Raw genomic sequence first — 72,089 nt, 5'->3', positions numbered from 1 at the left:
GCGGTGCGCGCGCGCGGAGAGAGGAGGAGAGGGGGGCCTCACAGGGGGTCGCAGGGATTCAGGGCAGCGGGGCGCGAGGTGGTCGACGAGGACGACGTGCGACGCGGAAGCAGGCCGGCGGGGAGGGCGTCCGACGAGGCGGCAGCGTCCAGGTGCGGGGTGAGGACGACGCGGGGGAGGACGACGGCGAGGCGGCGACCTGGCGCGGGGGAGGCGACGGTTGATCCGGGCGGCGGTGGCGGCGGGGTCGGGGAGGCGACGACACGGCGTCGGGGCGGGTCCGACGAGCGGCGGGGTCCAGGCCAGCGACGGGCGACCCGGGCGGCGGCGGCGGTGGTCCGGCGCGCGCGCGAGCCCCGATCTGGAGGAGGGGAACGACGTGGGGGGGGGAGTGCGGGATCGAGTGGGGAAGGGTTAGGGTTTGGTCGGGCGGTGGCCTAATAGGCCAGGGGCAGCAGGGGGGTGGGCCGGCTGGGCCAGCCTGGCTTGCCCAGTGGCCAGCTGGGCCGAGACCCAACCGGGGGGGGGTTGTTTCCTTTTTTGTTTTGTTTTGCATTTTCTTTTATTTATTTTCTTTCACCTTTTAATCCATTTTAAAATACTTAGGCATTTTCTAAAAAGGAGTTTTCTCCACAATAATTACCAGTGTATTATTTGGCACCCACCGAACATTTTTGTTTTGATGTTTGAAAACTTTTATCGTTTGATTTAATTTTAAATTTGAATTTGACTCCGTTTCAAAATGCTGCGAGGTTAGCAACAGTAACGGAGGTGACGTGGCAAGATTAGCGTGAGATTACTGTAGCATGATTATCCGGGCGTTACACTAAGGAACTGCTACTTGACATGACGAAAGTATTAGCAAAGAACTAAACTATCTTATGCTAAGATTATAGTAGGGTCTGTCCGTCACATCATTCTCCTAATAATTCGATCCCGTTATCAAATGACAATTCATGTCTATGGTTAGGAACCTTAACCATATTTGATTAACGAGCTAGTCTTGTAGAGGCTTACTAGGGACACAGTGTAGTTTATCTATTCACACACGTATTTAAGTTTCCGGTCAATACAATTCTTGCATGAATAATAAACATTTATCATGAACAAAAAATATGATAATAACAAATTTATTATTGCCTCTAGGGCATATTTCCAACAAGAGTTGGTACATCCATTTTGCATCTTGTTTTCCTACTTTTATTATAATATTTTGGGTCAATATTTCACTTCATGAGGCGATTCTAATGACTTCTCTCTCTTATTTTGCATGTTTCACATGAGGAGGGAAATTGCCTCTAGCTAGAATTCTGGACCTGAAAAGAGCTACAGCAGAAATAGCTATTCTACGGAGCTCCAAATGGCCTGAAAATTTACGGAGATTTATCTTAGAATTAATAAAAAAATATCGGAAGAAGAATCACCAAGAGGGGCCCCACCAGTGAGCCACAAGCTCAGGTGCCCCCCCCCCGGGGGGGTGCGCCATGTGAGCCTATGGGCCCACCAGCAGGCCTCTATGGCCCTCCGTCTCCTATATGATGCCATTTATCCTAGAAAAAAAAGGACAAGACTTTCGGGATGAATCGCCGCCATATCGAGCCGAAACCTAGCAAGGAGCACTTTTGCTCTCCGCTAGAGCGATTCCGCTAGGGATACTTCCCTCCGGGAGGGGGAAATTGAAGCCATTGACATCACCAACGATCCTCCCATCAAGGGAGGACCAATCTTCATCAACATCTTCACCAGCACCATCTCCTCTCAAACCCTAGTTCGTCTCTTGTATTCAATATTTGTCTCAAAACCTCATATTGGTACTTATGGGTTGTTAGTAGTGTTGATTACATCTTGTAGTTGATGATAGTTGGTTTATTTGGTGGAATATTATATGTTTAGATCCTTAATCATATATAACTGCCCTATGATCTTGAACATGAATATGATTTGTGAGTAGTTTCGTTTGTTCTTAAGGACATGGGAGAAGTCTTGTTATAAGTAATTATGTGTAGTTGGTATTCGTTCAATATTTTGATGATATGTGTGTTGTTCTTCCTCTAGTGGTGTCGTATGAACATCGACTCATGACACTTCATCATGTTTGGGCCTAGGGGAAGGCATTGGGGAGTATTGAGTAGATGATGGGTTGCGAGAGTGACAGAAGGTTAAACCCTAGTTTATGAGTTATTCCGTAAGGGGCTGATTTGGATCCATATGTTTCATACTATGGTTAGATTTATCTTCATTCTTCTTTCGTAATTGCGGCTGCTTGCGAGAGGGGGTAATCATAAGAGGGTTGCTTTTTCAAGTAAGAACATCATCCTAGCACTAGGCCGTCCACATATCAAATTATCAAATAGTGAACGCGATCAACTAAACATAATGAATGTGATTAGACGAGAATTCCTAGGTGTCCTCGAGAATGTTTTGCTCACTATAAGAAGTACTTCTGGCTTGTCCTTTGCTATAAAAAGGATTGGGCTATCTTGCTGCACTCTTATTACTATTGTCACTTGTTACGAATTATCTTACTACCAAACGACTAGTTACGGCCACTTTCAGTACTTGTAGAGAATACCTAGCTGAAAACTGCTTATCATTTCCTTCCGCTCCTCGTTGGTTTCGACACTCTTACTTATTCAGAGGACTACGATCGATCCCCTATACTTTTGGGTCATCAATTATGACTATTTCGTGACCTCCATTTGGTCTAGGAGACGCGCGCGAGTGAGGACTTCCTCTTGGAGCTCTCCGGCGTCCTCCCCGTAACATGTGGGACACTCGCTCACGAGTGGACACGGCTGTCGTAGTCACTCCCGTGCCTGAACGGCGGTGACGTGCACCTGCACATGAACATGTCTCACGCATGCACTAGTGCAGTTGCAGGTTTAACTTGCTCTGGCGAGCTACACAACAACACCAGCGCGTCGAACTCATAATATGCATAATAATGTTTACCTACTGTAATTTACTATGTTTTTATGCATAATAATGTTTTTTCGAGTAATTCTAATGCCTTTTCTCTCATAATATGCAAGGTTTACACAAAGAGGGAGAATACCGCAACTGGAATTCTGGACCTGGAAAAGCTACGTCAGAGTTACCTATTCTGCACATCTCCAAATGAGCTGAAACTTTACGGAGAATTGTTTGGAATAAAAGAAAAATACTGGAGCAAATAACTATCGGGGGAGGCCCACCAGGTGGCCACAACCGATCTGGGTGCGCCAGGCCCCCCAGGCGCGCCCTGGTGGGTTGCGCCCTCCCCGGCCCACCTCCGGTGCCCCTCTTCTGGTATATAAGTCATTTTGACCTAGAAAAAATAAGGATAGGACTTTCGGGACGAAGCACCGCCGTCTCGAGGCGGAACTTGGGCAGGAGCACTTTTGCCCTCCGGCGGAGCGATTCTGCTAGGGGAACTTCCCTCCCGGAAAGGGAAATCATCGTCATCGTCATCACCAACAACCCTCTCATCTTGGGGAGGGCAATCTCCATCAACATCTTCAACAACACCATCTCCTCTCAAACCCTAGTTCATCTCTTGTGTTCAATCTTTGTACCGGAACCTCAGATTGGTACATGTGGGTGACTAGTAGTGTTGACTACATCTTGAAGTTGATTACTATATGGTTTATTTGGTGGAATATTATATGTTCAGATCCATTATGCTATTTAATACCCCTCTGATCTTGAGCATGATTATCATTTATGAGTAGTTACCTTTGTTCTTGAGGTCACGGAGAAATCTTGTTGCAAGTAATCATGTGAACTTGATATGTGTTTGATATTTTGATGATATATATGTTGTGATTCCCTTAGTAGTGTCATGTGAATGTTGACTACATCATGTGAATGTTGACTACATGACACTTCACCATATTTGTGCATAAGGGGATGCATTGTGGAGTAGTTATTAGATGATGGGTTGCTAGAGTGACAAAAGTTTAAACCCTAGTATGCATCTACATACTTTTACTGAGCTTTCTGACACAACTTACATAAAAGATATTGATCTCAATGCAGTAAAATTTATGCTTAATCATTTTTAATTAAGAGGAAAGGCTAAAGAACGACGGTTAACATTACCTATTTTCTGCTTACAAAACCATGCATCTACATGCTAAAATTACATGTTTCAAGCAGGAAGACCGGAAGCCACTAGCGCTAATGTGGGAACATATCAAATAAGTTGTTAAGAATTGTACTAACCATGACATGAAAGAATGGTTAATTATTCGTGTTTTTATAAAACTTTAAATCTTTTATCAAAGATCATGCTTGACACTGTCGCAGGAGGAACTATCATGGGAAAACAAGTTGCTGAAGCAAAGAAATTCCTAGATGATATGCAAGAAAATCATGATCAGTGGCATGTTGAAATCTTCAAATGACTAGAAGAACGCCCATGCGTTGCAACGGGGCCACATTAACTTTAAGAGTTCAATATTAATATTCTCATACATATCAAGTGACATCGTCGACCTTTTTTACCATCAAATCCTCACACACTCTCTCTCTCCCTCCCTCTTTTCACTCTCTCTCCCCCTCTCCCTCTCTCTCTCTCTCTAACACACACACACATATCCATCTTATTGGGTACGGGACCATAATCCATCTATTTCACACACACACGCTAGTGCATAACAATATGGATTATGTGTATTATATTTGCCACCACAACTGAGGAAATTAATTTCATGTAAATCGGCCAGCCACAGCTCCAAGAATACGCGGAGGAGGTGGCCCGGGTCGGCGTCGGCGCCGTCCGACGCGGGCCACGGGCCCGCTTCCAAGTGCGTCTGCGCGCTGGCCACCCACGCCGGGTCCTTCAAGTGCCGCTTCCACCGCACCAACTCCCAGGGCCACGGCCACGACCAGGGCCAGGGAAGTCGCCCTTCTTCGCCCCCTTCACCGGCCGCGGCCAACGCGGTGCCGCGGCACCCGGCCTCGCCGTCCTCGTCCTCCGGCACCGTCGCGACCCAGTGACGCAGCCCAAGCATCGGCCTCGAGAATCAAGAACGCTCGACAACGGAGAGGGAAGGGAAGATCATATACATGTCATAAGAAAGGGAGTTTATTTACTGCTCCCTTGATGTATTGTTTCCTTTGTTTGGAGATTGATTACCATCCGTGAGTTAAGGTAAGGTTAATGTGATTGAGCGATTTTTCTGAAAATTAATTATTTGTTTTCTAATTAATGTGATTGAGTGATTTAAGGTAAGGTTAATTAATTTAGATTTGATCTTTAGAGATTGTTCGTGATTGATTCTACATTACTAAATAACTTGCGCCAGTATGGAAAGTTCTGATATGTTTAGATTTCTTTCGTTGTATGAAAGGGTGACGTGAAAATAAATCGATGAAGTGGGGGGAGGGGACGAAAAAAAATCTACGAAAAAAAACCAGCGAAGGTGGGAGGAGGGGACGAAAAAACCATGAGAGGTGGGACGAAAAAACCCTGAAAGCGAGACTATCAATTGCTCCATTGGGAGTAGAGATGCATGTTATCAAGTGGGTGCATGTTTTATGTAGCAACTGTAAACACCTAAACTATTGCCTGGTATCACAAGAAACAAGTGAGAATAAGGTCTATTGATATTTAAAAAATAGAAATTTTGCAATCAGGTGCTCGAAGCCTCGAACCATAGTGAGCCCTGTGTATTGAAGAAATTAAATGACTCTTGAAAATGACAACATCAATTATATAGTACAATGTTTCGTGTTAATATAGCAAAGCATAGTTAATAAAGAAGGCGCAAATTAGTCACGGCGCTGTTCTGACCAAAGGCCTCATTTAGCTGGACAAATCCCATGATAAATCCTCATTTAGTATACCGGGAAAAGCAGCAGGTACCTTCAAGGCTTCAATTGATGGGCATAAACTTGATTCCATGACTACCCTATCACAAAATCCAAAAGAACAAACAAGGAAAGGACGTACTAGTTATCTACAAGTAGGCAGTCGGGCCCGTCGCACCGCGGCCGCCTGACGTCGGCATGAACGCCAGCACCAGGAGCATCACCAGCATTGCCACTGGCACCAGCATCAGCATCGACGGAGGCGGAGGCAGCGGTGGCAGGACGAGCGGGAGGATCACCAGCGACGCGGTGACGAACATGAGCAGGAGGAATGAAAAGTACTTGCCGAAGAAGCTATCGCTGCAGCTGCAACGACTGGGATCCTCCTCCGTGCTGTACCGTGCTTTCTGTTCGGACGGCAGAACCATGGGCGGGGGCGATGAAGACGACGTGCTTCCGGCGGCTCGTGCCCCGCCTCTGCCGCTCTCCATGTCGTCGGCTGGCGTAGATGCGTTGCACGTGAGGCCACTGTTGATCAGTTCTTGGATGTCCTCCGACTCCGAAGACTCATTTCTTGCGCTCAAGAACATGAGGAGCTACCATGGAATTTGATACCTCCCTCTGCTCTTTCCGTGACGATCGAGTCTTCTTAAAGTGCAAGATAGGGCAGTGCTAGAGCTTCGAGTCGAAGCAGCTTTGGTAGCTCAGAGTTCTCGCAGAATCAGATCAGATCTGGCAATCTACAAATCCTGTGGATTGTTGCGAAAAAGGATATCTTAGCAGCACGTGAAGCAATCGAGCTAGTACTCAGTAACCAGTCTTTTCCTTGCGTGAGCTTTACGTGTATACCTAGCTAGAGGTTCCGTTTTACTACATTTCAAGAAGAAAAGTCTGTAAAGCCATAGAAAAAGGGAGGACAACATCATAAAGTAGACAAAATGGCATTCCTTGTTCTTTCAGAAAAGGGACCCGGCCAGCTCCTAAATTTTCCTACGAGTAAACAGGGCGAAATGATTACCCCAAAAACCAGTTCCCAACTAACACAACCATTACCAATTACTACATCTAGTATCTGGGAAAGAATCCCTAACTATATAGGCAGGATATAAAATAGCAATCAAATATACTCATTACTAATTCATCCGTGAGTCCCCGAGTAGTACAATCCAAGCATGCAATTACTGATTACGAGCTTTCGCCCACATGTGTGTGTATGTAAGCAAGGTACGTACGCACCGACAAAAGTAGATAGACGATCACATGCATAGCCTAGCCAGATGTCAACGTAAAAATCGAAGCATATGTCTACCTGGTGAAACCGATGGCACGTCAGCTAGCATCTTTTCCTGGGCATCAAGCTTAGTATACACCACCAGCAGTAATCCAGCACCGACCGAGGCTTTTACGATCGCTCGTTCATGGACCGAGAGATGCAGACAGGCAGACGGGAGAAGGAAGAAAACGAAAGAAGGCGGAGAAAGGAGGGGGGGGGGGGGGGGGGGGGGGGGGGGGGGGGGGGGGGGGGGGGGCTGGATGGAGATGCAGTGCATCCGGACAGAGCCAGGGGGTGGCATTAGTCATCGCGTCCCATGCAAGTTGTGGCGATGGTGGGGGAGTATTATAAGCAGGAGGGGATGGAAAGGAAGGGGGGGTTCGTCTCCCCTGGCCGTCCTCGCTGCCCTCGTACGTGTTTCTCGCTGCCCTCTTTTTCAATTTCTATGCAGCTGCCCCCACCCCGCTGGCGCCCTTGGTCGGGGAGCTCGTACGATCCACTCAGGTGCCTGCAGCGCGGCATTGTTAATCGCAGCGGAGATCTAGGGCCGTCGATCGATCGGTAGTGATGCTACTTTGTTTATGGTTTTAGCGGAATCTTGACTGTCTGGGCGCGTCCCACTTTGCGGAAAATACTTCTCTCTTTTTTCTTTGGTTGGTCCTACGTGTCACTCTGATTTGCAGCTGTAGATTTTTCTTGGGGTGTGCTATTTCTCATCTACTAGTAAATACGCACGTGCAACGCCGGTTAATATTTACGTAATATATTAATTGCACGTGGATATTATGTATGCTATTATTTGTGTGTTAATTCTATTGCGATATTTGGTATGATATTAAATGCACGTTAAACACGTTTAACGTTCGTCATTGGAGCAGTCTAGGTCGTTGGATTGACTTAGTTCAATGGCCGAGATCAGTTGTATCTGCCTTTTGGGTCTTTTTATATTGACTAGTAAATGCACGCGGATATTAGGTGGCCGAGATCAGTTGGATCTGCCCCTTTGGGTCTTTTTATATTGGTATAGACTAGTCAATGTGTACGTGCAATGCACGTTAATTTGGAAGTATATTAAGTGCATGCGGATATTAAGTGGGATATTATTTGTGTGTTATTATGTGATTAGCACTATATTTGGCATGAAATTAACTGCACGCTAAACGTCCTGAGCGCTCGACATTGAAGCAGTCTAGATCGTTGGATTGACATGATTTGATGGCCGAGATTAATTGGATCTGCCATTTGGGTCTTTTTATATTGGTATAGATATAGATATAAAAAATAACAAAGTAGTACCGTCTAACTCCTATGCCATTTGATTTTATGTGAAACTTTGCAGATTTTTCTTTCTTTTTTTCTTTTTTCGTGCTAATGTCACTTAGATACTACTCCCTCCGCTCCTTTATATAAGGTGTATTTGTTTTTTGAAAAGTCAAACGAGTGTAAGTTTGACCGAGTTTTTAGAAAAATATATCAACACTCATAATACAAAATTTATATAATTTGATCCATCATGAAAAGTAATTTCATATTTTATCTACTAGGTATTGCAGATGTTGTTATTTTATTCTATAATTTTGATCAAACATTCAAATGATTGACTTGCACGGAAACCAATACACCTTATATTCTGGAACGGAGGGAGTAGTATCTAATTAATTCTTATCTTTAGATGAGAGCTGGTCGCATCCAAATTCTTTTCACGGTTGCATGATCGGATGGTGAAAGGGTGCAACAGGGCCGGTAATTGCAGGCTATGTGTCTCATATTAATTTTGGAACAATAACATTGCTGCCAAAGAAGGAAGCTATTCGCATTGAGCAGTTTAGACCGATCTATCTTATCAATGTAAGATTTAAGAATTTTACAAAGGTTGGCATGTATAGGTTGACACGGATAGCCCATTCGGTTGTGCAACCAACTCAAACTGCCTTCATGCTAGGACGACAAATCCTATAAGGGATTGTAGTCCTACATGAAACGTTGCACGAAATCCATTCGAAGAAACTAATGGTGTTATCTTCAAAGCGGATTTTGAAAAAGTGTATGATAAGGTCAAATGGCCCTTCCTCCAGCAAGCCTTACGTATGAAGGGGTTCAATGAAGCTTGGAGATCACAGGTTGATTCATTCATACAGAAAGGCAGTGTCACGATAAAGGTCAATGATGACACAGGTCATTATTTCCAGACACGTAAGGGGTTACGACAGGGGGACTCCATGTCTCCTGTGCTGTTTAACATTTTAGCGGATATGTTGGCAGTACTTATTAGTCGGGCTAAAGAGAGTGGCCAAGTAGGAGGACTCGTCCCCCATCTTGTAGAGGGGGGCGTCTCCGTTCTAAAATAAGCGGATGATACTATTATATTCATGGAACACGATCTTGCAAGATCTAGGAATATGAAGCTTATTTTATGCCTTTTTGAGCAACTGTCTGGGCTAAAAATCAACTTCAATAAAAGCGAAATGTTCTGCTTTGGGAGAGAAAAAGAAGAACGAGACGACTACATAAACTTGTTCGGTTGTGAAATGGGATCCTTACCATTTAGTTATCTAGGGATCCCAATTCATCATAGACGTTTAATGAACAAAGAATGGTATAGAAGATAGATTTGGAAAAAAAATAAGTTGATGGAAGGGCAAGCTAATTTCTTACGGAGGTCGGCTAGTTTTGATTAACTCGGTTTTGACGAGTTTGTCGATGTTCCTCTTATCTTTCTTTGAAGTACCGGTAGGGGTACGGAAATGACTAGATTTCCACAGATCCCGATTCTTCTGGCAAAGCTATGAAGCCAAGAAGAAATACAGACTGGCTAGATGGGATATCATATGTAGATCAAAAGACCAGGGTGGGTTAGGGATCAAAAATTTAGAGGTAAAGAATAGATGTCTGCTTAGCAAATGGCTATACAGACTATATATTGAGACCGAGGGCATGTGCGTAAAATCTTGCGAAATAAATACCTACACTCTAAGACTTTGACCCAGGTGAATGCAAGGCCAACGGACTCACCCTTTTGGAAGGGGTTAATGAGGACAAAAGTAACTTTCTTTCAACGGGTGAAGTTCCTAATTGGTAATGGTACCACTACTAGATTCTGGGAGGATACTTGGCTAGGGGAGACGCCTTTGGCTCTGCAATACCTTTCCTTATATAATATTGTGAAACATAAGGAGGATTATGTCGCCACAGTATTAAACTCGGTACCACTTAATATCCAATTTAGAAGATCTCTTGTAGGGGAACGTCGAAATGCTTGGCTGCACCTGGTCCATAGGTTAATGGATGTTCAACTTTCAAACCAGGCAGATACAATTAGCTGGGAGTTAACCACGAATGGAATTTTTTCTATGAAATCCATGTATTTGAACTTAATTGATTCCGGGCCATTGTCGAGGTCTTTGCACATATGGAAGATTAAAATTCTGCTTCGCATCAAAATCTTTATGTGGTTCGTCCGCAAAGGAGTCATTTTGACCAAAGATAATTTGATGAAAAGGAATTGGATTCGTAACTCCAGGTGTTGTTTTTGTGATCAAAATGAGTCGATTAAACACCTCTTTCTCGAGTGTCCACTTGCAAAATTGTTATGGCGATCAATTCATATAGCGTTTAACGTTCATCCCCCAATGAGCATAAACACGTTATTTAGGACGTGGCTTAATGGAGTGGACATACACATAGCTAAATGTATTCGGATAGGATATGTGCACTATTTGAAGGAAATATGCCCTAGAGGCAATAATAAAGCTGTTATTTATATTTCCTTATATCATGATAAATGTTTATTATTCATGCTAGAATTGTATTAACCGGAAACTTAGTACATGTGTGAATACATAGACAAACAGAGTGTCCCTGGTATGGCTCTACTAGACTAGCTCGTTAATCAAAGATGGTTAAGCTTCCTGACTATAGACATGTGTTGTCATTTGATGAACGGGATCACATCATTAGAGAATGATGTGATGGACAAGACCCATCCGTTAGCTTAGCATTAATGATCGTTTAGTTTTATTGCTATTGCTTTCATCATGACTTATACATGTTCCTCTGATTATGAGATTATGCAACTCCCGAATACCGGAGGAACACCTTGTGTGCTATCAAACATCACAACGTAAATGGGTGATTATAAAGATGCTCTACAGGTGTCTCCGATGGTGTTCGTTGAGTTGGCATAAATCGAGATTAGGATTTGTCACTCCGTGTTTCAGAGAGGTATCTCTGGGCCCACTCGGTAATGCTCATCACTATAAGCCTTGCAAGCAATGTGACTAATGAGTTAGTTGCGGGATGATGCATTACGGAACGAGTAAAGAGACTTGCCAGTAACGAGATTGAACTAGGTATGGTGATACCAACGATCGAATCTCGGGCAAGTAACATACCGATGACAAAGGGAACAATGTATGTTGTTATGCGGTTTGACCGATAAAGATCTTCGTAGAATATGTAGGAGCTAATATGGGAATCCAGGTTCCGTTATTGGTATTTGACAGGAGATGTGTCTCGGTCATGTCTACATAGTTCTCGAACCTATAGGGTCCGCACGTTAACGTTCAATGACGATTTGTATTATGAGTTGTGTGATTTGATGTACCGAAGTTTGTTCGCAGTCCCGGATGAGATTAAGGACATGACGAGGGGTCTCGTAATGGTCGAGACACAAAGATCGATATATTGGAAGGTTATATTCGGGCACCAGAATGGTTCCGAAGTGTTTCGGGTATTTTCCGGATTACCGGGAGGTTACCGAAACCCCCAGGGAGAGTAATGGGCCTTAATGGGCTTTAGGGGAAAGGAGAGAGGGGCCTCAAGGGGCGGCCGCGCGCCCCCCATGGGCTGGTCCGAATTGGACTAGGAGGGGCGGCGCCCCTCCTTCCTCCTCCCCTTCTTCCCCTTCCCTCCTTCTCCTAGTTGGAATAGGAAAGGGGGGCGAATCCTACTTGGACCGGGAGTCCAAGTAGGACTCCTCCCTATGGCGCGCCCCCCCTTTGGCCGGCCTCCTCCCCCCCCCCCCCCTTTATATACGTGGGAGGGGCACTCCAAAGACACACAAGTTTCTCTTAATCGTGTGCGGCGCCCCCTCCACAGTTACACACCTCGGTCATATCGTCGTAGTGCTTAGGCGAAGCCCTGCGCCGGTAACTTCATCATCACCGTCACCACGTGATACGTCTCCAACGTATCTATAATTTATGAAGTATTCATGTTATTATATTATCCATCTTGGATGTTTAATGGGCTTTATTATACACTTTTATATTATTTTTGGGACTAACCTATTGACCCAAAGCCCAGTGCCAGTTTCTGTTTTTCCCTTGTTTTAGTGTTTCGCAGAAAAGGAATATCAAACGGAGTCCAAACGGAATGAAACCTTCGGGAAATTTATTTTTGGAACAGAAGCAATCCAGCAGACTTTGAGTATATGTAAGGGAAGCAACGAGGAAGGCACGAGGCAGGGGGCGCGCCCACCCCCCTGGGCGCGCCCTCCACCCTCGTGGGCCCCTCGTGGCTCCCCTGACCGACTTCTTTCGCCTATATATATCCATATACCCTAAAAACATCGGGGAACAGAATAGATCAGGAGTTCCACCGCCGCAAGCCTCTGTAGCCACCAAAAACCAATCGGGACCCTGTTCCGGCACCCTGCCGGAGGGGGGAACCCTCACTGGTGGCCATCTTCATCATCCCGGCGATCTCCATGACGAGGAGGGAGTAGTTCACCCTCGGGGCTGAGGGTATGTACCAGTAGCTATGTGTTTGATCTCTCTCTCTCTCTCTCGTGTTCTTGAGGTGATACGATCTTGATGTATCGCGAGCTTTGCTATTATAGTTGGGTCTTATGATGTTTCTCCCCCTCTACTCTCTTGTAATGGATTGAGTTTTCCCTTTGAAGTAATCTTATCGGATTGAGTCTTTAAGGATTTGAGAACACTTGGTGTATGTCTGGCCGTGCTTATCTGTGGTGACAATGGGATATCACGTGATCCATTTGATGTATGTTTTGGTGATCAGCTTGCGGGTTCCGCCCATGAACCTATGCATAGGGGTTGGCACACGTTTTCATCTTGACTCTCCGGTAGAAAGTTTGGGGCACTCTTTGAAGTACTTTGTGTTGGTTTGAATAGATGAATCTGAGATTGTGTGATGCATATCGTATAATCAAACCCACGGATACTTGAGGTGACATTGGAGTATCTAGGTGACATTAGGGTTTTGGTTGATTTGTGTCTTAAGGTGTTATTCTAGTACGAACTCTATGATAGATTGGATGGAAAGAATAGCTTCGTGTTGTTTTACTACGGACTCTTGAATAGATCGATCAAAAAGGATAACTTTGACGTGGTTTCGTACCCTACAATAATCTCTTCGTTTGTTCTCCGCTATTAGTGACTTTGGAGTGACTCTTTGTTGCATGTTGAGGGATATTTATATGATCCAATTATGTTATTATTGTTGAGAGAACTTGCACTAGTGAAAGTATGAACCCTAGGCCTTGTTTCAACGCATTGCAATACCGTTTGTGCTCACTTTTATCATTAGTTACCTTGCTGTTTTTATATTTTCAGATTACAAAAACCTATATCTACCATCCATATTGCACTTGTATCACCATCTCTTCACCGAACTAGTGCACCTATACAATTTACCATTGTATTGGGTGTGTTGGGGACATAAGAGACTCTTTGCTATTTGGTTGCAGGATTGTTTGAGAGAGACCATCTTCATCCTACACCTCCCACGGATTGATAAACCTTAGGTCATCCACTTGAGGGAAATTTGCTACTGTCCTACAAACCTCTGCACTTGGAGGCCCAACAACGTCTACAAGGAGAAGGTTGCGTAGTAGACATCACCACGCCGTCGTGCTGACGGAACTCTCCCTCGGCCTCAACTGGATCAAGAGATCGAAGGACATCATCGAGCTGAACGTGTGCTGAACATGGAGGTGCCGTATGTTCGGTACTTGGATCGGTTGGATCGCGAAGACATTCGACTACATCAACCGCATTACTAAACGCTTCCGCTTTTGGTCTATGAGGGTACATGGACACACTCTCCCCGCTCGTTGCTATGCATCTCCTAGATAGATCTTGCATGATTGTAGGTTAAAAATTTGAAATACTACGTTCCCAACAGTGGCATCCGAGCCAGGTCTATGCGTAGATGTTATATGCACGAGTAGAACACAAAGAGTTGTGGGCGATAATAGTCATACTGTTTACCAGCAACGTCTTACTTTGATTCGGCAGTATTGTTGGATGAAGCGGCCCGGACCGACATTATATGACGGCGTTCATGAGACTGGTTCTACCGACGTGCTTCGCACACAGGTGGCTGGCGGGTGTCTGTTTCTCCAACTTTAGTTGAATCGAGTTTGACTACGCCCGGTCCTTGTTGAAGGTTAAAACAGCACACTTGACGAAAAATTGTTGTGGTTTTGATGCGTAGGTAAGAACGGTTCTTGCTAGAAGCCCGTAGCAGCCACGTAAAACTTGCAACAACACAGTAGAGGACGTCTAACTTGTTTTTGCAGATCTTGCTGTGATGTGATATGGTCAAGACGTGATGATATATGAATTGTTGTATGAGATGATCATGTTTTGTAAAAGTTATCGGCAACTAGAAGGAGCCTTATGGTTGTCGCTTTATTATATGAAATGCAATCGCCATGTAATTGCTTTACTTTATCACTAAGCGGTAGCGATAGTCGTAGAAGCAATAGTTGGCGAGACGAGAACGATGCTTCGATGGAGATCAAGGTGTCAAGCCGGTGACGATGGTGATCATGACAGTGCTTTGGACATGGAGATCAAAGGCACAAGATGATGATGGCCATATCATATCACTTATTTTGATTGCATGTGATGTTTATCTTTTATGCATCTTATTTTGCTTAGTACGGCGGTAGCATTATAAGATGATCTCTCAATAAATTTCAAGGTATAAGTGTTCTCCCTGAGTATGCACCGTTGCTACAGTTCGTCGTGCCGAGACACCACGTGATGATCGGGTGTGATAAGCTCTACGTTCACATACAACGTGTGCAAGCCAGTTTTGCACACGCAGAATACTCGGGTTAAACTTGACGAGCCTAGCATATGCAGATATGGCCTCGGAACACTGAGACTGAAAGGTCGAGCGTGAATCATATAGTAGATATGATCAACATAGTGATGTTCACCATTGAAAGCTACTCCATCTCACGTGATGATCAGGGGCGGACTCACGTTGATCATTGTGGGGGCAGCTGCCCCCACTCAATTTTTCGTCGTACACTTACGTCGATCCTGCCGAGCAACGTGTGCCCCCACTTGGCCCATTGCTTTGCCCCCACTCAGCCCAATTTCTTTTTTATTTTCAAAGGCCCATATAATCTGAATCTATTGAAAGGCTATAAGAAGCCCACCAAAAAGATACAGCCTACACTACGTCGGCCACGAACGCTACGATTCGATGGATCAGACCCCTAGTCCACGCACGCATATAAAAAACGAACGCATGATACGACACCCGCGGAGCCGCGCGAGACTGCCTATCGCGCGATCGCAACATCACGCAGTCTCCGGCTCGGCTTGCAGCCGGCAATGAGCGGCTTGCCGTCGCCCATCTCTCACGCTTGGGCGCCACCGCCACAACACAGCCTCATCACGGGTTGTGTAATTTCAGCGTTCTAATTCACATCAAGTAAGCCATATAGTAGATCATTAGGGTTCTTTCCTTTCTAACTTTTTTGTTCATCTGCAACCATATCAGTATTGTCAATTTATGTGTATAATTTACCGATTTAGATGACTAGATCAGTTCAAATGATTTTTTTATAAGATGTACTCCCTCTGTAAACAAATATAAGACCGTTTAGATCAAAATTTCAGTACCAACTTTAATCTAGACCGACAAACTTAAATTTTCATTCGGGTCGCCTATTTTTCCTAGTTCCCACCACACTTAAACTTCGTGTACTATGCTTGAAACCTTGTCAATTCATTTGACGTTCTGCTCTTTTGGCACTTAAAGTTACTGAGAAACTAATGGAGAGTTTTTTTATATAAAAAAATAACAACCACTAAGATGCCTGAACTAGTTGATTTAAACAAGTTGCCTATGCATCCATCAAAAACGAAGAAGATTGCATTCTACAATCCCAATCAACACAATGATATTAGCCTCATCCTAGGAAGATTAAGCCAATGACAATTGGGAAGATGAATCAACATATTAGCGCAGATTGGTATGAATCATGGTCGTACCTAATTTGTAGAAAAGGAATTGCTAGTTTTTTCCCCTAATGAAGTGGCAGTTAAACATTTTCATGAGGTGAAAATCGTTGTGGGATGAAACAAAAGGATTGTGTTAAAAGCTCTTTTTCATTTGTATAAATGCACCCTTCGATGTTTTCATTATCCCCCTGTTTGATAATAATTTTTTTCTTGCAGGTTGTAGGTTAGATTGTTAGACAAGGTGTCAATGTTCTCTTTTGCGACTAGGAACAAGATGTAAGTCATTTTGCTTCAAATTGTTAGTTTTTATTTATTTTGGCAATGAATTTGGTTATCTCATGTACAATGAAGTGATTGTGCCTAGGTTTTAATTTATAAGGACGATTGTCTTGCTAATTCATCAATATGGTCATACATTATTCCCCCTCTCAATTTTTTTCCTGGGTCCGCCCTTGGTGATGATCGGACATGGTTTAGTTGATTTGGATCACGTGATCATTTAGATGACTAGAGGGATGTCTATCTAAGTGGGAGTTCTTAAGTAATATGATTAATTGAACTTCAATTTATCATGAACTTTCCTGGTAGTATTTTGCATGTCTATGTTGTTGTAGATCAATGGCCCGTGCTACCGTTCCTTTGAATTTTAATGCATTCCTAGAGAAAGCTAAGTTGAAAGATGATGGCAGCAACTACACGGACTGGGTCCGTAACTTGAGGATTATCCTCATTGCCGCACAGAAGAATTACGTCCTCGAAGCACCGCTAGGTACAAGACCCGCTGCAGGAGCAACTCCAGATGTTATGAACGTCTAGCAGAGCAAAGCTGATGACTACTCGATAGTTCAGCGTGAAGAAAATATGCCCTAGAGGCAATAATAAAGTTGTTATTTATATTTCCTTATATCATGATAAATGTTTATTATTCGTGCTAGAATTGTATTAACCGGAAACTTAGTACATGTGTGAATACATAGACAAACAGAGTGTCCCTAGTATGCCTCTACTTGACTAGCTCGTTAATCAAAGATGGTTAAGTTTCCTAGCCATAGACATGTGTTGTCATTTGATGAACGGGATCACATCATTAGTGAATGATGTGATGGACAAGACCCATCCGTTAGCTTAGCACTATGATCGTTTAGTTTATTGTTATTGCTTTCATCATGACTTATACATGTTCCTATGACTATGAGATTATGCAACTCCCGAATACCGGAGGAACACTTAGTGTGCTATCAAACGTCACAACATAACTGGGTGATTATAAAGATGCTCTACAGGTGTCTCCAATGGTGTTTGTTGAGTTGGCATAGATCGAGATTAGGATTTGTCACTCCGATTGTCGGAGAGGTATCTCTGGGCCCTCTCGGTAATGCTCATCACTATAAGCCTTGCAAGCAATGTGACTAATGAGTTAGTTGCGGGATGATGCATTACGAAACGAGTAAAGTGACTCGCCAGTAACAAGATTGAACTAGGTATGATGATACCGACGATCGATCTCGGGCAAGTAACTTACCGATGACAAAGGGAACAACGTATATTGTTATGCGGTTTGACCGATAAAGATCTTCGTAGAATATGTAGGAACCAATATGAGCATCCAAGTTCCGCTATTGGTTATTGACTGAAAGTGAGTCTCGGTCATGTCTACATAGTTCTCGAACCCGTAGGGTCCGCACGCTTAACGGTCGATGATGATCGGTATTATGAGTTTATGTGTTTTGATGTACCGAAGGTAGTTCGGAGTCCCGGATGTGATCACGGACATGACGAGGAGTCTTGAAATTGTCGAGACATAAAGATCGATATATTGGAAGGCTATGTTTGGACACCGGAAGGGTTCCGGATGAGTTCGGGCATTTACCGGAGTACCGGGGGGTTACCGGAACCCCCCGGGGAGTTAATGGGCCTTAATGGGCCATGGTGGAAGAGAGGAGGAGGCGGCCAAGGTGCCCCCCCCCCAAGCCCAATCCGAATTGGGATGGGGGGTCGGCCCCCTTTCCTTCTCTCCCTCTCCCTCTTCCTTCTTCTCCTACTCCAACTAGGGAAGGGGGAAACCTACTCCTGCTGGGAGTAGGACTCCCCCCCTTGGGCGCGCCATGAGAGGGCCGACCCTCCCCTCCTCCCCTCCTTTATATACGGGGGAGGGGGCACCCCAAAGGCACTCAAGATTTGTCTTAGCCGTGTGCGGTGCCCACCTCCACAGTTGCACACCTCGGTCATATCGTCGTAGTGCTTAGGCGAAGCCCTGCGCCGGTAACTTCATCATCACCGCTGCCACGCCGTCGTGCTGACGGAACTCTCCCTCGGCCTCAACTGGATCAAGAGTACGAGGGACGTCATCGAGCTGAACGTGTGCTAAACACGGAGGTGTCATACGTTCGGTGCTAGGATCGGTCGGATCGTGAAGACGTACGACTACATCAACTGCATTGATATAACGCTTCCACTTTCAGTCTACGAGGGTACGTAGACAAACTCTCCCGCTCGTTGCTATGCATCACCTAGATAGATCTTGCATGATCGTAGGAATTTTTTTGAAATTATTGTGTTCCCCAACATCGGTATCCGAGCCATGTCTATGCGTAGATGTTATATGCACGAGTAGAACACAAAGAGTTGTGGGCGATAATAGTCATACTGCTTACCAGCATGTCATACTTTGATTCAGCGGTATTGTTGGATGAAGCGGTCCAGACCGACATTACGCGTACGCTTACGCGAGACTGGTTCTACCGACGTGCTTCGCACACAGGTGGCTAGTGGGCGTCTGTTTCTCTAGCTTTAGTTGAATCGAGTGTGGCTACGCCCGGTCCTTGTTGAAGGTTAAAACACCACACTTGACAAAAAATCGTTGTGGTTTTTGATGCGTAGGTAAGAACGGTTCTTGCTAAACCCGTAGCAGCCACGTAAAACTTGCAACAACAAAGTAGAGGATGTCTAACTTGTTTTTGCAGGGCTTGCTGTGATGTGATATGGTCAAGACGTGATGATATATAAATTGTTGTATGAGATGATTAATAATCCCCAAGTGCAAGGAATCATCGTAGCAATTTCCAAAGGTGGAAGTGATAAGTATGGAGTGTCGAACCCACAAGGATCTAAAGGTAAGATCAATATTCTCTCAAACCCTATCTGCCACTGATACGACTCTACGTACACCGAACATTTGCTTCCAACTAGCAACGAGAAATAAAAATTACATTGTGGGTATGAAGTGGATAACTTTGTATGATATCGGAGAGCTAAAATATGAAAGTAGGTGATGTTATCATAAAGTTAGAATATATTACTAAATATTATAAATAGCGAGTGTGGAATAATGGTGGATCGGTGTGCGGAATTGTCCAAGGCAATTATTAACAAGACCGGTAGTCATCATTGCAATTTCATATGAGGGAGAGGCATAAGCTAACATACTTTCTCTACTTGGATCATATGCACTTATGATTGGAACTCTAGCAAGCATCCGCAACTACTAAAGATCATTAAGGTAAAACCCAACCATAGCATTAAAGCATCAAGTCCTCTTTATTCCCATATGCAACAACCCCCTTACTCGGGTTTGTGTTTCAGTCACTCACCAACCCACTCTAAGCGAATCATGAACGTATTGCAACACCCTACAGCGGGAATCCCTCATGCTTGCGCGACACGGAGGGCACCATAGGACAGCATCAAAGTAAAACATACAACTCATACCAATCTAGATCATCAATCAACCCAAAGACAAAAGATATCTACTCAAAACATCATAGGATGGCAACACATCATTGGATCATAATATGTGGCATAAAGCACCATGTTCAAGTAGGGATTACAGCGGGGTGCGGGAGAGTGGACCGCATAAAAGAGATGAAGATGGTGATGATGGTGGTGATGTTGATGAAGACGATCACCACGGCGATGATTCCCCTCCCGATGGCACTCCGGCGCCACCGAGAGAGAGGAGGAGAGGTTCTCCCCCTTGTGCTTCCTCCTCCATGGCCTCCCCCCTAGATGGGGAGAGGTTCTCCCTCTGGTCCTTGGCCTTCATGGCGATGATGGCCCCTCCGGATCCTCCTCCATGGCCTTTGATGATGATGATGGCCCCCTCCGGCAGGGTGCCAGAGAGGACCTAGATTGATTTCTCGTGCCTACAAAGGCTTGCAGCGGCGGAACTTCCGATCTAGGTTAATTTTCCGAGGTTTCTGTATTTGTAGGAATTTTTTGCGTCGGTCTCACGTCAAGGAGGTGCCCGAGCTGTCCAGGAGGCAGGCCCACGCGCCCAGGGGGTGGGCGCGCCCCCACCCTCGTGGGCAGCCCAGGACTCTTCTGGCCCAACTCCGATGCTCCGTGGTCTTCTTTTGGTCCATAAAAAATCATCAAAAATTGGCACATCAATTGGACTCCGTTTGGTATTCCTTTTCTGCAAAACTCGAAAACAAGGAGAAAACATAAACTGGCATTGGGCTCTAGGTTAATAGGTTAGTCCCAAAAATCATATAAAACAACATATAAAAGCCCATTAAACATCCAAGATAGATAATATAACAGCATGAATACTTCATAAATTATAGATACGTTGGAGACGTATCAGCATCCCCAAGCTTAATTCCTGCTCGTCCTCGAGTAGGTAAATGATAAAAGAAATAATTTATGAAGTGTGAATGCTAGCAAGTGCTTAAGTTTGATCAATGATAATTCCAATCACTTTTTCAAACATCATTATATGTCATAACAGTAGCTCATCTCGTAAAACTTTTCATGATCAAGTAACAAGCTATTCACATGTTAAAGTATAGATCATAAACTTTCTTGAAAACTAACAAACCGTGTTATCAGTCATCAAACAGTTACAATTCATCTTATTTTCAGGAAGAGTCTATGTCAGAGCTTTGATTTAGCAAACTCCACATACTCAACTATCATTTAGTCTTTCACAATTGCTAACACTCACACGATATTTATGGGTTCAAAGTTTTAATTAGACACAGAGAAAGATAGGGGCTTATAGATTCGCCTCCCAACCTTTTACCTCAAGGGTAATGTCAACAATAATAGTTCATGATGCCTTACATCCAATTGGATATATATATCAGAATCTTTCCAACACAATGTGCTTGCCAAAGGATAAAATGTAAAAAGAAAAGGTGAAAAATCACCATGACTCTTGCATAAGGGTAAGAGATAAAAGTAAAAGATAGGCCCTTCGCAGAGGGAAGCAGAGGTTGCCATGCGCTTTCAGGGTTGGATGCACAAAATCTTAATGCGAAAGAACGTCACTTTATATTGCCACTTGTGATATGGACCTTTATTATGCAGTCCATCGCTTTTATTTCTTCCACATCACAAGATTGTATAAAGCTTATTTCCTCCACACTAATCAATCATACATATTTAGAGAGCAAATTTTATTGCTTGCACCGATGACAACTTACTTGAAGGATCTTACTCAATCCATAGGTAGGTATGGTGGACTCTCATGGCAAAACCGGGTTTAAAGGTATTTGGAAGCACAAGTAGTATATCTACTTAGTGCAAAGAATTTGGCTAGCATGAGGGGGAAAGGCAAGCTCAACGTGTTGGGAGATCCATGACAATATACTTTATTTCAGATATAAGAAAACATAACCCATTACGTTGTCTTCCTTGTCCAACATCAACCTTTTAGCATGTCATATTTTAATGAGTGCTCACAATTACAAAAGATGTCCAAGATAGTATATTTATATGTGAAATCCCTCTTCCTTCAATATTCTTTCATGAATTGTTCAAGTGACCAATTCTATGTTTGCTAACTTTCAATAAGTTTACTACTTATACTTATTATGTGTGAAGTCATTACTCCCCATGTTATAAGCATATGAAACATATATAAATTTAGGTTTATGACATTCAATTTATTCAACCATTTACTCATAGGATATACGTGAAGCACATGACTAAATGGCAAACTACTCCAAAAGATATGAGTGAAGAACACTGAGTGGTCAAATAATTAACTAGCCATGGGAGGATTCTTTTTCATTCAATATTTCACATCCAATGATTTTATTCAAACATCAAGTAAAATTGAAAATACTCTCCAAGCAAAACACATATCATGTGACGAATAAAAATATAGCTCCGAGTAAGGTATACCGATAGTTTTGAAGACGAAAGAGGGGATGCCTTCCGGGGCATCCCCAAGCTTAGGCGCTTGAGTCTTCCTTGAATATTATCTTGGGGTGCCTTGGGAATCCCCAAGCTTAGGGTCTTTCCACTCCTTATTCTCCTCATATCGATATCTCACCCAAAGCTTGAAAACTTCAATCACACAAAACTTAACAAAACTTCGTGAGATAGGTTAGTATGATAAAGAGTAAACCATCCACTTTGTTACTGTCAAGGACAAGTTTCATAATTGTTCTCACACAATGCCTACTGTACCATATCATTTCTACAATTTATATGGAGAAATATAAGTCATAGAAACTAGAAAACAAGCAAACTATGCAATGAAAACAGAATCTGTCAGAAACAGAACAGTCTGTAATGATCTGAACATAAACCATACTTCTGCTACTCCAAAAATTATGAAATAAATTGGTGGATGTGAGTAATTTTTCTATTAATCTCCTGCAAAAATAATTAAATCAAAAGCACTCTTATGTAAAAAAAAATGACAGCTAATATCGTGAGCGCAAAGTTTCTGTTTTTTACAGCAAGATCACATTGACTTTCTCCCAAGTCTTCCCAAAGGTCTTACTTGGCACTTTATTGAAACAAAAGCTATAAAACATGATTAATACAGTAGAGTAATCATGTAAACACACAAAAACAGTAAGTTTAAATATTGGATTGTATCCCAACAAGCGCTTTTCTTTAATGCCTTTTAGCTAGGCTTGATGATTTCAATGATGCTCACATAATAGACAAGAATTGAAACACAAAGAGAGCATCTTGAATAATATGACTAGCACATTTAATTCTAACCCACTTCCTATGCCTAGGTATTTTGTGAGCACACAACTTATGGGAACAAGAATCAACTAGCATAGGAAGGCAAAACAAGTATAACTTCAAAACTTTAAGCACATCGAGAGGAAACTTGATATTATTGCAACTCCTACAAGCATGTATTCCTCCCTCATAATAATTTTCAGTACCATCATGGATAGCAACTTTGTTCTCATACTCCATTGGAACCTCTTCCGAAATAGTTGAATCATTACTAGCTAAAGTTGACACTCTTCCAAATCCACTTTCATAAATATCACACTAAGATTCAACACCCTCCAAAATAGTGGGATCACTAATTCCTAAAGTTGACACTCTTCCAAACCCACTTTAAATGATAATATTATTCATGCTCCAAAAGATATAAGTGAAGTTCATGGAGCATTCTATAATTAACATAGACTAACCAATATCCAAGCTCAAAATATATAAGTGAAGCACACGAAGCATTCTATAAAACCATACTCAAAAGATTTAAGTGAAGCACAAAGAGCAATTCTATAAGGTCATACTTAAAAGATATAAGTGAAGCACATGAAGTATTCGATAAATTGATGAAGGGACATCTCACACTAGCATGGTTCTTGAAGAAAAAGAAAAACACAAAGGACACAAATCATGTGAACAAAACAAAAACCGAGGTATACCGATATTTGTTGAAGAAGAAAGATGGGATGCCAACCGGGGCATCCCCAAGCTTAGATGCTTGAGTATCCTTTGAAATATTTACTTGGGGTGCCTTGGGCATCCCCAAGATTGAACTTTGCCTCTCTTTATTCTTCTCACATCGGTAACTCCTCGTTCTTCGAACACTTCATTCACACAAAACTTTAACAAAAACTTTGTGAGATCCGTTAGTGTAATAAAGCAAACTACCACTTTAAGGTACTGTAATGAACTCATTCTTTATTTATATTGGTGTTAAACCTACTGTATTCCAACTTCTCTATGGTTCGTAAACTCCATTACTAGCCATAGATTTATCAAAATAAGTAAATAACACACGAAAAACAGAATCTGTCAAAAACAGGACGGTATGTAGTAATCTGGAAGTTTAGTAAACTTCTGTAACTCCTAAAATTATGAAATAAATTTGAAAATTAGAAAAATTTGTACAGAAGTAATGTGCAAAAAGTTTCAGACCCATTTGACCTTCCAGTTAAAAATGTAAAATCACGCACTACAGCCAAAGTTTCTGTTTTTGTTTTGCACATAGTGAACAAGCAATCTAATCATCCTAAAACCAAAGCTTGGCACATTATTTTTATAATACAATGGATATATACAAGGGGTAATTATTTGAAGAGAAACTTCCATGAAAAATTCTACATTGTTTCCGGGAGCATGAACACAAGTGCTCAAGGTCGACCCTCACTTCTTCAATGCATAACTTTCCAATCACTTCTCTTTTTGAAAAACTTTTTAGGCATGAAAGGCAATTTTTTTTTGTATTTTCATTCTTTTAAATTTTTTTGTATGTTTCACCCACAACTAAACATAAACAAAAAGGAAAAAAATCTACTTAGTGAAGAAAGCAAACAAGCACACACGAGAATATCAACCCCACGCTATTGCTCCCCGTCAACGGCGCCAGAAAAGAGCTTGATAATCCCCAAGTGCAAGGAATCATCGTAGCAATTTCCAAAGGTGGAAGTGATAAGTATGGAGTGTCGAACCCACAAGGAGCTAAAGGTAAGATCAATATTCTCTCAAGCCCTATCTGCCACCGATACGACTCTACCTACACCGAACGTTTGCTTCCAACTAGCAATGAGAAATAAAACTACGTTGTGGGTATGAAGTGGATAACTTTGTATGATATCGGAGAGCTAAAATATGAAAGTAGGTGATGTTATCATAAAGTTAGAATATATTACTAAATATTATAAATAGCGAGTGTGGAATAATGGTGGATCGGTGTGCGGAATTGTCCAAGGCAATTATTAACAAGACCGGTAGTCATCATTGCAATTTCATATGAGGGAGAGGCATAAGCTAACATACTTTCTCCACTTGGATCATATGCACTTATGATTGGAACTCTAGCAAGCATCCGCAACTACTAAAGATCATTAAGGTAAAACCCAACCATAGCATTAAAGCATCAAGTCCTCTTTATTCCCATATGCAACAACCCCCTTACTCGGGTTTGTGTTTCACTCACTCACCAACCCACTATAAGCGAATCATGAACGTATTGCAACATCCTACAGCGGGAATCCCTCACGCTTTCGCGACACGGAGGGCACCATAGGACAGCATCAAAGTAAAACATACAACTCATACCAATCTAGATCATCAATCAACCCAAAGACAAAAGATATCTACTCAAAACATCATAGGATGGCAACACATCATTGGATCATAATATGTGGCATAAAGCATCATGTTCAAGTAGGGATTATAGCGGGGTGCGGGAGAGTGGACCGCGTAAAAGAGATGAGGATGGTGATGATGGTGGTGATGTTGATGAAGACGATCACCACGGCGATGATTCCCCTCCCGATGGCACTCTGACGCCACCGAGAGAGAGGAGGAGAGGTTCTCCCCCTTGTGCTTCCTCCTCCATGGCCTCCCCCTAGATGGGGAGAGGTTCTCCCTCTGGTCCTTGGCCTTCATGGCGATGATGGCCCCTTCGGGATCCTCCTCCATGGCCTCCGGTGATGATGGCCCCCTCCGGCAGGGTGCCAGAGAGGGCCTAGATTGATTTCTCGTGGCTACAGAGGCTTGCGGCTGCGGAACTTCCGATCTAGGTTAATTTTCCGAGGTTTTTGCATTTATAGGAATTTTTGGCGTCGGTCTCACGTCAAGGAGGTGCCCGAGCTGTCCACGAGGCAGGCCCACGCGCCCAGGGGGGTGGGCGCCCCCCCCCCACCCTCGTGGGCAGCCCGGGACTCTTTTGGCCCAACTTCGATGCTCCGTGGTCTTCTTTTGGTCCATAAAAAATCATCAAAAATTGGCACGTCAATTGGACTCCGTTTGGTATTCCTTTTCTGCAAAACTCAAAAAGAAGGAGAAAACAGAAACTGGCACTGGGCTCTAGGTTAATAGGTTAGTCCCAAAAATCATATAAAATAACATATAAAAGCCCATTAAACATCCAAGATAGATAATATAACAGCATGAATACTTCATAAATTATAGATATGTTGGAGACGTATCAATGATCATGTTTTGTAACAGTTATCGGCAACTGGCAGGAGCCATATTGTTGTCGCTTTATTGTATGAAATGCAATCGCCATGTAATTGCTTTACTTTATCACTAAGCGGTAGCGATAGTCGTAGTAGCAATAGTTGGCGAGACGACAACGATGCTTCGATGGAGATCAACGTGTCAAGCCGGTGACGATGGTGATCATGACGGTGCTTTGGAGATGGAGATCAAAGGCACAAGATGATGATGGCCATATCATATCACTTATATTGATTGCATGTGATGTTTACCCTTTATGCATCTTATTTTGCTTAGTACGACGGTAGCATTATAAGATGATCTCTCACTAAATTTCAAGGTATAAGTGTTCTCCCTGAGTATGCACAGTTGCGACAGTTCGTCGTGCCGAGACACCATGTGATGATCGGGTGTGATAAGCTGTACGTTCACATACAACGGGTGCAAGCCAGTTTTGCACACACAGAATATTCGCGTTAAACTTGACGAGCCTAGCATATGCCGATATGGCCTCGGAACACTAGAGACCGAAAGATCGAGCGTGAATCATATAGTAGATATGATCAACATAGTGATGTTCACCATTGAAAACTACTCCATCTCACGTGATGATCGGACATGGTTTAGTTGATTTGGATCACGTGATCATTTAGATGACTAGAGGGATGTCTATCTAAGTGGGAGTTCTTAAGTAATATGACTAATTGAACTTTAATTTATCATGAACTTAGTCCTGATAGTATTTGCATCATCATCGTAGTGCTTAGGCAAAGCCCTGCGCCGGTAACTTCATCATCACCGTCGCCACGCCGTCGTGCTGACGGAACTCTCCCTCGGCCTCAACTAGATCAAGAGTACGAGGGACGTCATCGAGCTGAACGTGTGCTGAACATGGAGGTGCCATACATTCAGTGCTAGGATCGGTCGGATCGTGAAGACGTACGATTACATCAACCGCGTTGATATAACGCTTCCGCTTTCGGTCTATGAGGGTATGTGGACACACTCTCCCGCTCGTTGCTATGCATCACCTAGATAGATCTTGCATGATCTCAGGAATTTTTTTGAAATTACTGCGTTCCCCAACACAGTGTGCCATGCTTTACGGCTTAGAACCAGGACTTCAACGACGTTTTGAACGTCATGGAGCATATGAGATGTTCCAGCAATTAAAGTTAATATTTCAAGCAAATGCTCGGATTGAGAGATATGAAGTCTCCAATAAGTTCTACAGCTGCAAAATGGAGGAGAATGGTTTTGTCAGTGAACACATACTCAGAATGTCTTGGTACCACAACCACTTGACTCAACTGGGAGTTAATCTTCCTGTTGATAGTGTCACTGACAGAGTTCTTTAATCACTGCCACCAAGCTACAAAAGCTTCGTGATGAACTATAATATGCAAGGGATGGATAAGACAATTCCCGAGCTCTTCGCGATGCTAAAGGCTGCGGAGGTAGAAATCAAGAAGGAGCATCAAGTGTTGATGGTTAACAAGACCACTAGTTTCAAGAAAAAGGGCAAAGGGAAGAAGGGGAACTTCAAGAAGAACGGAAAGCAAGTTGCTGCTCAAGTGAAGAAACCCAAGTCTGGACCTAAGCCTGAGACTGGGTGCTTCTACTGCAAAGGGACTGGTCACTGGAAGCGGAACTGCCCCAAGTATTTGGCGGATAAGAAGGATGGCAAAGTGAAAGGTATATTTGATATACATGTTATTGATGTGTACCTTACTAATGCTCGTAGTAGCGCCTGGGTATTTGATACTGGTTCTGTTGCTCATATTTACAACTCGAAACAGGGGCTACAAATTAAGCGAAGATTGGCTAAGGACGAGGTGACGATGCGCGTGGGAAATGGTTCCAAAGTCGATGTGATCGTCGTCGGCACGCTATCTCTACATCTACCTTCGGGATTAGTTTTAGACCTGAATAATTGTTATTTGATGCCAGCATTAAGCATGAACATTATATCTGGATCTTGTTTGATGCGAGACGGTTATTCATTTAAATCAGGGAATAATGGTTGTTCTATTTATATGAGTAATATCTTTTATGGTCATATACCCTTGATGAGTGGTCTATTTTTGTTGAATCTCGATAGTAGTGATACACATCTTACATTCTTAAGAAGTTGCTCCCCACTTCTACCAATTCTTTCAACATGCACACTGTCCACGTCATCATCATGCCATGTCAGCGTTCAATTTGCAAAGGAAAACCAATCGATCTATCTCGCCTACGGTCGGCCGTGTTAACCCAATCAATTTTTCCCTACCTCCTCACAGCCATCCCCCGTCCCCAACCAATCCAGTCCTCCCGCACGGCCACCGGCCCCGAAGTGTTTTACTCTCTTCCACCCCTTGGTCTTTCATCTCTTCCTCCACCTTCCACCCATGGTTCCTTTTATCTTCCCAAATCAATAAATCTCCACCGGGGTCCTTATGATTCTTCTCTTCTTCCGTCTATTTATGCATCTCTCCATTTTGTGTTGTCGTCGACCTAGAGCCCTGGCCGTCGGCGCGGACTATGCTGGCCCAAGCCCTCCGCCTTGCTGCTGAGCTGACTTCTTATTGAACCACGCATGACATCCCCGACGTCCTCCTGCAGCATCACCTGCACCAGAGGTGCGGGCTCTCCTTACTCTTATCTTTTCATATATAACGGATTTTATTTTGAGTTAACTTGGTTGGACGTTCTGATTCCAAATTAGGATCTCTGGGAACGAGAGCGCCGGCCGCAGGGTGTAGTTTGGCGGCGCTGATGGAGGCCGCATCGAGCATGCGCAAGTGTACTTGATCCCAATCAAGTAGCACCTCCGTCGTCCAAGTTAGGATCAGGAAGATGAGTTCACTCCAGTCGTTCTTTGTCCAGATCTCCGCGTCTGCACTGTTCCACTGGAGGCCTGGACATTGGGTACTGTAACGAATAACTAGGAGGCATGTGCTTTGCGGTTCCTAATGCATGCATATAACTGTATATGCATGTTCCTATTTTTATCATTTTAGTAATCTCTTCTTGACACTCACGATTGGTTGGTGGCATGACGTTATGTACAAATTCACAAATTCTAAAATGTATGCATGAATTGCTGCTAGATGTGTGCATAGTTTGTGCGTTTCCTTTGAAGGTTGTGTGAAAAAATTGCATTCCTGTTAGTTTTTTGTCAGGCCTCAGTTACACCTTCAGGTTTCCAGGCATTTGTGTCGGGCTTGACTACTTATTTTTCAGTAAAACACATGCCCACATTTTTCAGGAATTGTGCCATTCTATAAGCCGGGTTATTCTTTGTCGAAAATGTACCAAGGTAAACAGTGCAAGCTAATTTCTGTTTGGATGCATCAACACAATATGGGTCGCAAAATTATTATTATTATTAAAAAGGAGCCAAAAGATTGCATCATCCATTAATTAAGTAGCATGGAGTCTCTTTATTTCTTGATACAATGCCACTCCTAATAGACTATAAAATTACATTATCTTCAATTATTATGAGACAAGTCTCATCAGACTACATGATGCATTCCAATTTCCGAAATAAAAGATGCATTTAATTCACAGTGGAGATACTCAACAACAGACTAATATGTCTGATTTCATATAATTGCATTATCGATTCAAAACAAACCTCTATTGTATTCCTTTTCATGGTTTAATATGTTTCACTCCATGCCGCACCTCATATGCAATGATATAAGTCCCGCAGCAACGCGTGGGGTATCGTCTAGTATTCATAGTATTGAAGCCAAAAGATATAAGTTTAATAATGATAGTGCAACTTATTTGTGGCACTGCCGTTTAGGTCATATTGGGGTAAAGCGCATGAAGAAACTACATGCTGATGGGCTTTTGGAATCACTTGATTATGAATCACTTGATGCTTGCGAACCATGCCGCATGGGCAAGATGACTATGACTCCGTTCTCCGGAAAAATGGAGCGAGCAACGGACTTGTTGGAAATAATACATACTGATGTATGCGGTCCGATGAGTGTTGAGGCTCGCGGAGGGTATCGTTATTTTCTGACCTTCATAGATGATTTGAGCAGATATGGGTATATCTGCTTCATGAAACATGAGTCTGGAACATTTGAAAAGTTCAAAGAATTTCAGAGTGAAATGGAAAATCATCGTAACAAGAAAATAGAGTTTCTACGATCTGATCGTGGAGGTGAATATTTGAGTTATGAGTTTGGTCTTCATTTGAAACAGTGTGGAATAGTTTCGCAACTCACGCCACCTGGAACACCACAGCGAAATGGTGTGTCTGAACGTCGTAACCGTACATTATTAAATATGGTGTGATCTATGATGTCTCTTACTGATTTACCGCTATCGTTTTGGGGTTATGCTTTAGAGATGGCGGCATTCACATTAAATAGGGCACCATCTAAATCCGTTGAGATGACACCATATGAACTGTGGTTTAGCAAGAAACCGAAGTTGTCGTTTCTTAAAGTTTGGGGTTGCCATGCTTATGGGAAAAAGCTTCAACCTAATAAGCTCGAACCCAAATCGGAGAAATGTGTCTTCATAGGATACCCAAAGGAGACTGTTGGGTACACCTTCTATCACAGATCTGAAGGCAAGATATTCGTTGCTAAGAATGGATCCTTTCTAGAAAAGGAGTTTCTCTCGAAAGAAATGAGTGAGAGGAAAGTAGAACTTGATGAGGTAATTGTACCTGCTCCCTTATTAGAAAGGAGTTCATCACAGAAATCAGTTCCAGTGATTCCTACACCAATCAGTGAGGAAGCTAATGATGATGATCATGAAGCTTCAGATCAAGTTACTACCGAACCTCGTAGGTCAACCAGAGTAAGATCCGCACCAGAGTGGTACGGTAATCCTGTTCTGGAAGTCATGTTACTTGACAATGATGAACCTACGAACTATGAGGAAGCGATGATGAGCCCAGATTCTGCGAAATGGCTTGAGGCCATGAAATCTGAGATGGGATCCATGTATGAGAACAAAGTATGGACTTTGGTTGACTTGCCCGATGATCGGCAAGCAATAGAGAATAAATGGATCTTCAAGAAGAAGACTGACGCTGACGGTAATGTTACTGTCTACAAAGCTCCACTTGTTGCGAAAGGTTTTCGACAAGTTCAAGGAGTTGACTACAATGAGACCTTCTCACCCGTAGCGATGCTTAAGTCTGTCTGAATCATGTTAGCAATTGCCGCATTTTATGATTATGAAATTTGGCAAATGGATGTCAAAACTGCATTCCTTAATGGATATCTTAAAGAAGAGTTGTATATGATGCAACCAGAAGGTTTTGTCGATCCAAAAGGTGCTAACAAAGTGTGCAAGCTCCAGCGATCCATTTATGGATTGGTGCAAGCCTCTCGGAGTTGGAATATACGCTTTGATAGTATGATCAAAGCATATGGTTTTATACAGACTTTTGGAGAAGCTTGTATTTACAAGAAAGTGAGTGGGAGCTCTGTAGCATTTCTGATATTATATGTGGATGACATATTGTTGATCGGAAATAATACTGAATTTCTGAATAGCATAAAAGGATACTTGAATAAGAATTTTTCAATGAAAGACCTCGGTGAAGCTGCTTATATATTGGGCAAGATCTATAGAGATAGATCAAGACGCTTAATTGGACTTTCACAAAGCACATACCTTGATAAAGTTTTAAAGAAGTTCAAAATGGATCAGTCAAAGAAAGGGTTCTTACCTATATTACAAGGTGTGATGTTGAGTCAGACTCAATGCCCGGCCACTGCAGAAGATAGAGAGAAAATGAAAGTCATTCCCTATGCCTCAGCCATAGGTTCTATCATGTATGCAATGATGTGTACCAGACTTGATGTGTGCCTTGCTATTAGTTTAGCAGGGAGGTACCAAAGTAATCCAGGAGTGGATCACTGGACAGTGGTCAAGAACATACTGAAATACCTGAAAAGGACTAATGATATGTTTCTCATTTATGGAGGTGACAAAGAGCTCGTCGTAAATGGTTACGTCGATGCAAGTTTTGACTCTGATCCGGATGACTCTAAGTCACAAACCGGATACGTATTTATATTGAATGGTGGAGCTGTCAGTTGGTGCCGTTCCAAACAGAGCGTCGAGGCGGGATCTACGTGTGAAGTGGAGTACATAGCTGCTTCGGAAGCAGCAAATGAAGGAGTCTGGATGAACAAGTTCATATCCGATCTAGGTGTCATACCTAGTGCATCGGGTCCAATGAAAATCTTTTGTGACAATACTGGAGCAATAGCCTTGGTGAAGGAATCCAGATTTCACAAGAGAACCAAGCACATCAAGAGACGCTTCAATTCCATCCGCGATCTAGTCAAGGAGGGTGACATAGAAGTTTGCAAAATACATACAGATCTGAATGTTGCAGACCCGTTGACTAAGCCTCTTCCACGAGCAAAACATGATCAGCAACATGACTCCATGGGTGTTAGAATCATTACTATGTAATCTAGATTATTGACTCTAGTGCAAGTGGGAGAGTGAAGGAAATATGCCCTAGAGGCAATAATAAAGTTGTTATTTATATTTCCTTATATCATGATCAATGTTTATTATTCATGCCAGAATTGTATTAACCGGAAACTTAGTACATGTGTGAATACATAGACAAACAGAGTGTCCCTAGTATGCCTCTACTAGACTAGCTCGTTAATCAAAGATGGTTAAGTTTCCTGATCATAGACATGTGTTGTCATTTGATGAACGGGATCGCATCATTAGAGAATGATGTGATGGACAAGACCCATCCGTTAGCTTAGCATTAATGATCATTTAGTTTTATTGCTATTGCTTTTATCATGACTTATACATGTTCCTCTGACTATGAGATTATGCAACTCCCGAATACCGGAGGAACACCTTGTGTGCTATCAAACATCACAACGTAAATGGGTGATTATAAAGATGCTCTACAGGTGTCTCCGATAGTGTTTTTTGAGTTGGCATAGATCGAGATTAGGATCTGTCACTCCGTGTTTCGGAGAGGTATATCTGGGCCCACTCGGTAATGCTCATCACTATAAGCCTTGCAAGCAATGTGAGTAATGAGTTAGTTGCGGGATGATGCATTACAGAACGAGTAAAGAGACTTGCCAGTAATGAGATTGAACTAGGTATGGTGATACCAACGATCGAATCTCGGACAAGTAACATACCGATGACAAAGGGAACAACGTATGTTGTTATGTGGTTTGACCGATAAAGATCTTCGTAGAATATGTAGGAACCAATATGAGCATCCAGGTTCCGCTATTGGTTATTGACCGAAAGTGAGTCTCGGTCATGTCTACATAGTTCTCGAACGCGTAGGGTCCGCACGCTTAACGTTCGATGACGGTCGGTATTATGATTTTATGTGTTTTGATGTATCGAAGGAACACCTCGTGTGCTATCAAACGTCACAACATAACTGGGTGATTATAAAGATGCTCCAGAGGTGTGTCCGAAGGAGTTTGTTGGGTTGGCATAGATCGAGATTAGGATTTGTCACTCCGTGTTTCGGAGAGGTATCTCTGGGCCCTCTTGGTAATTCTCATCACTATAAGCCTTGCAAGCAATGTGACTAATGAGTTAGTTGCAGAATGAAGTATTACGGAACGAGTAAAGAGACTTGCCGGTAACGAGATTGAACTAGGTATTGAGATACCGACGATCGAATCTCGGGCAAGTAACATACCGATGACAAAGGGAACAATGTATGTTGTTATGCGGTTTGACCGATAAAGATCTTCGTAGAATATGTAGGAGCCAATATGAGCATCCAGGTTCCGCTATTGGTTATTGACCGGAGATGTGTCTCGGTCATGTCTACATAGTTCTCGGACCCGTAGGGTCCGCACGCTTAACGTTCGATGAGGATTTGTATTATGAGTTATGTGATTTGATGTACTGAAGTTTTTTCGGAGTCCCAGATGAGATCACGGACATGACGAGGAGTCTCGAAATGGTCGAGACATAAAGATCGATATATTGGAAGGTTATATTCGGACACCGGAATGGTTCCGAAGTGTTTCGGGTATTTTCTGGAGTACCGAGAGGTTACCGGAACCCCCCGGGAGAGTAATGGGCCTTAATGGGCTTTAGGGGAAAGGAGAGAGGGGCCTCGAGGGGTGGCCGCGTGCCCCCCCATGGGCTGGTCCGAATTGGACTAGGAGGGGGCGGCGCCCCCCTCCTTCCTTCTCCCCTCCTTCCCCTTCCCTCCTTCTCCTAGTTGGAATAGGAAAGGGGGGCGAATCCTACTTGGACCGGGAGTCCAAGTAGGACTCCTCCCTAAGGCGCGCCCTCCTCTCCTCCCCCCCTTTATATACGTGGGAGGGGGCACTCCACAGACACACATGTTTCTCTTAACCGTGTGCGGTGCCCCCCTCCACAGTTACACACCTCGGCCATACCGTCGTAGTGCTTAGGCGAAGCCCTGCGCCGATAACTTCATCATCACCGTCACCACGCCGTCGTGCTGACGGAACTCTCCCTCGGCCTCAACTGGATCAAGAGGTCGAGGGACGTCATCGAGCTGAACGTGTGCTGAACGCGGAGGTGCCGTACGTTTGGTACTTGGATCGGTTGGATCGCGAAAACGTTCGACTACATCAACCGCGTTACTAAACGCTTCCGTTTTCGGCCTACGAGGGTACGTGGACACACTCTCCCCGCTCATTGCTATGCATCTCCTAGATAGATCTTACGTGATCGTAGGTAAAAAAATTTGAAATACTGCGTTCCCCAACACTATTTTGGGCTATATGGAACACTAGAAATGATATGATTTTTAATGGGACAAAATTCACTATTTTTTGCAGGTTAACTAGAGAGCTACATCTTGGATCCGTATGTGGTCGTTACTCACTCATGCGGACTACAGGGAGATTTTGGCTATTGGGTGCAACCACTGGGAGACGGTAGCACGGGCTATCTTTAGTCGATTTGGATGGCGAGTTAATAATAGGCTAGGTGTGTAGGCATCGTAACCTATTCTTTATCGCCGGATGTGGGGCGTTATCGCCGGATGTGGCGCATTATTGCGGGATGTGGCGCTTTACATATTTATTTTTTCAATTTTTGCTCGGTTTATGAGCTTCCTTTGAACTTAAGACCATGTTACACTTTTTAATAATATGGCTACATGTATCGACTGATGCAGAGTCCGGAGGTCAACCTCCTTTTCCAAAAAAATGATACCAGTAGTAAAGAGAGAACCATTATGAAGAGCGGGAAAACCATGGAATATTGTTGTTCATATACGACAACACATTATGGCATGTATAATGGATGGTAAGAAATTTTTATCTTAAGCCCGCCACATAATTCAGAATAGACAATAGAAAATTGTGTACAATGGACTATCTCTTAGTCTTATCTCTGATAACTGTATATTGCTAAATATGCGGTAAAAGATATTGTTGCTAAGAGATCATCTCTTAAGAGAAAGCAAGCATTTTCTTATGTTTTCTCTCGTCTCCACTTTAACATTTATCCTAAGTGATACTTATAAGATATGACCATTGTACACGCCCTTAGGCCTCCACACCCGTCAAACGTAAATCTCCACAAAAAAAGAGACAAAAAATTATCCCTATCCCATGACCCTAGATCAGAGCATTTCTAGCAGCCTATCTAAATGGTTGTCTGTATGTGAGGATATAACTTGTATTGATCTCAGATCTGTAGCTAAGTCACCATGAATGTATGCACAAGCTCACGCACGCCACACACTAGCCATGGCCGAAGCCGCCAACTCCTTTCCCAATCCCCACGCAACGCACACACACCCGCATATATCAGCGTACACCCTTAACGGGCCCAGTCTAGGCCTGCAAGCCACTGGGGGAGTCATCGATCGCGAGTGGGCCGCGAGGCTGCCGGCCCATGAGTCGAGTCCTCATCACCTCGAGCTTCTGGATGACTGGCTCTGTCCTTGTGGGCGCTGACATCCCCCTCTCCTTCAGAACCGGCTTGACCCCAAGCCAGGGCTCGCGGGAACAACTGGCGAATCGAGTCCTTGTCCTCCCAGGTTGTTGTAGATGCATCTCCACCACTCCACTGGATCAAGGCTTGAGCCACAGAACGATTGTCCGATCGCCGAATGTGCTCCTGTAGGATCTTAATAGGAACTTGGAGATGAGCATCAGCACAAGGGAGCGAATCAAGTACCTCGTACTGTGGTTGCACAAAGCGCTTCAGTTGTGAGACATGAAAGACGGGGTGGATCCTACTAGCTGCTGGCAATTCCAACCGGTAAGCCACCTCTCCAATTTTCTCCAGAATAAGGAAAGGCCCAAAGTACTTGAATGCAAGTTTGTGATTTGCCCGGTGCGCCACTGACGATTGCCCATATGGCTGGAGCTTGAGAAACACCTTGTCACCCACCTCAAATGTCCTCTCCGTGCGATGTTTGTCAGCCTGGCATTTCATTCGCTGCTGAACACGCAACAAGTGTTGACGAACCCATTGTTGCACAACCTCCCTGGCTTCCAACCACTGCTGCAAATCAACCGGGGCAACCGTATCTGAAGCTGATATCCCAAAATACCTGGGGCTATGTCCATAAAGAACTTCAAACGGCGATTTGTTGAGAGCTGAATGCCAGTTTGTATTGTACCAGAATTCACACAGGGGAAGCCACTTGGACCACTTGCTGGGGTGGGCATTGATAAAGCATCTCAGGAAACACTCAACCTGTTGATTCACTCGCTCGGTCTGACCGTCAGTCTCCGGATGGTATGCAGTGCTCATGTTAAGGATAGCTCCAGTTCTCTTGACCAAAAATTGCCCAAAATTGCTGGTAAAGACAGGGTCCCGGTCTGACACAATGTACAGAGGCATGCCATGAAGCTTATAGACATTGTCCAGGAAAAGATCAGCAATTTTCTGGGCCGTGTAGGGGTGTTTGACAGGAACAAAGTGGCCATACTTTGTAAATTTGTCGATGATGACCATAATGTAGTCAAACTGGCCTGAAGGAGGTAATCCTAAGATAAAGTCCATTGTCACCGTTGCCCAGGCCTTGGCAGGTACTGGCAATGGTGATAGCAGTCCCGGGTAAGCCACACGCTCAGGCTTCGCTTGCTGACACACTAAGCAAGATTGCATAAACTGCTGAATGGCCTTCTTCGTACCAACCCACTTAAAGAGAGCACGAATTCTCTTATACGTAACTGGGAAACCAGAGTGCCCTCCCAAAGGTGTGTTATTAAAATCTTGGCAAATTCTGATATGCAAGGTACTGTCATTACCCACCCAGATGCAACCTTTGTACTTTATTATCCCATTAACCAGCTGAAATTTATCTTTGGAGCCTGGTTGCAGGGTCAGTTGGCACAGTAACTCTTGTGCTTTAGGATCATTTGTGTAACTCCTGACAACTTCATCTAGCCAACTGGGTTGAGCACATGATATTGTTAGCAGCTGAGAATCTGCATGAGGCCTTCTAGAAAGAGCATCTGCTGTTGAATTGTCACATCCTTTCTTATACATGATCCCATAGTTGAGGCCCATCATTTTGGTGAGTGCTTTTTGTTGCCAAGGGGTGTGTAATCTTTGATCAGACAGATGAACCAAGATCTTTTGATCTGTCTTGATAATGAACTCCTGAAATTGTAAGTATGGTCTCCACTGCTCAATAGCTAGTAATATTGCCATGTATTCCTTCTCATGTACAGAAAGACCTCTGTTCTTAGGACCTAGGGCTCTGCTGACAAATGCAATTGGATGATCCTGCTGCATGAGAACAGCCCCAATACCAACTTCACATGCATTTGTTTCCACCACAAACTGCTTGGAGTAATCTGGAAGAGCTAAGACAGGAGCATGAATCATAGCTTGCTTCAGTGTTTGGAAAGCTAATTTAGTATCAGGAGTCCACACAAATATAGCCCCCTTTTTCAACAATTCAGCCAGGGGTCTGCTAATCACACCATAGTTTTTGATAAACTTCCTGTAGTACCCAGTTAAGCCCAAAATCCTCTGACCTGCTTCACATCAGTAGGAGTTGGCCAGTTCTTAACAGCTGTGATTTTACTGGCATCAGTGGAAACCCCCTTGCCACTTATGACATGACCAAGGTAAGCAATCTCTTGCTTGGCAAAATCACACTTACTGAGTTTCACCTTCCATTGTTTCTCTAGCAGAATACCCAATACCTTGTCCAGGTGTAGGAGATGTTGCTTGAAAGTTTTGCTGAAAACTAGGATATCATCAAAGAAACATACAGCACAGGGATCCTCACCTCTTAGGACTAGAGCTAGATCTGTGTTCATTGCCCCTTGGAATGTATTGGGAGCTCCAGCCAGCCCCATGGCCACAACAGTGAATTCATAGTGACCAATGTGTGTCTGAAAGGCAGTTTTAAACTCTTCTCCTGGTGCAAGTCTGATCTGATGGTATCCTGCTCTGAGGTCCAATTTAGAAAACCAACGAGCACCAACAAGTTCATCTAGGAGCTCATCAATAACAGGGATAGGATATTTGCTTTTCACTGTGAGTGCATTGACATGTCTGAAGTCTATGACCAACCTCCAAGCTCCTTCTTCCTTCTTTTTGACCATTAGTGCTGGAGAAGAGAAAGGGTTGTTACTCACTTGAATTAACCCTCCCTGCAACATTTCTGCTACCTGCTTTTCCATTTCAATTTTCAGGTGAGGAGCAATTATGTATGGTCGAATGGACACTGGCTGAGCTCCAGGTATCAGGGGAATACTGTGGTCATATTGTCTTCTGGGAGGTAAACTAGTTGGTGGAACAAAAACCTCAGCATACTTGTCCAATAGAGCTTGTATCTCAGGTAACTGCTCACTGTTTCCAGCAGTGCTGTTTTGGAAAATTTCCATGATAGTGAATGCACACTCTTCAGGTAATTCTCCTTGTAGGGTAACAGCAGTGCCTTTATACTGGAAGGAGAGCCATTTCTGTTCCCAATCGATGTACATTGGACTATGCTTGGCTAGCCAGTCGAGGCCCAGAATACCATCATAGCCCCCAAGAGTTAGGATTCTGAAATCATGCACAAAGTTTTGTCTCTGACAACTCCATTGGCAGTGTTTAGCTTGCTGTGTATAGCTCAACTTCCCTCCTCCTGCAACCTTGACAGAGACAGCCTTAATTGCAGTTACTGTTGGAACCACATGCTGATGAGAATTGTCCAAGAATGAGTGAGTGCTTCCAGAGTCAACTAGGAACCTGAGCTCAACACCTTGTAGAAGTACTGGTAAGGTGAGGGACAACTTCGACGCACAGTTGCTTACAGCAGCTGCTGATAGCATCATCAAATTGTCAGTATCACTGTCAGATTCATCCAGAGAGGTAACAGGGCTTTATAGTTGCTCAATGAGTTCCTGAACAACTTGTAACTGTATAGTAGACTTGCACTGATGGTCCTTGGACCATTTTTCACCACAAATGAAGCACAACCCTTTTTCTTTCCTGAAATTCCTCAAGAATACCCACTTATCTTCAGTTGTTGCTGGCCCTTGAGTATCAGCTAGTCGTCGCTCTTCTGCATTTTTGGACTTATAAGCATACTGTCCGGCTGATGCAGAACTCCTTTTTGTCATAGGACTGGCTTGATGGTATGACACTTCTCCCAACTCTTCGTGTAGCAGAGCCAGTTCATATGCAGTGTCCAAATCCCTGGGTTTTTGCATTGCAATGGCCATTCGGACTCCTGGTTTCAACCCATCAATGAACCTGGTGGTATAATGCAGTGGATCAGGATTGGTCTCATAAGCAGTGAGTTGGTCATACAGTTCAGAGAATTGATCTACATATTCTTCGACAGTGCCAGTCTGACCGATTCTGAACATTTTCCTCAGCAAATTCTGGTGTTGGTTGCGGCCAAATCTCGATTGCAGGAGATTGCAAAATTCAGTCCACTGTAACCCCGATGTTCTCCTCTGTACAGACTCCAACCAGCGAGCAGCTGCCCCTCGAATTGAGTTGTGGCATACGAAATCCACCGGCTGTGGTGCATGCCCCATAGCTTGAAATAGTCCTCGCATCTCGCTTGCCACAATCTGGGATTCGAGCCATCGAAACGTGGCAGCTCAACTCTCGGCCCTGAACTATACTGCTCACCCTGATCCAGTGTGATGAGATCTCGAGGAGACTGAAACTCACGAGGAGAAGGTAATTCACGCCCGTTCCTGGCCGGAGGTGGAACGTAGATGCTGTGGGCTTTGGACTTACTGAACATGTCGGCTCCATGAGGATCAAGAAGAAACGTGTCCCAGCCTTCTCCGGCGTCTCTGCTTGATGAGGGAGGCCTTCCAATCCGGCCGTCGCCGTCGGCCTTGTCCCCTCGCTCCAATTCCACGCGGATCTGGTCGATGTCGAGGAGGAGCTCGGAGCGGGCACCGTCAACGCGTGTCGTGATAAGGCCATCCAAGGTTTTGGTCGAGTCCTGGAGCAATTTGGTCATGGATTTGAGAAGATCTTCGCTGTGTACCTTGAGGCGCTGATCGAGATCGTCGGTGATGGCGGATTTGACAAGCCCGTGGATGTTGCGCCCCTCTGCTGACAAACCCTCCATGGCCTGCCGCCGTCGCAAATTGCTGAATCTCATGCGGTGTGGGTGGTGGGGAATCTCCAGGATGGAACGGCTCCGATACCATATGTGAGGATATAACTTGTATTGATCTCAGATGTAGCTAAGTCACCATGAACATATGCACAAGCTCACGCACGCCACACACTAGCCATGGCCGAAGCCACCAACTCCTTTCCCAATCCCCACGCAACGCACACACACCCACATATATCAGCGTACACCCTTAACGGGCCCAGTCTAGGCCTGCAAGCCACTGGGGGGGTCGTCGATTGCGAGTGGGACGCGAGGCTGCCGGCCCACGAGTCGAGTCCTCGACACCTCGCGCTTCTGGATGACTGGCTCTGTCCTTGTGGGCGCTGACACTGTATGAGATATAGACAATGTGGGACAAAAAAATGCTCTCTAGCAGATTGTCTAAATATGAGTGTGTGTCTAAATGTGGACGGTCGATGGACATTGCCCAAACGTGAACTATCCTATAGACAATCAGCTGAGAGCGTCTTTGCTTCATATTGTCTGTATTTTGTATACACATCCGTTTTAATAGTTATAACATAATAGTATTAAAATATACTTCCTCTGTTTTATAAATAATTATCGCTCAAACGGATGTATTATAAATTAAAATACATTTAGATACATATCTGTTTGCGTGGCAGTTTACAGACGGGTAGGAGGGAGAATATAAACAATTTGTATATAGACAATCCTTTGAAAAACTAGTTGTATATATGAAGGACGAATCTTTTTAGACCATTTCTGTACAGACATATGCACAACCAAATACACAAGCTACGGAGATGCTCTCAGGGTACACACACGCTCCTTGATGTCCCCACGTCGGAGTCCGAGTAGGAACGGGAGATGCAAGGGAGAAGCGATCTCGCGGTTCAGAACATAAAGTTAACTAGGTGGTGTTGATATTTTCTTTTGCGAGAAAAGTTTGAATGAAGGTTATTTGTTGATGGAATGAATTAGAAATTTTAATGAAAGGGTGTTAGTCAAGTACTACCCCCGTTTCTATGCCTCATGTAGGCGCCCCCGCCGGTCTGCTTCATCCTCGGTGGCTCAGGGCAATGGAGGTGCAGTGGACCTCGACCCTTGCCGACGTAAGAGTTCCTGCTACGTTTTTAGGTGTTTTTTAGGCCTGTCAGGGTTTGTGTCCTTTTTAGGAAGGAGGCAAGGTGGCGGCGGCTTCCTGGAGATGGAATAAAGCCCTCCTTGCTTAGCCCTGTACTACTGTACAGGCGGTGCGTTTAGCGTCGTGGAATGGTGTCTGAAGGTGTGCCTCCGATGAATCTCGTGGGATTTGATGGGTGTGGTCCTTCGGTGGAGCTAGTGAATCCAGTCTTCATTCGTGTGTCTACATGTTACGCTTCTCTTCATTATTGATGGTTGCTATTCTAATGTGTTAGTCACGTGGAGGCTTAGCACGACGTCTTTTCGCATGTCTAATACAACAAGTTTTACCTGGCTCCGGTGAGGGAGGGGCAATGACGGCTGCGCGCCTTTGGCTCGCTCTGCTGCTTGTAGTCGTCGGTAGGTGGTCTACATGTCTGGATTATTTATTATTATTCCTGATGTTCCTTATACTACCATGACAGGTGGTGAATATATCGGCTCGCTCTGCTGCTTGTAGTCGTCGGTAGGTGGTCTACATGTCTGGATTATTTTTTATTATTCCTTGTGCTCCTTGTACTACCATGACAGGTGATGAATAGATCAGAAGTCCCCCCCCCCCCCCCCCCCCCCAAAAAAAGGTACTACCTCAATTTAAACATAATTGAAGTTCTGGGAGTGTCTCAAATAAAACTTATATACTAACGTCTAGAATACCAAATTAGTCTAATGAGCTTTTTTATGAAATACATTTCAGTGATATATGTATTTGGTCTTGCAGATATCATCACATTTTTCTGTAGATTTGATCAAAATTAGGCAAGCTTGACTTGGGACAAAGCTAGAACTTCAATTATTTTGGACGGATGGAGTATAAGCAAATGTTAAGGGCATCTCCAACGGCAACCTGCAAAAAACCTTCTGCATCCGTCCTCGGACGCCGGGGGGGGGCAGTCCACGGACATGGATGTAGAAGGCATCCATCCAACACTAGCCGCATACATTTTCATAATAACTCAAACCAACCGGACGAAATTCGTGCAAACATGACGGATTTCATATAAAAAGACTGGATTTTCATATAAACATGACGGGTTTTATTAAAAATACATGAAAGCGGTCCTAGGCGGGCTAATCTAAATGATCGCCAGCGTCCGATCCCGCTCCGGCCATGAACCAAGAGAACGGAAGCTTCACCTTTTCCAGTTCCGTCTCCGTGACCACTGCCTCCGGAGCCCCTGGAAGTGAAGTTGTCCGCCTCGACATCGCCGCCAAGCGACTAATTGGTCGTCGATGCTGAGCCCACCAAGCTTGGCATCGACAGGAGGGGAGAGGTGGTGGCCTTCTTGGGACCCGAGCGGTGGCGACATACCGTGCACTACTCTTCCTCGCTGTCGACAACGCACGCGGACGTGTCGGCTTCTTCGTGGTCGTGGCGCCGGGGCACGGCCTCCTCATCGTCGGTGTCGTCGAACAACGCCTCGCCCGCGTCGTCCTCCCGCTCCTTGCCGGCGGCCGCCACCTCCGCCACCCGTTGCCGGTACCGCCAGCGGGCGAGGCGGATCTCGCGGGTGGAATGGTAGGACTCGAGCAGTGCCTCCAGCTCCGCCAGGTCCGTGTCCGGCGCGACTGCCCTGCCGGCGGCGACCTGCTTCTCCGCATGTAGATGCTCCTGAAGGAGGTTGTGGTTGTATTTGGTGTCGGCCTGCGCCTCCCGAAACTGCTCCTCCCACACCATGTCCATATAATGGGAACGAGCCTTGCCGATGGTCAGGGTGCAATGCACCGGTGAGGGTGCCGCGGAGGAAGAGGAGGGTGCCGCAGAGGAAGAAGAGGGTGGCGTTGGCTCGTCATTGGAGGTGTCCTCCATTTGCACGTCCTCTGGCTACCTGCCGGACTGCCAGTCGGCATCAATGGCGGCCATGGCCTTCTTTCTACACCGACGCCAGCCCGTCCCAAACAGCTTTGGCCGTGGAGGGATCCATGGTGGGGAGTGGTATGGAGAGGGATGACTGTGGCTAGGGCCGAAGCGACGGTTTATATAGCACCGGTGGGCGGCAGACGAGTGGACGGGTGGCGCTGGAGGAGACACCTCGGCAACCGCGTGCCATCAATGCGGGCGGCAGACGGACGAATGGGCGAACGTCGTGTCGTTTGAACGCGCGACAGTCGCCTACACCGGGAAGCGGCGCGGGCGGCGCTCTCTCGGCCGGTGCGCCGCTTCAATGTCGGCGCCAATGAGCGGTCGTGTCCGCTCTACGCGGGCATGAATGTGGGTACTGGCGCTCTAGAGCAGCGCTGACCGAAAACACGCGAGAGTGGTGAGGGGTTTTTAATTGGTCAGGGCGGTCAGAAACGGACTTGGTATCGATCCGACTCCCGCAACCTCCCCAACTTTGTCTCCAGTTTTCGGAAAAAATCACGTCCGGACCGCTCCGCAGACCGGTTCAGGACCGCGTTGGACGGTTTTCGCGGTCCGAACAGCCCGGCCTGAACGATTGCGAAGGTTTACGGGTTGGCGTTGGAGATGCCCTAACAGATCTTTTTTGCATAACAACGAAACACGTAGTCCTGATGCAAGAGACAAATATCGGATACCTACTCGTAACCACATGACAAGCCTCAAACTTGTTAATCTTCCACATGAATCACGTGGCAAACACTGGTGATTAGTTAACCAGTGCGTATTTACAAGTCTACAATTATTATAATCGGTATAGATAACAATTCTTGCTTTGTGCATTTTTTGATATAAAGTGATGGTGATGCACGAAAATGCATGGAGACACTAGGGCTGAAACTTCTCTGAGCAGATATATGTTTTGACTCCTTTTTGCTGCAGAACACACGGATGCCCAAAAGCCTGCTTTTACTGAATGTTGACGATATTGAGATGCATAGTAGTCTTAAAATTAATCAGTACGTTGGGCGAATTGTGGTCTCTGCCCTCTCTGCAAACGGAAGCAAGAAACGGATGCACACCATTTCTTCAAGTGCCACTATACTATTAGACTTCGGTGCTTGGTCATTGACAAGCTTGGCCTAGATCACTTGGACCCCTCCGTGTAGCACCTTGCGGGAGCCGTTTTTGAGTGGTAGGATAAATGAGCCGAAATGCACAACCCAAATAGGCGTGTGATGACCTTCCTCACCGTGTTGTCTCTTGGACGATATGGAACGAGAAAAACTCCCGAGTGTTTGCCACTCTCCTCACCATGTTGTCTCTTGGACGATATGGAACGAGAAAAACTCCCGAGTGTTTGCCACAAGAGTGCACCACCACCGATTCTTCTGCAGATGATTGTCAATGAGACGAAGCTTTGGGTTACTGCGGGTGCTAAGGAACTAGGGCTTATTATGTCACGTGAGTAACTGTCATGCAATTGTCATGCCGCTATTGTGGCCGCTTGTAAAACTCTCTCTCTCTCCTTATTTAATATATGAGGCAAATATTTTGCCTCTGTTTAAAAAATAAATTAAGCAGGCCATGGTTTGCTTGGGGAAGTAAGGACAGATCGTGAAGAGAAAAAATAACGAGACAAAATTGATCTACATGTCCTCTCTGCCTGCACCAAAATTCAGATTCAAGATGGCAGCAAGGCCTCTTCTGAACTGACAGATGGTAAATGGTGAAGGCCCCATCTGTAGTAGCTCCAAATTTATTCAAGATGGCAACAAAGCACTAGAGGATGCCATGGACTAATGTCAACTACGGACATCTCCAAAGCCGTCCATAAAAATCGCCCGCGAACGTCCTGACCGTGTTGTTCGGATATAGTTTGTCATTTGCCCATTTGATGCAAAAACAGAGACCTGCTAGTTCCCACAAACAAAGTCTGTTTCAATTGTCCAATCTCCAACAAATAAGTTTGCACAGTTGTAACAGTTTCTTTTTTCTGAACACTAATAAAACTTAGATAATGACCATCAAACAGCTACCTATACAACCAACGCGAGTCCATTCATACTTTTGGGAGCTTGAGATCCTGCTCGCTGTTACACATAAGCGTCAACGAAGCTTTCTTCCTGACGAAGATGCCCTAGTCATCCAGCTCAACAAGCTGAGCTTCGTTGAAGACGAGAAAAACAAGTGTCTTACCAACAACCGTATCCCCTAATCATCCAGCTCAACAAGCTGAGCTCTTCTCTCGGCGGCTTTCTTCCTGACGAAGATGCCCCACCGCATGGCAGCCTTAATCTTAAGCCACCCAACAACAGCCTTGCCAGATGAGGGAGCACGATCATCCTCGAAGTTGTAGGTCGGTATAGGAGAAGGGATGTACGTATTCATGTTTGCTGCTGCCCCGCCGCTAAGAATGCGCAGCATATGTTGCATCTCTTCTTCATTCTCCAGTATGTCATGGCTTCTCACTCTTATCTCCTCCATCAGGAAGTCATCAACACCACCACGGTTCTCCTGTGACCGTCCAGGCCAGTCATCAAAAGGATTAAGAGCTGGGGATTGCATGGACAGACCAAGTGTTGAGAATTCGAAGTTCTGCTGCTGCTGTGGTGGAGGGCCAAATGCTAGCATGTTGGAGCTTCTTGATGCTTGAGTTTGGATGGAAGAGCCATTGAACTGGCCTTCAGGGATCAATGAACTCATGCCATATTGCATGGTAATACTTGGTGAGATGTCCTGAGGATTGGCTGCATATATCGCTACCTGGTTCCCGTTGGATGCAATTCTTGTCTCTTCTGCTGAACAGAACAAAAGAATTATAAAGTCAAGATAATAGTAATTAACAAAGGAAAAATAAAATGCTATCAGGGCTTAGAAGTGCGGCATGCAAATAAACAGATACAACAATCAGCAATGCTGTAAAGAAAGCTTTTCTAAGCACATAAATCCACTAAATTGGTAAAATATACATTCTAAAACATTTTTCATTTGTGAGCAGGAATAAAAATATGGTTACTTTTTAGACCCTGATGGTGCATCACTCCCATTTTGCATACTTCAGACACATTAATACAGAAAGATACAAAAGAATGTTAGCAAGAGAAATAGACCCTGGAAACAATATGTATTGTCATGAAGGATGGTAGGTGGATAGAAACTGGAACCATGAAGTTTAGGTCATAATAGAATTTGAGTTCATTTTAAATAATCTAGATAACTGCTCAAGAAGCTTGGCTTATACGAAGGGTGCACCAAAAACATTCACAAAACCTGTCTTCAGCTACAAGAGGCCAAAACCTACCCTTACTGGTACTGCTCATGAGAGATCGCTCAATATTGGGATGTCCTCGTGCCAATTGTTTCTGAGAGTGCGCTGAATCATAAGTGTAGCTTGTAGAGACATTTGCAGCATCACTTCTTGTTGTGACAGATTTCTTTTTCTGCTTAAATTTCAACAATCCCTTGCCATCATATTCTACAACGTTGATCCAATCATCGTATGCTTGCTTCACCAATGTATCCGCAAACACCTGTGGCAAAGTAAAGTGATGGTGACTTTCGCGATAATAGGTTCTCTAATTCAGATATAGCCATATGAGGATCAGATCACAATTGGAGTAAGGGGCAGTATAGAATGTGTCATCGGATTCCTTCAAGAATATTGTAAGAGAACCATACTGTGTTTTGTTTTATCTATTCTGCTGTATGCCACATAACATCTCATACTGAGAATGAAAGATATATCTTCAGAAAAAAAAATACTTTCATAAAACTAGAAATATCATAATGCTGATAATTAGCCAGGTTGAGCAAGTCACTCAATTGAGTAACTGAATTGAAGAAAAGGTGCAAATCTCCATGAGAGATGCCCAAGATTACTCTAACTACAATATGACCATTTAAATGTTTCTCAGTGGGATTTTTTCTCAATCTGATCTCCAATAAAGGAAGTTTCTGAGTGTCATAGGCTCATGGTATATGGTACGACCTCAAATAAGTTAATACGGGAAACAGTTCCAGCCAAAAATAATATAGGCAACAGTCCTACTGAAACCAAACTTTTAGGTAGTGTGAATGCCCTGACTAGGCCTGATAAGTTTAACAGACTACTCCAGGCAAGAGTAACAATGGCCAATAGACATTTGATGGTCAGGAAAGCAGGGCAACTTTAAGAATGAGAAATATGCATGCATTTAATACTACATATTAATAGGCACCAACATTCAAGATACCAGAGAAAAATATATAACATCAAGTATCTAAATTTATAGATTATCAATTGCAGACAAGATATTAAAACATCCAGTTATGTGAATCAACAGGGCATGTAGAACATACTAACCCTCTGGTTTTCAGTAAGATTTTCCGTTGAAATAAACTGATCATCAGCAATCAAACCAGTGAACTCATATATGTTATTGAATATTGCACCAACACTTGCTGTATCCTTCGAGTAATATATATAATGCTTGCCACTCAGAACGCAAGTTTTCGCATGTTCAACAAGACTTTCCCACATCTTATTTGACATGCCAGTGCCAAGGATCTGCAAAAGGTCCAATAGAAGAAGCTGATATTTGGCTACGCACCAGCAAGGTTCACAACTCAAAAGTCAGGGAAACAATACAACTTACACTTCTTAACTTCTGCTGATCTTTAACAAGAAGTTGAAGAAAATGTTCAACTGTATATATTCCGTTTGAGTTTAGTTTCCCGTGGAATGCACCGTCCTTTCCAATCTTTTCCAATCTCCAAACATCATCCTTAAGCGCAGGAGGGTAATGTTTCTTGTACACTACAAAAAAGAGGGAATACATAAGTACATTTTAGATAATTTAACAATGGCACTAGATCAGTACAAAACACTAAAACATACATTCTCCTCTGTGATCTTTCACAGTAAAAGCTTCTGTCTTCGCCTCTTTGATACGAATTCCTTCACAAAATCCTGAAGAGACCCTCATCCCAAGTCTGAATTTTCTGCTCCTTATCCAACTGGAATTGTCAGTGAAGATAAGCTCCCCTATGGTCCCTACGCCTTCTTTAAGTGTCACATGGATATCACCGTTTAAAAGAGGTCTCTTCCCTTCACGTTCTTTCACAATGTGGCTCTCAAATTCCTCTTCAGTCCAATCCTCGTCCTTCTCTTTATTAAAATCACCCTCGAGCACAAGAACATCCAGTTTTGCAAATGACTCGGGTCCTGAAGTAACAACATGTCCAGTGTTTGCATCCAACAGCACAACATGTATTGCTGCTCCCTGCTCGCCTTCCACTTTTCCTCCGGTAAAGAGTGGGAGTGCTAACCTACTCCGAAATTGAAGCTGGAGATTACTACCATTAGGGCCTTCAATTCTTTTGGGAGAGGTCCTGTTTAACATGAAGTTTGACTTAAGTGACAGATCCAAATACCACTAGATATATAGATCTACATCTATTCATATGGCATGTCACCAAGAACAAGCTGCATAAGCTTACCTTCCTTCAATTCTAGCAGGTGCTGCTGCAGGTCCCAGTTTGGCTAGAGCACGCTCTACTTCTTCGCTGACCTACAAATCAAATAACATGTGTCGACTGATCATAAAAAGCAGCCAAATGAATATATCAACAGGTTAATACAAGATGCCGCGTGTTCTTTAACTCACAACTCTTCGGAGAATCGGCTCCAGGGATGAACAAAGCTTCTGCAAACTGTCCAACTTGAGAGCTTCTACAATGACACTGAAAGAAAAGGACAAGTTGCTGAGGTAAATTATCAGGGATTTATCAAAGCATGGTATAATAAATCAAAGTGAACGATACAAAGGAACAAAGGATGCACACCTTAGAACCTTAGATTTACGTATACCATTTGTTGTGCAATGGTCAACCAAGATAAAATTCTTCAATGAAATTAAGCATGTGTCACATAGTTGTCATGCGGTTTCAGAAAATGGATATTCAAGTTCAAGTAGTCAATGAATGATAAACTGAAGCAGATGAGATAGGTGCCCATTACGAATTCCACTCAATATCTTACTAAAATAGGAAAATTCTGTCAATTTGAGTCCTAGTCCAGTATATATATCAAAGGGCTTTTTATTTAATTCAAAAATTAGATATATCACAGATTCACAGATATATTATATATAAATTCCCGTGAATAACCCTCATCTTGTGTAGCAATCTTAAACACTACCAACCAAGGAACTGATTGACTGATTATATGTGCCTATGTCTTGTTACGGATGACAATAGACTTTAGAGTTCATAAAAATGTTTTGAAGCAATCTTTCAACAAAAATGGCCGATGCAGGACTTGTTCTTACTTCTCACACAAAAACCTAAGTTTTCAATCCCACTCTAGATTTTGTAGAAGGAAACTCTTATTCTCCATTAACTAGTCCGTTCAAGTGTAAGTGAACTTTTAAGTCTTTAACTGCCCGATTTTAGAGCAGATACAGAGATTTAGCACCTTTTGCTGAGAGCAAATGCACACTTTTCCGCATTAAAGAAGGTCAGTATAAAACAGAAGCGGTATGAACACGAACTGGGCCAATCATTAATTACGATAGCATCTCCTCTTAATGGCATCTGAGTTTAAGCTAGTAGTACTACAGCAAATCGCTAACCCAAACCCTAGGAAGCGCCACCCTCACAAACCTATTAATTTGGGTCTCCCACACTCACCTGGCGAGGGCCGGGACGCGCGGCCGTTTAGGATCACGTTCGTCGTCGCCGCCGCCGCCACTGCCGCCAGGGTCTAGCGCCCGCTTGGAGCCGGACCGCTCCATGTGCCGCCCCTGCCTTTGCATCCCCGTGGCGCCACAACCTTGCCGGCGCCGTGAGTCAGATCTGCGACCACAAACGCGGGGATTAAAAACAATCGGACCAAAACAACGTAAAAATCAACACCTTGAATCGCAGAGACAAGGAGGCGCGGTGCCGCACCTTATCAACTAGCAACCGGCACACAAAAAATCTGCTGCGGGGGGTCGCGGCACGAGGGTTGGGGAAGGAGCCGGGGCTCGAGCTGGAGCCGGAGCAGTGCGGCAGCGACTGGGCGACGACTAGAGGCAAAGCAAGGGACAGAGAGAGAGAGAGATCTATGTGTGGCGTGGGTGGTGGTGGCGCCCGGCCGCCCGCCCTTTGCCTTTGCTTTGTTTACTCGTTTTGGTTCGCGTACGAGGCGTCAACAACCGCGCGCGCCCGTCTGTCGAGTGACCTGGATGACAAGTGGGACATCGGCAACCGGGACCGCATGTCAGTGGGTTTGGCGGGTAGGTTGGAGGCCGGAGAGTGCTCAAAGCCGTGGCGGCTATCCTGGCCATTATTTTTCTGCATGAGGATTGTGCACTGCCGTGTTCACCCGCGCTTGTCACTGACAGTGCCTCGATGGCCCGCTAGTCGGTCGGTGTGTTGGGCTGATGACTGGTTTAATTTCGCTGACAGTGGGTCGCCAAGTGGGCACTACGCTACAACGTATGATAGGGTAGTCGATGATGGGGCGCAGCTGAGGTGACAGATCGCCCACCGTGGTCCATGGATGTTAGTCGTCTGATGAGATCGTCTGTGGGCACGCGACCGTACTGTAGAATGGAGTAGGAAGAAGAGGCTACCCACCTTAGGCCAACTCCACCGCGCGACCCCAAACGGACGTCCGCTTTGTCCGGATTCTGTCCGTTTGGATAGGGATTTGGGGTCGTGTCCGGGCGTGTCCTGGGATGCGGTGGCCGTGCACCCAGCGCGCGGCCGCATCCATTTGCCCCATCCTGTCCGCGTCTATTTAAAAAACAAAAGCAACGTTTCAAATGCCAAGCCCTAGTCCAGCGGCCCCGGTTCATCACGCCGGCAACAGAGCCAGCGGCCTACACGTCCATCGCCGGCATCAGCCAGCGGCCGGCAACACAGCCAGCCTCCAAAATGAATAGTTGTCCTCGCCGGCAACACAGCCAGCGGCCGGCAACATAGCCGGCCTCCAGAATGAATGTTTTCTCGCCGGCACACTGCCAGCGGCCCAGCGGGCGGGCGGCACCCATGCCAGCCTCCAAAAAAGAATGGCCGACGCCGATCGGACGACCTAGTTCAGGCCTTCGGCGTCGAGCATCTCCTTCTGCCTGGCCTCGAACCAGGCCCTCGTCTTCTCGCTCATCTTCGACAAGTCCACGCTCATGACACAAGGGCCACCTCCTTCGCTTTGGTGGCGCCATTGGTGGCCTCGATGTCGAGCTGTCTCTGCCTGGCCTTGACGTTGTCGGCCTCGATGTCGAGCTGCCTTTGCCGGGCCGCCTCCTCCATGTCGAGCTGCCTTTGCCGGGCCGTCTCCTCCATGTCGATCTTCCTCCGCTTAGCCGCCTCCTCCATCTCAAGCTTCTGTCTTTGAAGGTCTAGGTATTGCTTCATTTGCTCGTCCTTACTTTGCCGCTTCTTCTCGTCCCTCACATCCTTTTGGGACATCATGCCATGCAAAGTCTCATGCAAGGCCATGGATGAGGCATCACGTATGTCGTCAACCTTGGAGTTGGTCTTGCCCATCGGCCTCTTCAACGCCTCGCCATCTCCACCTCAGGCGAACTTGGCCATCTTCTTGCCTCTCTTCCTTTGTAGTTCACGGTATTGGTCCTTGAACTTAGGGCAATTGTTGATGATCGTCCAACAATGCGTAAGAGTGAATGGCTTGTCATTGTGTCGGGCCTTGAATGCCTCCAAAGATTGAAATGCCTACACCACATGATCAACAACAAGTGAACATGCAAACATATACACGGCCGAAGTCTCATGGCCGTAGCAAGGAAAGGGCTAGGAAGAGGAGAGTGTACCATGTCCTCAACGCCGAGACCACTCATGGGTCGTGCTTCAACGCTCTCAAATGCGGCGCAATACTTGTTGCACTCTTGTTGGATGAACAACCATCTCTTTTGAATCGAGCCGATGCCACGGTTGCTTGTAAATTGGTAGGGCTCAAACATCTTCCTTTCATGGAATGTTTTATGGACTCTCGTCCAAAAAACAATACCCTTTTGTTGCGCGCCGGTCCTCGGATCTTGGCTAATCTCCATCCAAGCTTGGCAAATCAACTTGTCCTCATCTTGTGTATATGAACCCGTGTGAATGCTCTTCCTCTTCTTTTGTGCTTCCGCTCTTTGGGTGAGCTCGTCGATGAACAATGGCGCGCCACTAATATCAACGTCATTGCCTTCTTCTTCTTCTTCATCACCATCACCTTCGACATAGATGTCATCGTCTTCATGCCACGAGTCACCATGGTCGTAGTCAGCACGGGCGTCGGCCTCTTCATCGGGGACGTACTGGGCGCGGCCATCCTGACTTTGGGTCTCCTCGGGGTCGCAGGCACGGGCATGCCCACCCTCGAAGATCACGTCCTCCATGTACTGGTTGTAGAAGGGGTCGTCGACCGTTGGCGTTGGGGTTGGCATTCCGTCAAACAAGACGCGCGGGGGGGGGGCGGCATGGTGCCCGTGAACGGTGCCCGTGCCTGCTTTCTTTGCATCTCGACGGACGGCCGCCGCCGCTGCTGGACCCAGGCGTGACGTTGAGGTCGATGACGGCCGCGGGGCGCGGTGTGGACGGCGCAAACAAGCCCACGTCCGGCGACCCCGAGAAACGGGTCTGGCCGTCGTGCCTTGGCGGAGGAAAGCCGGGCGACATGGGCGCGGTGCGCGATGTAGGCGACTGGCAGTGCGTAGGCCGGGCGACCGATGAGCCTGTGCTCGCCGGGCCGACGGCCGCTGCAGGGAACCCGGCCGGACGGCCCATGCCAAGCATGAGGATGGCGTGCGCTTTGTTGACGAGGTCCTCCTTCTCGTCGGCAGCGGCCTTGCGCCGCGCGGCCTCCAGCTCATCGCGCTGGGCGGCGAACTTGGCCGCGGCGGCACTGACCTTGACGACCGCTCTCCGTTCCCTCGCCGATTCCGCGTCCAACTTGGCAATCTCCTCCGGCGTGCACTCCGACCGCGGCTTCCTTGGCGCCTTCTTCTTCACCTTTGCGGGCGGGTCGACGCCAGGCCGCCGGAACTCGGCGGGGCGTCGGCCATGGACGGGGGAGAGAGGGGGCGGCGGGAGGGACGTGGGAGGGTTTGGGGGAAATGGCGCCAAATGGGTGTGGGGGGGTTGGTTTCTCCCACCGACAGGCGGGCCAGGGGAGGACAAGCGCGCGCGTCCCGCCCGTCCGTGCGCTGTCCGTTTCACCCCAAAACCGGCGCAAACTTGGGCCGGGGATGGGTCGAAAGCGGACACAAAGCGGAAAAAAGTCCGTTTGCGCCCGCACGCTGGGCCGTCTCGTTTGTCCCTTTTACCCCAAACGGACGGGGGCGGACAGGATAGGGTCGCGCGAAACCCTATCCTGTCCGCCCCCGTCCGTTTGGGGTAAAACAGACAAACGAGGCGGCCCAGTGCCACCGACGGGCATGCCAGGGGAGGACATGTGCAGACGGCCCGCGCGTCCTCGTGGTGTCCGTTTCACCCCAAAAGCGGCGCAAATTTGGGCCGCGGATGGGTCGAAAGCGGACACAAAATGGACAAAAGTCCGTTTGCTCCCGCGCGCTGGGCAGGCCTTTTTATATCCGCCCCTCCCTCCGGCCGCACCCCCTCCACTCTTCCCCACTCTTCCCCTCGCTGCTGTCGCCGCTGCCATTGTAGCCATGCAGTTCGGACGCGCGCTCGCCCAGCCCCTTCCCCTCGGCGCTGCCGAGCTACCCAACCACGGCCACCTGGTTTGCGCACCCGCCGGCCGGATTTGGGGCGGATCCGGTCGGTCTTGAGCTCGCCTGACTGTGGGAGGCCGGGCCGCGCCATGGACTGGCCGGGCACCTCGCCGAAAGGCCCTGGCAGGGCCGCAAGGCCACATGCAGGCAGTGGCTCCTCCTCTAGCCGCACGGATCTGCACCGTCGATTGTCCGCCGGCAGATACACGAATGGCGGTCGGCCGGCCTCGGTGCTTGCCCAAAAGCTCGCCGGCACACCGTTGCCACTCATAAGTGCGACCACTGCCCAAGGATGGTCGTGCGCCGCGTGTCTACAACGCCGGAACATCCCGGATGGGTGTTCATCAAGTGCTTAAACGATGGGGTATGTGCTCTTTTTAGCTTCGGTTTGTGCTCTAGTTTTGACTAGTTGTGCTAACTACAAATTTTATTGTGTAGCATGGATGCAAGTTTTGGTATTGGGAAGAAGAGTACATCGATATATTGATAGAGCGAAATTTAGTACATGTTCGTGCACTTTTAGCTAGCATAGAGGCTGTAGATGAGACAAGTGCACTTGTTGCTACATTAGAGGCTAGACACGAGACTAGGTGTGAGGAAGCAACATCGACTTCTGGCTTGAAGAAGAAAGGAGGATGCCAGATCGAGCCTCCTCCATAGATCAACAATGAGTGCATCGAGAAGGCCCTAACCCAACTCAAGGGAGCAGTTATGGAAGTTGGGTATCTTATAAAATGTATTCTTGTTGTTCTTATTTTTTTGGTCTTGCTTTACTAGTCAAAATGTGATGATGTATTCTTCATGTACCGAAAATGAATGATGAAAAGAAGTTAAGGACTTGCAAAAAAAATGTACGCGGACAGGATGCGGCCGGGATGCGTCCGCGCGCTGGGCGCACGGCCACCGCATCCCAGGACAGGCCTGGACACGACCCCATCACCCTACCCAAACGGACAGAATCCGGACAAAACGGACGCCCGTTTGGGGTCGCGCGGTGGAGTTGGCATCTACAACCGCATGTGTCAGTGTCCGAACGTGTCCGTTTTTGTCCTCATTTTCTCTCTCAAAACAACCGCGTCCCACAGAGCAACTCCAACGGGGCGACCCATTTCGTCCGCGGGCGTCCGTTTGGATTGGTGCGGACATAAAAGTCGACCCAACGCGCCGACCCAAACGGAGAGACGCGTCTGCTTTTCGTCCGCGGGCGACCCATTCCCGGCCCATTTTTGAGCCGGATTTGCGTCGGTGCGGACACGAGACGGACGCACGCGCGCTCGCCTTCTCCTCCCCCCGGGCCCGCCGGTCGGTGGCGCATTGGCCTCTCCCCATCCAACAGCAAACTCTCGCCCGCCTCCTTCGTCGCCGATGCCACCACCCATTTTTTCCGGTGACTCTGCCAGCTGTCGGCGCCGCAACATCCGCTCAGCAACCCCGCCACCTCCCACGTCGCCCGCCACAGTCGTTTTGCCGTCTGGGAACCGACAGCTTCCCACTCCCGCCCCTCCCCGACACAACCGCGACCGCGACCAAGAAGCCGCCTCGCCGCCCCGGCCAGATCCTCACCGGCACGCTCGTTGGACGCCAGCAGGGCAGCTAGCTGGTCCGTGCGCCCCGCGACTCCCTTCGTCGGTCGTCTCCTTCATCGACGCCCGCAAGTTGTTCGACAGTTTGCCAAGGTACAAAATGGACTCCGCCGACGAGTTATTTTTTCACAATTTCCTTTGCGACTCCGACGATTCGTCGTCCGATGACGAGGAGGAGATATTGGCTGCCATGTTGGTCCATCACCACCTCAATAGCCAGCGGCCGTTGTTCCGTGGCTCCATTCCGGGCCACCTTCCGGCGTTGAATCGCAACCGAGAGAGCGGGCATCTCCTTCTTTTGAAGGACTACTTTGATACAACAAATCCGTTGTTCAAGCATCAAAAAATTCGCCGCCGTTTCCGTATGAGTAGGCATCTTTCAACCGTATTAGAGAGGGGGTGGTCGGCTACAATGACTATTTCGAGTGCAAAGAGGATGCCGTTGGAAACATTGGTTTCTCCTCTTAGTAGAAATGCACTGCCGCCATCCGAATGCTTGCATACGGAGTGCCCGGTGATCTCATTGACGAGTACGTCTGTATGAGCGAGTCTACATGCCCGGACTCCCCGTATAAGTTCTACAAGGCTGTTATTGTTGTGTTTGGCCCTGAGTACCTGAGAGAGCCGACTCCTGAAGATACAGCCCGTATGTTGGAGATGAATGCCAGCAGGGGCTTCCCAGGGATGCTTGGCAGCATAGACTGCATGCACTGGGAGTGGAAGAACTGTCCTTCTGCTTGGCAAGGGCAGTATAAGGGCCATGTCAGGGCTTGCACTGCCATACTAGAGGTCGTGGCGTCTCAAGATATCTGGATCTGGCACCCGTTCTTTGCCATGGCCGGATCACACAATGATATCAACGTGCTTCAGCGCTCGCCGGTGTTTGCTAGGCTTGTCGAAGGCAACATCCCACCGGTGAACTTTACTACCAGCGGCCACAACTACGACAAAGGATACTATCTGGGTGACGGTATCTATCCTCAGTGGACCACTATTGTGAAGACAATCCCCAATGTCGGAGAGAAGAGGAAAAGATTTGCCCAAGAGGAAGAGAGTGCTAGGAAGGACGTCGAGCGTGCCTTTGGTATTTTGCAATCTCGATGGGGCATCGTTCGGTATCCTGCTAATACTTGGAGCACGCAGAAACTGTTGGAGGTGATGACTGCTTGTGTGATCATGCACAATATGACTGTAGAAGATGAGCGCCCGGAACGTCTGTATGATCAAGGGTTTCAGTTTCAGGATGAGAATGTTGTGCCTCGGCATGGAGGAGCGGCAACGTTTGAACAGTTCACCCAATTTCATCATGACATGCGTGATTGGGAAACTCACGTGCAACTGTAAAATGATTTGGTTGAGCGTATGTGGGTGCATGTTGGCAACCAATAGATGTATCTTCTTTATTCGGCTTGCAAAACTATGTGAGATATTTTTACTTGTATTCGGCTTGTAAAACTATGCTATTTTATTCGGTTGAAACTATGTTATTTAACTATATGTTTCAATGCAAAAATTGTGTGTAAAACAATACAAAGGTGAGCTATTTGTTGAAATAGGGCGGTCAGCCTGCCACGCCGGCACATATGAGTCGGCGTGTTGGGCGCACTACCGACCCAAATCTAAAATAGGACGGACGCTAAGCGGGCGGCCGACCCAAACAGACAAAAAATGATAAAAGCGTAGTTCGTTTGAGTTGGCCCGTTGAAGTTGCTCTCAGTTTCAACTCTTAGTTTCTCTCAGTACATGCAACATTTCATCAAACACACTGTGTGCACACACACCGGCAGCACGTTGTTGTATATGTAGCCCGATTACGGATGAGCCGGAGGCCAGCACACACTCACTTCAGAGCTCGGTAGCCAGCTGCATGCACGCACGCGCACCGGCGGCCTCGCGCATTTCCACCCATGCCAGAGCAAGCTAGCCAGCACCTCGTGCGTGCGTACGAGGCCAGCACACGGCGATGGCTGCTGTGGCAGCATCCGCAGCCCACGCTCCCGATGGTGGCCACCGCGCACGCCCGCCAGCACACGGCGGCAGCATGCGCGCCCCGCACTGCGACATGACACGCGGCGGCAGCTCGCGGCGCCTGCTGCGGCAGCATGCGCGTCCGCGCGCCCGGCGGCTACACTGCGGCATAACACGCGCGCGTGCACGCACCGCGGCGGCACAGGGGCCCCAGCTCATGGGGGGAGCTCCGCCTTCAGCGCGGCGCAGACGAGCTACGACCCCGGACCCGACTTGCGGCAGGAGTTCCGTCTTCAGCGTGGCACGGCGGGCGAGCTCCGGCACCAGCGCAGGCGTGCTCCGGCCCCGGCTCGCGGCGGGAGTTCCGCCTCCACATGGCAAGGCGTACGCGAGCTATGACCCCGGCTGGCGGCTGGAGCTTCACCTCTAGCACGGCGCGGCGTGGGCGAGCTCTGGCACCGGCGCGGACGTACTCCGGCACCGGTGCGCCTAGCTCGGGCGGCTTTCCTCCCCGACGCGAGCCTGCTCTGACATCAGCGCGACAGCTCGGGTTCACGGAATGGGCATGCGCAACACATAAACGTGAATGTGAGGATGCAGGTGGGGTTCGCTCCTCCACGCCATGTCAGAGCGGGCACGTTCGGGCGTGACCGGTCGCCCTCGTACCGTTTCTAGATTTGAGACGGATTTGAGGAGTGCTGATCAGTCCGGGCGTATAGTGACGAAATGAGGGGTCTGGTTGGTTCACTGTTCTTTGATCGGGCACTGACCGGGCGGACATTTTGGGCGTTTAGGGAGAGAGTAAGGGGTCCGGATGTAGATGCTCTTAGGTGATGCTGATGAATCCAATCAATGAATAAATAGAAGAGTTACAACACATGGCGCGGAGCGCCGAGCGTGGCGACGTGCATGAGATCGTGGAGATCATGCATGCGGTATGTGCGTAAGAAAGAGAGAGAGGGGAGCGCTGGCTGGCTAACTGCTAACACCCTGCCGCGGTTTGAGTGTCCGGCGGACGAATGCACAAGTTGGACCGGAATTCCTCGAAGATCAGCGTAGGGAGCCCTTTGGTGAGCACGTCGGCGAACTGTTGTGTGGTAGGGACATGAAGTACGCGGAGCTCGCCGAGGGCAACCTTTTCGCGGACGAAATGGATGTCGAGCTCGATTTGTTTTATCCATCGGTGATGAACAGGGTTCACAGCCATGTAGACCGACGAGATGTTGTCGCAGAAGACCACGCTCGCCTGTGGCAGTGGCAGTGCAAGTTCAGCGAGTAGTTGACAAACCAGCAGCTCTCCGCTACGATATTCAGCTTCAGCACTTGATCGAGACACCGTCGCTTGGCGCTTGGACGACCAGGAGACGAGGGACTCGCCGAGGAAGACGACGTACCCGCTGGTGGAGCGACGCGTGTCTGGGCTGCCAACCCAGTTGATACGTCTCCAACGTATCTATAAGTTATGAAGTATTCATGCCATGTTTGCAACAATTTTATATGGTTTTGTAATGATTTTATTAGAACTAACCTGGTCTGACACTGTTTTTAGCAGAACTACCGTGGTGTCATTTTTTGTGCAGAAATAAAAATTCTCGGAATGGGCTGAAAATTTACGGTGATTTTTATGGACCAAAAGAGACCCCCGAAGCACCGGAGCTGGGCTAGGAAGTAACCGAGGAGGCCACAAGCTTGCTAGCCGCGCCCTACCCCCCAGGGCGCTAGCTCAGGGCTTGTGGGCCCCTCGGGCACCTCCTTGACATGAGACGGACGCTAAAAAATCTTATAAATATAGAAACCTTTGAAAGAACCCTAAATCGGAAGTTCCACCGCCGCAAGCCTCTGTAGCCACGAAACAACAATCGGGAGCCCATTCCGGCACCCTGCCGGAGAGGGGAACCATCACCGGAGGCCATCTTCATCATCCCAGCGGCCACCATGATGAGGAGGGAGTAGTTCACCCTCGGGGCTGAAGGTATGTACTAGTAGCTATGTGTTTGATCTCTCTCTCGTGTTCTTGATTTGGCACGATCTTGATGTACCGCGAGCTTTGTTACTATAGTTGGATCTTATGGTGTTTTCCCCCTCTACCTTCTTATGATGAATTGAGTCTTGCTCTTTGAGGTTTTGTATGTTGGATTGAGTATTGGATTTAAGAACACTTGATGTATGTCTTGCGATGGGATATTTGTGGTGACAATGGTCACAACATCGAGGACGGTGGGCGCGCGGCCATGGTGATGAGCACACCCCCGCCTACGGCCAGAAGGGAATCCCAAGGGGGTATGCGCGGTGGTGGACATTGTCTTTGGATAAAGTGGCGCAATCCGGGGCGGCAGATCGCAAAGCAATCGTGCGGCGCGCGAGCGACCAGCCCAATTCCTAGGCGGTCGCCCGGCAGGAATCCTTTTCCGCTGTTAAATGTAATTTATTTCGAGTAAATTTAGTATTTTCAATAGTTTAATTGGTATATTGTGTAGAATATGTGAATTGCACGATGTATTGCTCTTCGTGCATAGGCATGTATATATGATGTACAAAGGTGGGCCACGGACCTCAACTATACAAGGAACTAGGGGGCGGGCCTAATACACAATATGCACATAACACATATACTCAACACCCCCCCCCCCCCGCAGTCGAAGCGGCACCGCAGCTGACGCAAAGACTGGACCGGAACTCCTCAAATGACGCCGTAGGCAAGCCCTTGGTCATGATATCGGCAAATTGTTGGGAAGTAGGGACGTGTAAAACACGAATATGACCAAGGGCCACCTGTTTCCGAACAAAATGAATATCCAACTTAATGTGCTTGGTCCGTCGATGATGCACCGGGGTTAGCGGAGAGGTAGACCGCTGAGACGTTATCGCAGTAGACCACCGTGGCACGGTCAACAGGGCAAGAGAGCTCCTGAAGCAGCTGGCGAAGCCACGAACACTCGGCGACGGCGTTGGCGACCGCACGATACTCAGCCTCATCACTGGAACGAGAGACCGTAGGCTGCCGCTTGGACGACCACGAGATAAGTGAGGGTCCAAGGTAGACACAATAGCCCAAAGTGGAGCGAGGAGTGTCAGGGCAGCCCACTCAGTCTGTTGGGGAACGTAGCAGAAATTCAAAATTTTCCTACGTGTCACCAAGATCAATCTAGGAGATGCTAGCAACAAGAGGGGAGGAGTGCATCTACATACCCTTGTAGATCGCGAGCGGAAGCGTTCAAGAGAACGGGGTTGATGGAGTCGTACTCGTCGTGATCCAAATCACCGATGATCCTAGCGCCAAACGGACGGCACCTCCGCGTTCAACACACGTACAGAGCGGGGACGTCTCCTCCTTCTTGATCCAGCAAGGGGGGAGGAGAAGTTGATGGAGATCTAGCAGCACGACGGCGTGGTGGTGGAAGTAGCGGGATCCCGGCAGGGCTTCGCCAAGCGCAAGCGGGCAGGAAGAGGTGTCACGGAAGGGAGGGAGACGCCAGGGCTTGGGCTGCTCCTCCCATGCGCCTCCCCACTATATATAGGGGTGGAGGGGGCTGGTTTCTTGCCCTCCAAGTCCATTGGGGCGTTGGCAAAGGTGGGGGAAAGAAATCCCATCATTTCCCTTCCCCACCGATTGTTATCCCCCTTTTTTAGGGATCTTGATCTTATCCCTTCGGGATATGATCTTATTCCTTCTAAGGTGGGATCTTGGTGCGCCTTGACCAGGGGTGTGGGGCCTTGCCCCCACTACCCACGTTCATGTGGGTCCCCCCATGCAGGTTGGCCCCACTTCGGAACCTTCTAGAACCTTCCCGGTACAATACCGAAAAATCCCGAACATTTTCCGGTGACCAAAATAGGACTTCCCATATATAAATCTTTACCTCCGAACCATTCAGGAACTCCTCGTGACGTCCGGGATCTCATCCGGGACTCCGAACGACTTTAGGATTTCCGCATACTAATATCTCTACAACCCTAGCGTCACCGAACCTTAAGTGTGTAGACCCTACGGGTTCGGGAGACATGCAGACATGACCGAGACGACTCTCCGGTCAATAACCAACAGCGGGATCTAGATACCCATGTTGGCTCCCACATGTTCCACGATGATCTCATCGGATGAACCACGATGTCGAGGATTCAATCAATCCCGTATACAATTCCCTTTGTCAATCGGTACGTTACTTGCCCGAGATTCGATCGTCGGTATCCCAATACCTTGTTCAATCTCGTTACCGGCAAGTCATTTTACTCGTACCGTAATGCATGATCCCGTGACCAAACACTTGGTCACATTGAGCTCATTATGATGATGCATTACCGAGTGGGCCCAGAGATACCTCTCCGTCATACGGAGTGACAAATCCCAGTCTCGATTCGTGCTAACCCAACAGACACTTTCGGAGATACCCGTAGTGCACCTTTATAGCCACCCAGTTACGTTGTGACGTTTGGCACACCCAAAGCACTCCTATGGTATCCGGGAGTTGCACAATCTCATGGTCTAAGGAAATGATACTTGACATTTGGAAAAGCTCTAGCAAACGAACTACACGATCTTGTGCTATGCTTAGGATTGGGTCTTGTCCATCACATCATTCTCCTAATGATGTGATCCCGTTATCAATGACATCCAATGTCCATAGTCAGGAAACCATGACTATCTGTTGATCAACGAGCTAGTCAACTAGAGGCTCACTAGGGACATGTTGTAGTCTATGTATTCACACATGTATTACGGTTTCCAGTTAATACAATTATAGCATGAACAACAGACAATTATCATGAACAAGGAAATACAATAATAACCATTTTATCATTGCCTCTAGGGCATATTTCCAACAGTCTCCCACTTGCACTAGAGTCAATAATCTAGTTCACATCACCATGTGATTAACACTCAAAGTTCACTAGAGTCAATAATCTAGTCCACATCACCATGTGATTAACACTCAATGAGTTCTAGGGTTTGATCATGTTATGCTTACGAGAGAGGTTTTAGTCAACGGGTCTGCAACATTCAGATCCGTGTGTGCTTTACAAATCTCTATGTCATCTTGTAGATGTAGATACCACGCGCTACTTGGAGATATTCCAAATAACTGCTCTACTATATGAATCCGGTTTACTACTCAGAGTCATCCGGATTAGTGTCAAAGTTTGCATCGACGTAACCCTTTACGACGAACTGTTTTACCACCTCCATAATTGAGAAAATTCCTTAGTCCACTAGATACTAAGGATAAGTTCGACCGCTGTCATGTGATCAATTCCTGGATCACTCTTGTACCCCTTTAATGACTCATGGCAAGGTACACTTCAGGTGTGGTACACTGCGTAGCATACTGTAGAGCCTACGTCTAAAGCATAGGGGATGACCTTCATCCTTTCTCTCTCTTCTTCCGTGGTCAGGTCTTGAGTCTTACTCAATACTCACACCTTGTGACACAGCCAAGAACTCCTTCTTTGCTGATCTATTTTGAACTCCTTCAAAATCTTGTCACGGTATGTATTCATTTGAAAGTACTATTAAGCAATTTTTTATCTATCCTTATAGATCTTGTTGCTCAATGTTCAAGTAGCTTAATCCAGGTTTTCCATTAAAAAACACTTTTCAAATAACCCTGGATGCTTTCCAGAAATTCTACATCATTTCTGATCAATAATATGTTAACAACATATACTCATAAAAAATTCTATAGTGCTCCCACTCACTTCTTTGGAAATACAAGTTTCTCATGAACCTTGTATAAACCCAAAATCTTTGATCATCTCATCAAAGCGTTCATTCCAACTCCGAGATGCTTACTCCAATCCCTAGAAGGATTGCTGGAGCTTTGCATACTTGTTAGCATCTTTCAGGATTGACAAAACCTTCTGGTTGTATCACATACAACCTTTCCTCAAGAAAATCGTCGAGGAAACAATGTTTTGACATCCTATCTGCAAGATTTCATAAATAATGGAGTAACTGCTAATATAATTCTAACAGACTCTTAGCATTGCTACGAGTGACAAAGTCTCATCGCAGTCAACTCCTTGAACTTGCCGGAAAACATCTTAACGACAAGTCGAGCTTTCTTAATGGTGACACTTACCATCATTGTTTGTCCTCCCTTTAAAATCCATCTGTACCCAACAGCCTTACGACCATCAAGTAGTTCTTTCAAAGTCTATACTTTGTTTTCATACATGGATCCTCTCGGATTTTATGGCCTCAAGCCATTCGTCGGAATCCGGGCCCACCATCGCTTCTCCATAGCTCGCAGGTTCATTGTTGTCTAGCAACATGACTTCCAAGACAGGATTACGTACCACTCTGAAGTAGTACACATCCTTGTCGTCCTATGAGGTTTGGTAGTGACTTGATCTGAAGTTTCATGATCACTATCATAAGCTTCCACTTCAATTGGTGTAGGTGCCACAGGAACAACTTCCTGTGCCCTGCTACACATTAGTTGAAGTGACGGTTCAATGACCTCATCAAGTCTCCACCATCCTCCCACTCAATTCTTTCAAGAGAAACTTTTCCTCGAGAAAGGACCCGTTTCTAGAAACAATCACTTTTGCTTCCAGATCTGAAATAGGAGGTATACCCAACTGTTTTGGGTATTCTATGAAGATGCATTTATCCGCTTTGGGTTCGAGCTTATCAGCCTGAAACTTTTTCACATAAGCGTCACAGCCCCAAACTTTTAAGAGACGACAGCTTAGGTTTCTCTAAACCATAGTTCATACGGTGTCGTCTCAACGGAATTGCGTGGTGCCCTATTTAAAGTGAATGCGGTTGTCTCTAATGCCTAACCCATAAACGATAGTTGTAATTCGATAAGAGACATCATGGTATGCACCATATCCAATAGGGTGCAGTTATGATGTTCGGACACACCATCACAATATGGTGTTCCAGGCGGTATTAGTCGTGAAACAATTTCCACAATTTCTTAATTGTGTGCCAAACTCGTAACTCAGATATTCATCTCTATGATCATATCACAGACATTTTATCCTCTTGTCACGACGATCTTCAACTTCACTCTGAAATTACTTGAACCTTTCAATAATTCAGACTTGTGTTTCATCAAGTAAATATTCTCAGCATCTACTCAAATCATCTGTGAAGTAAGAACATAACGATATCCACTGCGTGCCTCAACACTCATTGGACTGCACACATCAAATGTATTACTTCCAACAAGTTGCTCTCTTGTTCCATCTTACTGAAAACGAGGCCTTTCAGTCATCTTGCCCATGTGGTATGATTTGCATGTCTCAAGTGATTCAAAATCAAGTGAGTCCAAATGATCCATCTGTATGGACTTTCTTCATGCATATATACTAATAGACATGGTTCGCATGTCTCAATCTTTTCAAAAACGAGTGAGTCCAAAGATCCATCAACATGGAGCTTCTTCATGCGTTTTATACCAATATGACTCAAGTGGCAATGCCACAAGTATGTGGTACTATCATTACTATCTTATATCTTTTGGCATGAACATGTGTATCACTACGATCGAGATTCAATAAACCATTCATTTTAGGTGCAAGACCATTGAAGGTATTATTCAAATAGACAGAGTAACCATTATTCTCCTTTAATGAATAACCGTATTGCGATAAACATAATCCAATCATGTCTATGCTTAACGCAAACACCAAATAACAATTATTCAGGTTTAACCCCAATTTCGATGGTAGAGGGAGCATGCGATGCTTGATCACATCAACCTTGGAAACACATATCGTCATCTCACCTTTAGCTAGTCTCCGTTTATTCCGCAGCTTTTATTTCGAGTTACTAACACTTAGCAACCGAACCGGTATCTAATACCCTGGTGCTACTAGGAGTACTAGTAAAGTACACATTAATATAATGTATATCCAATATACTTCTGTCGACCTTGCCAGCCTTCTCATCTACGAAGTATCTAGGGTAGTTCTGCTTCAGTGACCGTTCCCCTCATTTCAGAAGCACTTAGGGTTTGGGTTCAACCTTGGGTTTCTTCACTAGAGCAGCAACTGATTTGCCGTTTCATGAAGTATCCCTTCTTGCCCTTGCCCTTCTAGAAACTAGTGGTTTTACTAACCATCAACAATTGATGCTCCTACTTGATTTCTACTTTCGCGGTGTCAAACATCGCGAGTTGCTCAAGGATCATCATGTCTATCCCTGATATGTTATAGTTCATCACGAAGCTCTAATAGCTTGGTGGCAGTGACTATGGAGAACCATCACTATCTCATCTGGAAGATTAACTCCCACTCAATTCAAGTGATTGTAGAACTCAGACAATCTGAGCACATGCTCAACGATTGAGCTTTTCTCCCTTAGCTTGCAGGCTTAAGAAACTTGTCAGAGGTCTCATACCTCTTGACGTGGGCACTAGTCTGAAATCCCAATTTCAGTCTTTGGAACATCTCATATGTTCTGCGATGTTTCAAAACCGTCTTTGGTGCCACAATTTTAAACCGTTCAACATTACGCACTGAACTATCACGTAGTCATCAAAACGTGTATGTCAGATGTTCGCAACATCCACAAATGACGCTCGAGGTTCAGCACACAGAGCGGTGCATTAAGGACATAAGCCTTCTGTGCAGCAATGAGGACAATCCTCAGTTTACGGACCCAGTCCGCATAATTGCTACTATCAACTTTCAAATAAATTTTCTCTAGGAACATATCTTAGTAGAACTAAAGCGTAAACTACGACATTATTTGCAAAGACCTTTTGACTATGTTCATGATAATTAAGTTCATCTGATTATTTAATGAACTCCCACTTATATAGACATCCCTCTAGTCATCTAAGTGATACATGATCCGAATCGACTAGGCCGTGTCCGATCATCACGTGAGACGGACTAGTCATCATCGGTGAACATCTCCATGTTGATCGTATCTACTATACGACTCATGTTCGACCTTTCGGTCTCTTGTGTTCCGAGGCCATGTCTGTACATGCTAGGCTCGTCAAGTCAACCTAAGTGTTTTGCTTGTGTTCCGAGGCCATGTCTGTACATGCTAGGCTCGTCAACACCCGTTGTATGCGAACGTTAGAATCTATCACACCCGATCATCACGTGGTGCTTCGGAACAACGAACCTTCGCAATGGTGCACAGTTAGGGGGAACACATCTCTTGAAATTTTAGTGAGGGATCATCTTATTTATGCTACCGTCGTTCTAAGCAAATAAGATGTAAACATGACAAACATCACATGCAAATCATAAAGTGACATGATATGGCCAATATCATCTTGCGCCTTTGATCTTCATCTTCGAGGCGCGGCATGATCACCTTCGTCACCGGCATGACACCATGATCTCCATCATCATGATCTCCATCATCGTGTCTTCATGAAGTTGTCTTGCCAACTATTACTTCTACTACTATGGCTAACGGTTAGCAATAAAGTAAAGTAATTACATGGCGTTTTCATTGACACGCAGGTCATACAATAAATTAAGACAACTCCTATGGCTCCTGCCGGTTGTCATACTCATCGACATGCAAGTCGTGATTCCTATTACAAGAACATGATCAATCTCATACATCACATATATAATTCATCACATCCTTTTGGCCATATCACATCACATAGCATACCCTGCAAAAACAAGTTAGACGTCTTCTAATTGTTGTTGCATGTTTTACGTGGCTGCTATGGGTTTCTAGCAAGAACGTTTCTTACCTACGCAAAAGCCACAACGATGATATGCCAATTGCTATTTACCCTTCATAAGGACCCTTTTCATCGAATCTGATCCAACTAAAGTGGGAGAGACAGACACCCGCTAGCCACCTTATGCATCAAGTGCATGTCAGTCGGTGGAACCTGTCTCACGCAAGAGTACGTGTAAGGTCGGTCCGGGCCGCTTCATCCCACAATGCCGCCGAATCAAGATAAGACTAGTAACGGCAAGCAAATTGAACAAATCATCGCCCACAACTACTTTGTGTTCTACTCGTGCATAGAATCTACGCATAGACCAGGCTCATGATGCCACTGTTAGGGAACGTAGCAGAAATTCAAAATTTTCCTACGTGTCACCAAGATCAATCTAGGAGATGCTAGCAACGAGAGGGGAGGAGTGCATCTACATACCCTTGTAGATCACGAACGGAAGCGTTCAAGAGAATGGGGTTGATGGAGTCGTACTCGTCGTGATCCAAATCACCGATGATCCTAGCGCCGAACGGACGGCACCTCCGCGTTCAACACACGTACGGAGCGGGGACGTCTCCTCCTTCTTGATCCAGCAAGGGGGGAGGAGAAGTTGATGGAGATCCAGCAGCACGACGGCGTGGTGGTGGAAATAGCGGGATCCCGGCAGGGCTTTGCCAAGCGCAAGCGGGGAGGAAGAGGTGTCACGGGAGGGAGGGAGGCGCCAGGGCTTGGGCTGCTCCTCCCATGCGCCTCCCCACTATATATAGGGGTGGAGGGGGCTGGTTTCTTGCCCTCCAAGTCCATTGGGGCGTTGGCAAAGGGGGGGGAAGAAATCCCATCATTTTCCTTCCCCACCGATTGTTATCCCCCTTTTTTAGGGATCTTGATCTTATCCCTTCGGGATATGATCTTATTCCTTCTAAGGTGGGATCTTGGTGCGCCTTGACCAGGGGTGTGGGGCCTTGCCCCCACTACCCACGTTCATGTGGGTCCCCCCATGCAGGTTGGCCCCACTTCGGAACCTTCTAGAAACTTCCCGGTACAATACCGAAAAATCCCGAACATTTTCCGGTGGCCAAAATAGGACTTCCCATATATAAATCTTTACCTCCGGACCATTCCGGAACTCCTCGTGACGTCCGGGATCTCATCCGGGACTCCGAACGACTTTCGGATTTCCGCATACTAATATCTCTACAACCCTAGCGTCACCGAACCTTAAGTGTGTAGACCCTACGGGTTCGGGAGACATGTAGACATGACAGGAGACGACTCTCCGGTCAATAACCAACAGCGGGATCTGGATACCCATGTTGGCTCCCACATATTCCACGATGATCTCATCGGATGAACCACGATGTCGAGGATTCAATCAATCCCGTATACAATTCCCTTTGTCAATCGGTACGTTACTTGCCCGAGATTCGATCGTCGGTATCCCAATACCTTGTTCAATCTCGTTACCGGCAAGTCACTTTACTCATACCGTAATGCATGATCCCGTGACCAAACACTTGGTCACATTGGGCTCATTATGATGATGCATTACCGAGTGGGCCCAGAGATACCTCTCCGTCATACGGAGTGACAAATCCCAGTCTCGATTCGTGCCAACCCAACAGACACTTTCGGAGATACCCGTAGTGCACCTTTATAGCCACCCAGTTACGTTGTGACGTTTGGCACACCCAAAGCACTCCTATGGTATCCGGGAGTTGCACAATCTCATGGTCTAAGGAAATGATACTTGACATTTGGAAAAGCTCTAGCAAACGAACTACACGATCTTGTGCTATGCTTAGGATTGGGTCTTGTCCATCACATCATTCTCCTAATGATGTGATCCCGTTATCAATGACATCCAATGTCCATAGTCAGGAAACCATGACTATCTGTTGATCAACGAGCTAGTCAACTAGAGGCTCACTAGGGACATTTTGTGGTCTATGTATTCACACATGTGTTACGGTTTCCAGTTAATATAATTATAGCATGAACAACAGACAATTATCATGAACAAGGAAATACAATAATAACCATTTTATCATTGCCTCTAGGGCATATTTCCAACACAGTCTGCATCGGAGTAGGCGGTGAGGGCGGTGTCAGCGGAGGCGTGGAGCGTGATACTACCTCTTGAGCACTGCGTTGGTTTTCCCTTGAAGAGGAAAGGGTGATGCAGTAAAGTAGCGTAAGTATTTCCCTCAGTTTTTGAGAACCAAGGTATCAATCCAGTAGGAGGCTACGCTCGAGTCCCACGCACCTACACAAACAAATAAGAACCTCACAACCAACGCGATAAAGGGGTTGTCAATCCCTTCACGGTCACTTACGAGAGTGAGATCTGATAGAGATGATAAGATAATATTTTTGGTATTTTTATGATAAAGAGTAAAAGTAAAGAAAGCAAGTAAACAATAATGGAAATAACGGGAGATTAATATGATGGAAAATAGACCCGGGGGCCATAGGTTTCACTAGTGGCTTCTCTCAAGACAGCATAAGTATTACGGTGGGTGAACAAATTACTGTCGAGCAATTGATAGAATTGAGCATAGTTATGAGAATATCTAGGTATGATCATGTATATAGGCATCACGTCCATGACAAGTAGACCGAAACGATTCTGCATCTACTACTATTACTCCACACATCGACCGCTATCCAGCATGCATCTAGAATATTAAGTTCATAAGAACGGAGTAACGCTTTAAGCAAGATGACATGATGTAGAGGGATAAACTCATGCAATATGATATAAACCCCATCTTTTTATCCTCGATGGCAACAATACAATACGTGTCGTTTCCCCTACTGTCATTGGGATCGAGCACCGCAAGATTGATCCCAAAGCTAAGCACTTCTCCCATGGCAAGAAAGATCAATCTAGTAGGCCAAACCAAACTGATAATTCGAAGAGACTTGCAAAGATAACCAATCATACATAAAAGAATTCAGAGAAGATTCAAATATTGTTCATAGATACTCTTGATCATAAACCCACAATTCATCGGATCTCGACAAACACACCGCAAAAGAAGATTACATCAAATAGATCTCCAAGAGAATCGAGGAGAACTTTGTATTGAGATCCAAAGAGAGAGAAGAAGCCATCTAGCTAAAAGCTATGGACCCAAAGGTCTGAGATAAACTGCTCACACATCATCGGAGAGGCTATGGTGTTGATGTAGAAGCCCTCCGTGATCAATGCCCCCTCCGGCAGGACGCCGGAAAAGGCCCCAAGATGGGATCTCACCGGTACAGAAGGTTGCGGTGGTGGAATTAGGTTTTCGTTGGTGCTTCTAATGGTTTGGGGGTACGTAGGTATATATAGGAGGAAGAAGTAGGTCGGTGGAGCCACGAGGGGCCCATGAGGGTGGAGGGCGTGCCTGGGGGGGTAGGCGCCCCCTACCTCGTGGCCTCCTCATCTGTTGCTTGACGTCCACTCCAAGTCCTCTGGATCACGTTTGTTCCGAAAATCACGTTCCCGAAGGTTTCATTCCGTTTGGACTCCGTTTGATATTCTTTTTCCGCGAAACACTGAAATAGGCAAAAAACAGCAATTTGGGCTGGGCCTCCGGTTAATAGGTTAGTCCCAAATATAAAAGTGTATAAATAAGCCCATTAAACATCCAAAACAGAATATATAATAGCATGGAACAATAAAAAATTATAGATACGTTGGAGACGTATCAAGCATCCCCAAGCTTAATTCCTGCTCGTCCTCGAGTAGGTAAATGATAAAAACAGAATTTTTGATGTGGAATGCTTCTTAGCATAATTCTCAATGTAAATCTTTTTATTGTGGCATGAATATTTAGATCCGAGAGCTTCAAGATAAAAGTTTAATGTTGACATAAAAACAATAATACTTCAAACATGCTAACCAAGCAATTATGTCTTATCAAAATAACATAGCCAAAGAAAGCTTATCCCTACAAAATCATATAGTTAGGCTATGTTTCAATATTGTCACACAAACGTTCTCATCATGCATAACCTCGATGACAAGCAGAGCAATTGGTTCATACTTTTTAACGCGCTTCATCCTTTTCAACTCTTACACAATACATTAGCGCAAGCCATGGATATAGCACTATGGGTGGAGTAAAGTATAATGATGGGGGTTATGAGAGAAGACAAAAAAAGGTAGAAAGTCTCACA

At 45.8% G+C, this 72,089-nt stretch overlaps 1 protein-coding gene and 1 long non-coding RNA gene across 3 annotated transcripts; one reads left to right on the top strand and one right to left on the bottom strand.

The window, feature by feature from the left end:
• The first annotated feature begins 28,783 nt into the window (after positions 1 to 28,783).
• On the top strand, positions 28,784 to 29,609 carry LOC120974586 (uncharacterized). Its single transcript, XR_005769952.3, has 2 exons — positions 28,784 to 29,078; positions 29,165 to 29,609. It is a non-coding gene; the product is annotated as an uncharacterized lncRNA (long non-coding RNA).
• Positions 29,610 to 45,935: 16,326 nt separating this feature from the next.
• LOC109740532 (calmodulin-binding protein 60 D) lies at positions 45,936 to 51,183 on the bottom strand. 2 transcript variants are annotated; one of them, XM_020299582.3, is made up of 9 exons: positions 50,949 to 51,183; positions 50,688 to 50,852; positions 49,664 to 49,739; positions 49,497 to 49,567; positions 48,895 to 49,388; positions 48,653 to 48,813; positions 48,361 to 48,564; positions 47,320 to 47,548; positions 45,936 to 46,813 (listed from the first exon to the last, which is right to left on the bottom strand). In XM_020299582.3, exons 2-9 carry the CDS (start codon positions 50,810 to 50,812, stop codon positions 46,230 to 46,232), a joined length of 1,944 nt encoding a protein of 647 aa, XP_020155171.1. In that variant the 5' UTR covers positions 50,813 to 50,852; positions 50,949 to 51,183; the 3' UTR covers positions 45,936 to 46,229. The 2 variants fall into 2 exon arrangements, with proteins under 2 accessions (XP_020155171.1, XP_020155170.1); XM_020299581.3 differs by having other exon boundaries at positions 45,936 to 46,816; positions 50,949 to 51,163.
• Positions 51,184 to 72,089: the final 20,906 nt, after the last annotated feature.

Source organism: Aegilops tauschii, chromosome 2 (assembly GCF_002575655.3).
Source record: "Aegilops tauschii subsp. strangulata cultivar AL8/78 chromosome 2, Aet v6.0, whole genome shotgun sequence".
Taxonomy (NCBI): Eukaryota; Viridiplantae; Streptophyta; class Magnoliopsida; order Poales; family Poaceae; genus Aegilops; species Aegilops tauschii.
Note: the sequence above shows the minus strand (reverse complement) of the source record. Positions and strands in the feature narration are given on the sequence as shown.

Coding starts and splice junctions, on each gene's coding strand:
- LOC109740532 (XM_020299581.3), bottom strand. CDS start 50,812: ATGCAAAGGCAGGGGCGGCACATGGAGCGGTCCGGCTCCAAGCGGGCG. Junction 49,389..49,496: donor CCTGCTAGAATTGAAGGAAG/GTAAGCTTATGC, acceptor CATGTTAAACAG/GACCTCTCCCAAAAGAATTG. Junction 46,817..47,319: donor CATGAGCAGTACCAGTAAGG/GTAGGTTTTGGC, acceptor TGTTCTGTTCAG/CAGAAGAGACAAGAATTGCA.